Below are 72,089 nucleotides of genomic sequence, written 5' to 3'. Positions count from 1 at the left end.
CACTGTTGTCAGTCCACTGCAAGTACACATATGGCTACATCATTGACCATTCTGGTGTGTAGACCCTCAGATGTTCCTCCCTGGACTACATGACAAGAGACATAGAGGGGCTCTCTGATCATGTAGCCCATGACAGTATGACCCTGACCTTGTGTAGCATTTTACCCTCACCAAGTACTATGTCACAGTATACAGATGACATGATCACTTTTAACAGTTGCCTAACATGTTGTTGTCATTCACAGGGGAATCCAGTGTCTGTCAGCCTGGGATTACATGCTCAACATGCCATGTACATTCACTATTGATGCCATGCACCTGTCACCCCTAAGCTTTCACAGACTGCCTTAGGCTCTTGACACACACATAGTGGCTGTTTGAAGCGAGGTTCAGAAGACATAACCACAGCCATAGACGTTACAGGGTACAGGAAACGGAGAGTGATGATGCTCAACAACTGATGTCTAACCCTCAGAATGCATGCACTCAGGACTCACATCAGTATGGAATCTGTCGATATATGTGCAGTAACAAACACCTGGTTCAGGCTCACAAAAGCATAGCAGCACTAACAGGTTTTATGTCATACCATGGTTTTCAGACACAAGACTCGGACCAGACAACAACAATAGTGGGGGAATCCATATACATCATTCATACACACAACTCCAGGTTGGTAGCAGTACACAAAACACTGGGGAACATACATGTGCAACTGAGAGTGGGCAAAACTGCATTTCAGTTTGTAGACTGTATCAGACCACACTCCCAAACATGGGCACAACAGTCATTATTCCTGGGAACACTGGGGAATGTGAAGGTCTCACCAAACACCATTATATTGTGTGACTTCAAATACGCAAACATTGACTGGGTATACTACTCAAGCAGTGACACCCTCGCACAACAGTTGCTAAGATTGTTACACTCAAATGCTAGGGCAGACCTGATCAACACACCCACAGGGGGTTAAACATGTGGTACCTGATCATCACACACATGGGGACTCTATGTTCCACAACAGAGGTAAACCTGTAATTGTTAAGGTCGGAACATACATTCATCTCACTAAACATACATATCCCATACACACACACATCCTATGTGATCTCAGTGACATACTTCTCATGAGCAAACATCACACTTGTACAAACTGAGGTGGTATCCCTCAATGACCCTGGGACAGTGTTAATTATGGCCCAGACAACTTCATACTTTACAAGGACATTCTATGGACAACTACTGGAATTCATGGATCATACTATCCCAGATAACTACAAGACTCACTCTTCCAAAGGCAGGGGACCTGTCTACTGGACCACGGCCATTACTGAGCTATACAGGGACAGGAGGAGGCTACTACATTATAGAGAACAATCACAATCTGGAAGGCATCTCTGATCAGTACTAGGGTATAGCTACGATCAGTTGTTGAATCATCTAAGGCCCACTTCTAACAGACACTTGCAACAGACACTGTGGACAATCACAAGGCCTTATTTAGTTATGTCAGGGGCCTGTGTGGGAACTCACAGATATGCTGTGAGATACTGCATAATTACGAATGATACAGTGAACCCACTGACATTGCCAACATCCTGGACAACAGGTTTAGTGGGAATGTTTCCCCACCATCCCTCCTGCAGTGCACATGTCCATCACAACAGGGTGTAGCCTCCCTGACATCACAGATGAACATGTGTGTGCTGCCTCTCCATAGCAGACAACACAGCATCAGTGAGACCAGATAGTGTCCCAGACTGTGGCATATACGAGATTCATGACAAACTTCACACTCACATTATGTCACTGTTCAATATCACAGTTACTACAGGATGTGTACCCATGGAATGGCATACAGCTATAGTGTACCCGCTCCACAGTGCTGGTGCCACAAGGGACCCTGGACATTATCACAATATATGCCTAACTATCCTGGTCTGCTATGCTATAGAGTGTATCATCATGGAACACATACACATACACATTGTGAACCTACAGACACTGGATCCTACACAATTTGGTGTTGTGGGCATATCTTGCCTCTTGCAGATGTTTGATGTCTTTAAACAGTTAACAGGTCCATAGACATACACAGGGTTGTCCACACAGCCTACCTGGAGCTCGCACACCACTTCTACACAATACCCCACTTGGCATTTACACATTAGATCACCGGATTCAATATCTACACATATGTCACAAGATGGATTGCTAACTGGATCATGGATAGCACACACATGGTCAGTATTGCAGGTGCCATGTCTGACTATACACCAGTTACACGTGGCATCCCACAGGGCTCAGTCCTGAGACCTCTCTTGTTCTGTATATATTTCTGATACATACTTAGTAACACAGGAGGAATATGGATGACCATGTTTGCAGATGACTGCAAACTCTGTGCCATATTTGACTACACAGCTGGCACAAGCATCCTCAGAAAGGGTCTCACATAGATGGATTTCTGGCGCCAGAGCCATGGCCTACAGCTACCTTACTTTAGATCCATAGTCATCACCTTTGGTAATAACATTGTGCACAAACATTACCACATAGGTGATGATACATCACGTACAGTGTGTGTGGTTTGTGATTTGGGAACATGAATACTTAGTACTCTTGCCTTTGACATTCACATTGCCAATGTTGTTGGACACACTTCTATTTAGGCAACCTTATCCCATACAGTTTTACATCCAGATCAGGTGGGGTCATTGTGACCCTGTAGTTATCTGGCACATGCTTGGATACAATGGCCCATTTCGGATGTACCTTACCCAACACCTGCAGCAACTGGAATGTACACAGATATACATAACCAAGTAGATCTAGGGACTCACACAGATGGTATGCACAGTTTGGCTTTGGTCACCCCAGCTCTCCTCAGTTGATAACTGCCTGCTTGGATGCAGTCTGTGCCTTTTGTTTGATGCCATGTCCATCACAGCATTGATGGACAGGCTCCACATGAGGATATCAAAGTCCCTTACAGCTACATGCTCCAGGGACAGGTACGTGAGCAATAATGTTAATAGGACATGTTGGAGGGGCATATTACCATCACAGAGACTCCCCTCACTCGGGAATGTGATCACAGTACCACATATGCACAGACCCACGCTCACCACCTACAGGTGACATCTTCACTGGTGGACGGGTGATCGTGTGTTTAGCCCTGGGATATGTTATGGGTCCTTGCTAGACAGAGGCAGAATGAAATGAACATATGTGAGATATCTTGTGTGACCTACTATTGACAGGCACAGTCTACTGATCTAGCGTGACTGCAGAATACAAACACACTGTGGCTAGGCTTCTACATACCCTAGGGCAGATAGCCTAGTGTCAACCTCTGAACCTATGCTAATGTTCGGAATGCACATTGTTCAGTGATGGTACTGATTGCAGGTTTTGTTTCTTCTTTGCTTTACCACTTCCTATGAACAACCTAGGTTTCTGCATAACATATTTGATTGTGACAGGATTTTACTATTTTATGTTGTGTCTGTTGTCATATCACTGTGTGCACATGGTGGACTGGTGAATAGTGCGAGGTTCCTGGGTTGACACTTACAACTGAGGGAGATGTGTGGACCACTGCTGTACTCAAACTTGACCTAAGTGTGCGAGCATGCCCAGTTCAGACTTTCAATGTTTTGTTGCCTGACATTTGTCTCATAGTTTCAAGTGTGTGAGCATGCCCAGTGTGACCTTGCAGTATGTTGCTGTCTGAGGTCCACTACATTTGTTGATGTGTGTGAACATTACCAATATTAAGATTTATACTATATGTGTGTTGAATATCAGGTTCTATTATTACTGCAGGCCTCACCTTTGTGTCTTAACTCGACAGGGATTATGCTATGCCTGCAAGGTTTCCATGAGATACTTAGCATTGACTTAACAACATTTTTTCATACAAGCTGACTATTGACATACTGTTATTGTTTAGTGATTCTGTACTCTGACTATAGTGCACTGTATCCTGGGTTCGCGGACTGTCACTGCTTCACATTTTCATACATGCCAAAACAGACTGCTTCAAGAAAAGTGAAGCAAATATGAACTTGTTAACCTGCTTTTGATGAAGTATACCCATATTTGACCAGACTTGCACAACATTGCTCAATGTTGCCCAACATTGCTGGACAGTGCACAATATTGCTGAACATTGCCTGTAGTTGTGCTACTTAGTGTGTGCAATTTTGTTTACATATAATAAATAGTGGTGAGAGCTGATTAGCAGTGCTTTATATTGCTTAACACATAGCAATCATGCCTCAGGTGGTGCTGCAGGGCTGCCTATGTCGGATGTACATTTTACACTCCCTATACATGTTTGTTAACAGATAGTGTCAAGTTAGGCATCTCTTTTATTGAATGTGCAAGTCAGAGAGAGGTATCATTTCCAGGGTTCCTACTGAGCCAGTGTATATGCTATGCGTTGCCTCTTTGCCAAGGCCAAAGCATACAGGGCACACCTCCTTCTGCCTACTGGGGCAGGCTCAGGTTGTTCCTCCTCTGAGTCACGGTCTGCCTGTGATGGCCTTGGCAATGGTGGGGGGCTGTTGTGCCCAGCCCTATGCTGCTCCTGCTGCAGCTGTTTTCACAGGATCATATTGTGTAGCATAGCACATACCATGACTATTTGGGTACATGTAGTTGGTGAATACTGCAAGGCTCCACCAGATATGTCCAAGCACCAGAACCATGACTTGAGCAGCCCAAACACATGCTCAATTACATTTCGTGTTTGTGCGTGTGCCTCATTATGGTGTTCCTGTTCAGGTGTGTGTGCATTTCTGATGGGTGTCATCAGCCACGGTTCGAGAGCATATCCAGCATCCCCCACTAGGTGACCATGAGGGATGTCCCCATTGGCAAATGTCTGGTACAGCTGTGTCAGATGCCAGATATGGGAGTCATGGTACCTTCCAGGGCAGCCAGCACACACATTCATTATTATTCCCTGGGCATCACACACAACCTGGCAGTTGATGGAGGGGTAACCCTTGTGGTTATAGTAGACCCTACTCCGCTCACCGGCTGCTGCTTTGATGTGAATGTGCGTGCAGTCTATTGCACCCACTACCTCATGGTATTCCGCTATTTGCTGGAAGAGATGCATATTGCTGGCCAATACCTCATGGGAATTGGTGAAATATACATGATCACTGACATGTGCTGCCAATGCATTCAGGAACTGGTGCAGTACCCTAGATGCTGATGCCTGTGAAATCCCCATCATATCACCAGTTGGTCTCTGGAAGGTACCTGTTGCTAATATTCTTAGGCCAACACATACCTTGGTTTCCACTGGGATGGGTTCCCCTCTGTTGGTTATGTGTGTGAGGCATGGCCTACACAGCTCAACAATTTGCTGCATGAGGTCGCTGTCCACTCTATAGTGCTCCACTATCTCCAGCTCATGTAGCCCCTGGTAGGTTACCCAAGGCCTGTACACTGTTCTCTGTCTCCTCACTGTGGGTTTTCTCAGCAGCATTTGCATTGTCACCACCCTCAGCATGTTGCATATGTCACCTTATGACAGCAATGGCAGCCCCTAACATTTCTTTGTCTCAGTAAAGTTTTTTCAGTTTTCATTTCTATTAGCATACTGCAGTGTTGCAGTGTGTCTGAGAAATACATACTGGAATGTTTTTTGCTGAGTTTTGAGTGCTGGGCTAGGCTAGTGTAATGCCTGTGTAATTGGCTGATTCCGATTGCTTTCACCTGCTAGCTCTGCTAGTACTCCCTGGTTAACTTCCTACTATTTGTTGTGCTTCCTTTTCCCTTTCTGTTTCCTCAGGGGGCAGCACCGCGCAAACAAGCGCAAACACGCACACACCAGCTCATACATATGCACACATGCTTACACGGACTAAAACTTTCTTATTCCTGTTAAAATGCATGCACACTGGCGCTTACAACTGTATACACAGCCTTACATATGCTTACTCAAGCCTATGCGGGCGCACACACACTTACACATGCGCACAATGTCTTACTGGCACGCACACGAGCGCATGCACGCTCAGCAAGAAACTTTGGTGTTATCTACAGCATACACCTTCGATTTCTTGACTTTACCTGGCCTACCTTTTGACACACCTCTTTCACTATTATGTAAATGTAAGCTGACACATCTAACTCTGCTCCAATGAGCTGCACTCCTTTCATACATACCCCCCTCGTGATGTCACTTATCTTCTACTCTGTTACTCCCCTTATCCTACTCCTACACTCCACTGACTGTGCTCATTTGCTATGTGAACTTGCTATTCACTATCATAACTTTCATTTGCATAGGATTGGCTACTAATGCTTAGTTACATCTCTTAGACTGAGCTTCCCCCCTTAGCATCCTACTCGGTGGCCATGTTGTCTTAAGCCTGCATTCCCTTGCATTGTAAATTCATTTTTGCTATGAAATCCACATTTGTGGATCTTAATTATTCATTTTCTGCTTTTTAGGGCGCAGCACGTTTGCGTGGCGTTGCGCTACGTTTAAACCACGGAAATCGGGATTAAAGAAAAAATGTATTTTATTTTTAATTTGCATCACTTCCCATTGCCACTGGCTGTATTTCTGGCCATTGGCATGCTTCCTCCTGTGAATGCATGTTTTTTTTAAAGGTGACACGGCTCCGTTTTGCTATTTGCAGAACGGTACTCAGTTATCAACTGAGTACATTTCTGCAGAAAGCACTACTCCTACTCGGAAAGGTTTGGGTTTCCTGGATCGCAAATTTACCTCATTTGCATGACTTTCGCCTGCAATTGAGGTAATTTGCATATCCCAGCCCTGTCTGTGTAGGACTAGTTTAGAGAGCTCAGCTGCACGCCCCTGCCGGCTGTTCCTGGATCGCTCGGCGGACATGTTGGCTTGCTGGAGTCTTACTCTACTCTTAGACTCCATGCAAGCCTTCGTGAATCCGGCCCCGTAACTATTTCATACATTTGTTTACTGTTTAATCAACAGAGTGGGTATACCAAGATCCCTTTTATTAAAATATATATTACCATGCTCAAAATGCAATAAATATCATCTTCAGTAATTAAAAAGACATTAACCTCATCAATGAATTTGGGCAATAAAACGTAACCAAAACTGTTTTTTTTTTTTTTTTACTTTTTGGAATACACTGTACTGGGTAGATGCACATTTATACTCGAAAGGCCTGAAACACAAAGAAGTTACAATAATTCTTCAAGGTCACAGAGTGTACTGTTTCACAATTCACGATGAGTTTCATGTTTCATGGCACAGTGCTTTACCATTAGTCCTCTTTTCTTTTATTGACTTTCTCACTCAGAATTAACAGCACATGCTTTGACACATATTTTCTCACTCTGTCCTTCAGGCTCCCTCTAACCTCATTATCTGGCTCATCAGTTATTACCTAAAGTGTGAAGAATCCCACACCTTTTCAAACCTTAATCAAACATAGCTCATTAATGACATTCTGTGCATCACTAAAATTAAATTTATGCTAGCTCATTTCCCTTCTGACCATTACTTCTATACAAAGATATCAAGAGCTAATCTAAAAGTTCCTGCTACTCTCATCAGTTAACCTTTCTGTCCAACTCTTTTGCTTCCTGCACATGCTTTTGCATTTGATGCTTTTTAATTTTCTTTTTATTCTGGTGGGTATTGTACCTTACTTCACAGTGCGAAGTTTGTTATAACTGATTTTAAACTTCTTCAACTTGTGGTTTTAAAAATACATTTTACTTCTCACATGCAACCTGCATAGAGACGAGCACATAGCAAATAATCCTGTTAATGCAGTCATAAATGCAGTGGCTTAAGGTGACACGAATGAGCTATTTAAATGAATCATTTTGCCAGGAAATGTAAACACTTCACAGAAGTTGCTCACAACTTTCCTGTAAACTGTCTTCAATTTCGAAAAAAGGTGTGGAAATTGAAAATGTGATTTTACTTGATTTGAACAAAAATATGCATATTCTATGTCTTGATGGGGGTTTGAGCCATTGTTTATTACATTTAGTATTACTGTCGTACCGTAAAAAAAAATATTTCAGATACTTTTAGAGCCAATAATTTCAAATTCTACTCAAGCTAGCTTGGTGGATTAGAGGGATAACACCCTGACTTTTGACCAGGTGACCCGATTTTGACTAGCAGATTGTACACCTAATGGATCTGACAGGGCAGATGGGCATGATATGAGCAATTCAGTTCTAACTGACAATGCTTGACTCAGCCTAACAGAGTCAGCCCCATATGTGGCAGAACTTTTGTAATAGCCCAGAGCATGCATTACATAATAACTCTGCAGGGAACCTGCCTCTTTCTGTTCAGTTCCTACAGGACTCTAGTTCACATCTTGATTCCCTGATGCCATATCCAGATGTTAGTACTGCCAGGGGCTCTTTCTGATACAATACCAGATGGGGGGGAGGGGGTTGGAGATACAGAAGCAGTCACCAGACAAGCTGATTGTAATTTCTGGCCAGGGACCAAAAAAAAAATCATTTTCAATGCCAGGCAAAGAAAATGTTTGTCAGGAGGGTATCTATCAGTTCAGATTTCTCCTAAAAATCAGTTTCAGAATTTGAGAAATGTAGTTTGAAATGGTGTTCTTAAATAGATGTAATTGAGCTAATACCACCTGATAATGAGTCAAAGCTAGATCAGTGAAGTTTGGTGTCCAAGGTGCCATGCCCATTTTTTACACCCTGTTAGTTTCTGGCCCCCTCAATTGCCTAGTGCCTACCCAGCCATCAGCTGGCCAGCACACTTCAGACAAAGCTGTATTAGGGCATCTAATATCCAAGAATGATCGCTTATTGAACCTCACATTGCCAAACTGTTCTTAACTGATTAGAGTTGATTAATTAATAATCTTTTGTTGACTAGGGTAGGCACTATTTTCAGGCCCAGCCCAAGGTTTACAGTCAACACTATGAACAACAATATATTAAGCAAAATAAATCACTTTTTTCCAGTCATACGTGAGGTATTTACAACAGACAATGTGTAAGGAAACTAAGATGGAGTTAGTATACCATAGGATACAGTTTATATCAAATGGCTTAGTCAGAAGAACATTGATTATAGTAAGATTTGCTGCCACAGTTACCTGGTATATCATGGAATAAAAAGCATAAATCATAGGCAATGCACTAAGGACTGGTATTCATAGAAGTTATGCCTGTGCACAACAGGCATATGCATTGGTTGCACACAAGTGCAGAGTCAAGTTCTGATTTAGAGACATAAGTTGTATTCATATGCTATATTCACAGATTTCTTAAGAGCTTCACATGTAAATTAGTAGATAATGAGATGCAAATGAGATTTTTGTACTAAATATGTGACTTAAATATGTCAAAGAGTTTTTCTTCCTGCTTTTTGGGATTTGGGGTTGATCTTTAGTATACAAATGCACTGTTCAGAGCTGTGTAATAAAAAGCAAATCTATGCCTTTTCTAGTCACTTTGAAATCCATGAAGATGCTTGGTTTCGCTGCAAGCTTTTGTCCTACTCAGAACAGCTTATCTTTGCCACACCACAACCTGGGGCACTGATCAGCACTTTGCAACCTGGGAGGAGGAGATACAGGCAAAGAATAACCACTTGCACTTTATAGTATAAGAATTATTTGATAGATTCAGAATGGACAAAGAGATCATAAGGGCTATGGTGAATTTGCACAGTCCACAAACTGGAAATGGGAGAATGTGTTATATTCTTATCCTTTTTGGTAATAAGGTATGTATAGCCCTCACAATACTTGCCACAGGGACCTTTCAGAGACAGAATGGGGCACTTTGGGTATCTCTCAGTCTTCTACCTTGAGGATACTACAGCAGTGCTTTGATATACTTTTGTCCCATGTGGATGAGCATATCTATTTCTTAGTATCACCATAGGACTGAGGCAGTTTTTATACAGGCCTTCTACAGAATGGTACTCTTTTCTGAGCTGCTTGGTGTGGTAGAGTGCACCCAGGTGACTATATGGTCCTTTGTGGACCACAAGATGAGGAATACCACAATAACAAGGGTTAGCATTTCAATTGTCATGTCGTGTGTGATGAGTTTAGCTGCATCGCCAGTCTATCATCCCAATATCCTAGTAGTGCCAATGACTACCACTTGTGGCACACAAGTTTACTATACTACCAATTAATGCATAGTGGGATTCTCCATAATCATCTAGTTGGTTAGTGCAGACTAGCATAATACATTACCCATAGTTCTTTCTCTATCTATATTGTGAGAATTTTCAATACCCTTATCTCTTCCCTAACTGTTGCTATAATCCTTACTGCTCTTTTTCGTCTCTACCCTCCCCATATGTCTTTATTAATATTTGAGAAAAGTGGATCTGTCCTCACCAAACAAAATAATAAATAAAATAACACCCATTCCCCCCAGTACATCATTATTAATGCCTTCCTGATGAGTTTTCCTCGTATGATGTCTCTCCCCTTTTTCTAACTTACCTATCACTCCCCTTTCCTTACTTATAAATGCTCAAAGCTGGAGTCTGTATAAAGACATGTTCACAGTGAAATAAAAACCCATAAATGTTGCTGTTTGCTGCTGGTCAACAGGAATGTGCCACAGTTAGTGCAGGTTCTTTTGGAAAGTTAATGTGATACTAATGGATTCTGATGCTTGCTGTAGACCGGCAAAAACATAAAAATGTATTTGAGAACTTATGAACATGCACAATGCTTCCATTTGTGTGAAACCTTTCCACACTCTTGTATTCTTAGCTTCTTTTTGCACTTTCAGCACTGCAAAGTTTGGGTGGGTGATTCTTGACATGTTTATAAAGTTTCAAAACTAGCGCTGTTTGTTCGCAGTTATTGCTTTTACATATCTGCATATCAGGACAATTTGTACTTTCGCATTCATGTATATGCACAGATCATGAATGTGAATATCATGCTAAATTTCAATAAAAAATGTATAGAATGTCCATATACATTGCAGTAAAGGTGCAAACAGCAGGCAGTCAATGCATTTATAATCCAGTTTCAGTGAATCCATAGCATAATAGTCAGTACAATAACATTTGTATTGATAGTCACAAACATTAAATTTACAAGCCTTGTATTGAGACTTCACAGACAGAAGAGTGGTGTATAAGATAGATAGGAGTAATTTAAGTACAATAGAATGAGGTATTAAAGGAGGTAAGCACATCTAAGTGTTAACAGAGAAGTACTAAGAATAGTAATTTGGTTGTGTTAATTAGAAGTAGGTATAATAGTTTAAGAAGTACAATAAAATGTATTAGAGGGGGTAAACAGATTAAGTGATTTAGAGCTTTAAAGGGAGGTATAAGAAAGGTGATGATTGATATTCGAGAGCTATGTCCTAGGTGAAGAGTAGGGACAAATCCAGGGGACAGAGAGGAAGTATTTTAGTAATGATTTGAAAAGATGAAGGTGTGAAAGACCTGATTAATAAAGGAATGGAATTCCAAGTTCTAGCTACACTATTGGAACAGAGACTGACCCCAGTAGTCCTTTGTGGTTTGTAGATGGTAAGCAGTAATTTGACCAAAGTGGACGATTTGGAAGATAATATTGGAGTAGGGGTCTAACTGCTGGGCAAGCAAATGGGGTATGGATGATTTTATGGGTTAAGGTGAGATGAGTACTAAATAGGTAGTAAGGAAGCTCGAGCCAGTTAAATGTTATTAGTGCTAAACAGTGGTGGGTCCGGTAAGGTTTGTTGCAAGCGTATCTGGCAAGTTTGTTATAGCACTGTTCAAGTTTCGAACTAAATGTGGCTTGTAGTTTGGTCATAATAGCGGCTCCATATAGGGCAAATGATAAGAAGTAAGTGGTAGCTAGAGTTACCCGGACAGAGTCAGTCAAGAATTTCTTTATGTAGGGTGCCTAGTTTTTGATGGGTAGTTGATATGCAAACTAAATTTATGATGGTTTTCAATTGTCATGCCAAGTAGTTTTGTGTGTGGGGTAACATCAATCATGGCATTATTTAAAGAAGAAGTTTTAAAGCTGTTTTTTTTTTTCATGGAAATGAGATTTTGGAAAAAAAAGAAGTAATTTAATTTTTTGGGGAGGATTTAGTTTAGTTTTTAGTGATTATCATATAGCCAACAAAGTTAAAGGCTTCCTGAGTAATTCTCTGAAGCTGTATTAGATTGTCACAAATGCATATTAGGGAAGAATTAGGGTAGAATCAGCAACATATTGTATGATGGAAGCTTGCTGAGAGGAGTTATGTAAATTGTTAGTGTGTATAATTTAAAGAATAGAGGGCCGAGAATGGAGCCCTGTGGTACACCAGTATTGAGAGGAAGGAAGGGAGGAAAAAAATGGAGAGCCATTTAACAGACTGGTATCTACTGGTTGTACTTGTTAAACCACAATAGTATGGGTTGTGATAGCTAGGGGAGGACAATTAGTAGAGGAGTTTTTGGTGAGACTCTAGATCAAAAGCTTTAGAGAGATCAAGGAATACAGAGGAAACAAGCTTGCCTTCGTCTCTGGCTTTGTTAATAGTATCTGTAAAAGTTAATAAGGTCATGGTAGCACTATGGATGAGTCTAAAACCATTCTGTGTGGGAGTCAAGAGCTTTTCCTGAAGAATATCTAGAAGGAGCTGCTTGTGAATGCAATTCTCCAGAACTTTTTACAAAGGGCATAACATGACAATAAGTCTGAAATGGAAAAGGAGTTTATTTTCTACGATGGTGATCACCACTTGCATACCTTTTAGCTGTACCTCTCAACCTCTTAGCACAAGAAATCTGGATAAAGCCAAAACAATGGGGGTGGGGGAAAAGGTCCAAAAGTACTGACTAATTTTCAATATTGATCTTATAAATTTAGAAAGCTAGAATAACAGGTTCGTGTTATCATGCATTTTCTGAATATGAAGTCTGAAATTATATTTAATATGAAAGGGTAGTGCAGCAAAGCCATTTGGTTTGGGGTCCAGAGTAGTTTACAAAGGTGGAGAAAAAACTAGAAGTGGTATAGAAACTGTGGTGAGAGAGAGGCTTCAGAAGACAGCGAAGGATGTCATCAGAGTTAGTGACAGACTCATGGCAATCAGACTACAGTGTAGGGATAGGACACTATTCGTAATCTCATTCTATGACCTGCAGCAGAGTTGTGATAGTGAAGAAAAAGAGCATTCAGACAGGAGATGCAGAACCTACTAGATAAAGCAGGAAGACAAGAACTGGTGTTGATAAAGGGGGGCCTGTACCACATATTGCGATAGACAGAACATGATATGAGGGCTGCCTTAGTCCACATGAGTGGGGCAAAAGGAATGAAGAAGGAGAAGCCATTCTAGATTTCTGTCTGGCAAATGGCTTGATGGCAGCCAACACATGGTTCAGTAAGACAGGCAGTAAAAAGATCATATATAAGAATGATTGATGTGCAAATCAGTACACTTCTTCCTTGTAAGGAAAGGGCATTGGGACAAAATCAGAGATTGCAAAGTTATCTCCAGTGAAAGAGTCACCCCACAGCATAAACCACTGGTCACTACAATCAGCTGCAAGCAGTGGTCAGAGAGGGTTCCAAGGTCAACAGAGACTAGGCTGAAGAGCTAAAGGTTGACAGGAGAGAAAGCACAAAAAATCAAGGAATTACTCAGGGCTCTAGCACCTCAGGAAGAAGAGAAAATGTAAGGAGTTGAGGAAGAATTGCAGTGCCTCAAAACAGCATGTGTGAGGACTATAAAACAGGTATGTGGCCAGGTCAAGACTATGGAAATAAGGTACATAAAGAAAGGAAGTCACCAAAGGAAAGACATACAGGAAAACGTGGGCATAGAAAAGACTGACCAGGCTAAGAACAAATACTGGTTGGCAAACAAAGTGGCTAAGAGAGGAGTTGCAATAGCAAAGAACAAGGCATCAGAGGCACCCTACCAGCGTTTGGAAAGTGAATTGATACAAATAAACTATGTCAGGTTGGAAGGCAAAGACAGAAAGATAAAAAGATAGTCAGACACACAGGGATGCCATCAATAACCTGTTCACCAGTCCACAGAAAATCAGAGGCAGATGGAAAGAGTATTTTCAGCAGCTTCTTAATGAAGACAACCCTACAGAAGCTGTACTGCCCAGACACAGGCTACAATGAAAGAAGAGGAGGAGCCCTCCATAGAAAAGGTAAAAACAGCACTAAGGAAGATGAAATCAGGGAAAGCAGCAGGCTCAGATGATGTCACACCAGATATGATAAAGATGCTAGGTGCAGAATGTACAGATTTTTCCCTCATATTTTTGGTCTGTTCCTCATAAAATCTGTCTCTGTTCTTGGGCCTTTCCCCTCCCCATTGTTTCTGGCTTTGTTCAGATTTCTTACACTAGGAAGTTGAAAGGTATTGTTGGGTGAGATAGGGGAGAAATGGCTACTGAGGGTACTCATAGCAGTATGGAAAGAAAGATATAACACAGATAACTGGAGAATAAGCATACTAGTATCAGCGTACAAGATAAAAGGGGAACATCCACAACTGTGGGCGGTACATAGGTATCAAACTCATGTTACCCTGCACAAAAGTTCTGGAGATGGTGATGATAAACAAATATGCAGAGTAGTAAAAAGTAAGATGGGAGATGAGCAGTTTGGATTCAGATCAGGATGCAGTACAACCGACATGATGCTTTACAGTAAGACAGATAGTTGAGAAGAAGCTTGATATGAGGAAAGATGAGAATCTAGCTGGGCATTCCCACAGATAGAGAAAGCATATGATAAAGTCCCAAAAAGGCTGATTTTGGCACTCTTACAGTAGTTCAAAGTCCCAAAAACATTGGTAGAATTAGTGCAGACTATGTACAAGGACCCACTGAATCAAGTCCAAATAGTGTTCAGTCTCACAGAGGGGCTCTCAGTGAGAGTGGGTGTGCATCAAAGTTCAGCTCTGGGCCCACTGTTGTTCATGCCAGTGATGGACTACATCAGTAAACAGGCTGCAGGGGACAGATCAGCAATGTTGCTGTATGTAGATGATGTTGCATTATTGGCAGGCTTTGGGCAAGAACTTCAGAAAAACATCAGGAATGGAATGCAAATCTGAAGGCACGTAGGATAAAACTAAGCACAGATAATACAGTTGTAATGGCAGGAAATGGGGAAAATCAGAAGAAAATGAAAACTGAGATACAAGGAAAATAGTGGAGCAGGTTAACAGCTTCAAGTATCTGTGAGGCCTGGTTGAAGAAAAGGGAAGTCTGAATGAGGAAGTCAAAGCTAGGGGCTACAGTCAACTGGCAGTCAGCGGCAGGGGTAGTGTATGACAGAAGAATGCCAAAAGCACTGAAAAGTAAGATGTACAGAACAGTGGTGTGATCAGCACTACTGTATGGTACAGAAACATGGGCTGTAAAGACAGAGCACTTTAGGAAGCTAGAGGGGCTCCATATAGAAATATCAGCACTTGAAATGCCAAGTGCTTAAAAGCCAGAAAAAAAGACCAAAAACACAGGAGAAGATTGAATCTTGAAAATCGCTCTTCTTTTTTAGAATGCTCCCACACTTATATATACCAACTCTAAGATTGCCATACCTTGGAGAAAAGAGAATATTTTGATAAATGGCTTCTCAGACTTAGTTTGTGTAAGTCCATACCTTTGGCCATTCAGCCTTTGTATTTTGAGGCTCACTAGAGCCAGTCCCAACATTTCAAATGGTCACCAGCTACAGGTGATGGAAATGAAGTGCCTGAGATAGGTGATAGAATGCACACTGAGGGACAGATGAAGAAATAAGAGCATCAGAGAAGCTAAAGTGGCTCCAGTTGTAGAAAAGATCAAACAGGACAGATTACAATGGTTCAAGCAGATGTGCAGAAAGTAGAAGACAATCTCGTAAAGAAGATTTGGAATAGACTAGAAGAAGACAACTGGAAATGAATACATCCAGTAAAAAGATGGATGGATTCTGTAAGCGATGATGTATAACTTTCAGGCATGCCTGTCAAAGAAGGTAGGACAGTGACATTGAATTGAGAGAGATAGCGACAGTTGACACGACATCCTGACAACAATCAGAAAATGGGAAAAAAGGAATTGATGATGCTGATGATAATGAAGTTTAAAACTCTTATCTCTGTCATTATTTATTGACTTCAGTTCTCAGCAATTTGCTAGAAAACCACACAATAGATAAAAAATATGAGGCAAAAATTTGGGCTGTTGAGCGGTATGCTTTTAGCAGATTTAACATACTCCAATGTTAGCACATCTCAAAGGGTAAAAAAGCACATTTTGCTTTACAATAATTTCAGAGTAAGTAGGCTGTTATGCCTCTCCTTTCTTTTACCCACATTTGATCATTTTTTTTCTGAATAAGATTTTTATTATGTTCAAGTACTGTAACTTATAAAGGAATTATCGATGAAGAGGTACAGAAACACATAAATAAACAAGCACAAATGCAAAACTACAAAAATTGGATAAATGTTGTATATAATTGAACATGCTTTAAGTCTTTTAGCTAAAAAATTACCCAATACTAAATTTCCATACTTCAGTTTAGCCTTGCTGAACACAGACAATCACATCTCTACCAACATAGGTTCATAGGTTCATAGGTAGGTACTAGGCTATCGGCCCTAGGGCCTATACAAGCCCAGCCAAAAAGGTACCCTGGTTTTTGCCACCCAAGAAAATTATTTTCCTGTGCCACTGTCGAGCAGAGCCACAGAAGTGATCCCCAGAGTGAATTTCTTATTTCCCATCCAATCATCAAGATTTTTCTTGAGGAGTACTAATGAGGAGCTTTGTTTGATATAGATAGGCAGTTTATTCCAGAGTATGGGAAGTCTCTGGGACAGGAATCTATCCCTCCGGCATGTTCTGTTTATTGTGGTGACAATGTTTAGGTCCCTAGAGCATGTAGGTCAGAGGGATTGGGACTTCTTTAAGTGGAGCATGTCCAACAGCTCTGGGTTTGACATAGCTCTGCATGTTAGGCAGAGATCAACTCCAAGTAGGCGATATGCGATGGAGTAAACCTGGAGTGTTTTAAGATGGTTTGCGTAGGGCATCTGTTTGAAGCCAGTAATCCTCTTTGTGAGGTATTTCTGTGGTCTTTCCAGTTGTTGTAGATGTCTTATAAGGTACATACCAAAAGGGGCATTGTAGTCTATAATGGGTCTAATGAGTGATGAGTAGAGGGGAACAATTGTCACTTTTTTTTCCTGGATGAGAAACCTTTTGTGATGAGGTGTGCCATGTAGAAGCATTTCCTGACTACTGTGGTGATGTGATTATCAAAGGAGACTACTGTCTATCTGTGTCCCAGGTCTCTTATCACACTTTTGGTATTAAGTATACTTACCGCCTATGTTGTAGTTCATGGATACAGAGGTTTTACCAAAGGGGATGACAATGCACTTTTTGGCATTGAGCTTGAGGCCATGGCTTTGACACCAGGCATCTGTCTCAGTGAGGCCCTTTTGTAGGATGTCCACATCATTGAGAGTTTTGATTATGGCTCCTAGTTTGCAGTCATCTGCGAACTTCATTAGCCAAAGACCTTCTGTGTTAGCCTGTACTTCAGAGAAGTAGATACCAAACAGGAGAGGACCCAGGACTGAACCCTATGGTACTCCACTTGTCACTGGTTTAAAGTCGGATTTGGAGTCTGCTACTTTCACAGTGTGGGTTCTGTCAGTGAGCCAGTTGGCAACCCATCTTGTGACATAGGGATTTATACCTAGTTTAGTGAGTTTATATATAATTCCAGAGTGAGGGATGATGTCAAAAGCCTTGAAAAGATCTAGATAAGCTGTTTGAACCATCTTACCCTTGTCTACGGCTTTGGTGACTGCTTCAAAGAAGTCTATCAGGTTTAGGAGACATGATCTTCCTTTTACAAACTCGAACTGGGTGGGGTCCAGAGTTTGGAGATTACCAATGTCTTTGTTTATAAGTTCCATGATGATATGTTCCATGGCCTTGCAGACCAGGCTCATCAGGCTAATGGGGCAGTAGTTCCCGGGGTCCATGGTGGCTCCCCCCTTGTGGAGTGGGATAACCGTCGCTGTGCGCCATTCAGTGGGCAAAAAGACTGAGCTGAGGCTATGATTGAACATGGTACATAGGTGGGGTGCCAGTTCGTTCTGTAGTTAGTGTAGAACGCAGCCTGGGATGTTGTCTGGTCCCATGGGTGCTGTGTTCTTGGCTTTGGAGAGTATGGTTTTTACCTGTGCAGCCATGATTACAGGAACTTTGCATTTTTCCAGTATACAGATGGGCTCTTTAGGGGTTGAGAGGGGGATAAAGTTAGCACTGAACCTATCTGCCAGGATGTTGGCAATATCAGTTAGGTCTGTATATTTAGTGCCATTGTGCTGTAACTCAGAGCAGATCTGAGTGTTGCCATTGAGATTCTTGACATAGCTATAGAATGCTTTGAGGTTGTCTCTAGAATCAGTGTCGATTTTGTTTTCATAACTAGCTTTAGAGGATTTTATCAGGGATCACAGCTTCTTACTGAGGCTGACCAGGGAGCTCCTCCACTCATGGGATTTTACCCTCTTTTGCAACAGTTTCTTCCTTCTGTTGTACAGTTTGTTTATGGCAAGGGACCACCTGATTGGCTTCATTTTTTTGGAGGATAGCATCTTGGTTCTGTTTGGGATAGCATGATCCATGCACTCGTGTAAGTGCTTATAAAGTGCAATTGTGTAGGATTCAGTAGTCGTAACTGTATTGTCCATCTGCATGGGTGTCATGAAGTTCACCACTTCTGTCTTAAGAAGCATGAAGTTGGCTTTGGAGAAGTTTTTTACCATAGTTTCTGTAATGGGGGGTGGGGGCAGGATGTGGATAGCTAGGGTAATTAGCTTATGGTCTGATCGGACCAATGAGGTGTTGACTTCAGGTGTGGACCACCGGTCACTCATGTTGGTAATGACTAGATCTAGGATATTGTTGCCCCTGGTGGGAGTGTGGATAAGTTGATCCAGGGCATTGGAGTTTATGAATTCCAGAAAGCGTTGAGTGAAGGAGTTGGTACATGAGTAGTTTTCTCAGTTAATGGTGGGGTAGTTGAAATTGTCCATTATTAGGGTGTTTGGTTGAACCTTAATATTTTCCGGTACATCAAGAAAAGAGAAGTGAGAATCCTAGGGCATGGTGGGAGATCTTTAGCAAGCTACAATTTGGATTGCAGTTTTGCCCAGAGGTAGTTGCACTTGGATAACCTCTGCTGCATTATGCTGAGCAACTAGCCTGGAAGTGTGGATATCCTTAATGAATATGGACACACCTCTGCCTTTGGTGTTCCGGTCCAGGTTACATGCCTGAAAAGTGTGATATGAGTTATAGCTTGGTAGTGCAGGGGTGCTCTCTGGAGCCTTGAACCAGGTCGCAGTCACTGCACAGATATCGATGTTCTCCATTTTAAGGAGTGCCTCGAGTGAGTGCATTTTGAGATTTAGACTTCTGGCATTGAGTAGAATCACCTTCAGTTTTTGCTTGCATGTTCCTGTTATGGTGGTGAATTTGTCATTTGAACCTTGCCTAAAAAAGACACTATAGGGGCGGCAAGAACCTTAGCCAGTATCCGGAATCCCAGGGGTGACAGGTGCAGGCCATCTTTGGCAAAGCATCGTGGTCTGTTGACAATGTCATCCCAGGCAGACAGATACTGGATCCCTTTAAAATGGCACCAGCAGCTTAGCCAGTTGTTGAAGTCAATCATTTTGTCCTTGTACTGTGGTATCATTTTGGGTGATGGCAGAATGCTACTCATGGCTAGGGTCATACTTGCCTGGGCTACAAGACTGGAAAGCTCTTCCATGTCTCTTTTCATGTAGTCCAGGGAAGTATGTCTCAGGTCAGTCACACCAACATGGACAATGACAGAGTCATATTTGTACTTGTTGTGGAGTGACCTGAGTGTGTGGGTTATGTGGCAGATCCTGGCACCCGACAGGCAGCTGACAGTAACTTTCTCCTTGTTTAGCCTGGTGAGTGGGACATCAGTGTGCCTGACTATAGAGTCACCTATGACTAGTGTGTTGGGTACATTGTTTTGCCTTATTGTCTGTGGTTGAGTGGCACACTGAGTCTGTGGGCTAGGTATCATTTGGGTTGTGTTGGGGGGGTGGAGGTTGCTTGCATTTCTGCTTTGGAGGGCTCTGTTGCTTGAGCAGATTATTATTGAGAGCCTCCGTGAATGTTTTTGTGTTTCTATGTGTGGATTTTGGTGGTGTAGATTTAGTGAGACTATGTGATGAGTGTGGTGTGGTGCAAGTGTTTGCCTTCTCCTCTTGACTGTCAAGTTCAGTCTTGGTTGGAGAGAGCTTTATCTCCAGTTAGGCTAGATAAGTGCATCTCTCACAGGTTGTAGTGCTGGGTGGTAGGAGGAGAGGGTTGTCTGTGTACATGAGGCAATTTCTACATTGCCCCAAGATGCCCAGATTCATCAGGTAGATAGGAGAAAACACTGGGAGCTGACCCTTGGACATGCCTGAATAAAAATTATTTTCCTCTAGATAAGTGAGGAAAGTGAGTACAAGAGTTGTTTTTTCTAAGCAAGTGAGGAAAGTAAGTACCAAAACTATTTTCCTCTAGGTAATGAGGAAGGTCGAGTGCTGTAGTAATTAATAGCTTATTTAGTGCTTACAACAAGTTCTGAACAAGTGCTGATCACGAATAAGCAAATTCACGTGCTAAAACTAAGAATCTGTATCTGGACAAAACTAGTTACAGGAAAGGGGGGAAACAAGTGCAAATGCGGGCTTTTAAATCAGAATGTTGAGAGAGATGGAAAAACTACCCAAACGGCCAATAACTACAATTTCTGGGTCAGGACCACTCCTTTTGTGGTAGATAGGTTACCTAGTGCTTAGCATTCCCATTGATATGCTAGAAGGCTTCCCTCCAGCACAGAAAGCTTGGGGGGCTCACAGTCCTGTATACAGCAAATCTGAATCTGGACTACACTAGTTACAGGAAAGGTAGTAAACAGGCTTAGATTTTTTTTATACAGAAAAGTAGCTAAAACAGCAGTAAAAACAATCCAGATGCAGTGCAAGCTAGCACACTTAAGTACATAGCAATGTTAGAACAAACAGTTTAAAAAATGAAATTAAATTAAAAATGACTAAAAACAAGTGCAGAAGGAGTCTATTAGGTAGAATGAGGTAAATAAATGGGTCTGGGGGAGTGTCCCAGATCAAATCTACAGTGGGGGTGGGCAACTGCAAAAGCCTCCAAATTTAAACAACAAGACAGGAATAGGGAGGATGGGTAGGGGAAAACCAACACCTTCACCAGAGATCTGAAAAACTATACAGTGAAGCAAAAATAACAGTGCACAATTCTGAAGTCAGCCAGCAATGATATAAAAGTAGTCAAGCAACATTTAACAGTACACAACTCTGAAGTGCCAGAAAAATATACTTAGCTCTGTATATCTCCAGATAGTTTGAAGAACACTCTGTCAGGACACAGGAAGGCTCCAGCAATGACATGTGACATGTGTATCATAGCATTGTAATTAAAAATCACAGGACATATAGGGCTAGATTCCATAAAGTTCATGGAATCTCGCACATTATGCTGATATCAGTGGCAAAGTTGTGGATAACAATGCAATATTTAAATATGCCTCAGTGAAGTCCAAATATCTCAGAGCAGAACAGAGTATTTCACTGGCATCGGTGCAGTATATATTCCTCACAATTAATCCATAAGTAATGAAAAATCTCTGTCAAAGAGTTAGGTACAGTAATAAAGTTACAAAAAGAATCTCACAATCTAAGCAGCCTGACAGTCATAAATACATATCTAAAACAGAATTAGTAAGCTGAAAGGCAACTATGGAATATCAGTAAAAACCCATTATTATTAAAATGTACTAGCTATTAGCTATAGATTCTGATGGAATCAGTAAATTTTCTAATTAAAAATTAATAAAGGCAAAGGGCAATCATGGCAACGTTGCCACAACTAACACTGGCTAAAATGGGTGTGGGATACATATGAGGAACACAGGCAAAGCACACACTCAGGGAAACTGTGTGGGGTGTGAGTGAAGACAAGGGACACACACAAGAGATATGTTGGAACAGAGAAATCTATGGGAAAGTCAGAGGGACATGGGCAATGTTCTTTTTTTGTTTTTGTTTTTGGAGGTAATAGGCCCCATTTTTTTATTTTTTAAGAATAAGAGGAAAGGTAAATATAGGGAAAGAGGAGGACAAGGCCATCAGAGCAGGTATACCTACAGAACAAGTATCACAACACATGACAGACAAAGGTTGGAAAAAATGTCAAGGACAGGTAAGTTACACAGACAGCACGGTTCACAATACAGGCAATGGAAATTCATCAGACAGGGTGGGGATGCATACCAGTCATGGTAAAAATCCAGAAAAACATATCTTATAGGTTCATAGGTTCATAGGAGGGTACTAGGCTATTGGCCCTAGGGCCTATATAAGCCTAGCCAAAAATGTACCCAGGCTTTCGCCACCCAAGAAAATTATTTTCCTGTGCCCTTGTTGAGCAGAGCCACAGAAGTGATCCCAGGGGTGAATTTCCTATCTCCCATCCAATCATCAAGATTTTTCTTGAAGAGTGCTAATGAGGAGCTCTGTTTGACATAGATAGGTACTCTGTTCCAGAGAATGGGAAGTCTCTGGGACAGGAATCTATCCCTCCAGTGTGTTCTGTTTATTGTGGTGACAAGGTTTAGGTCCCTAGAGCATGTAGCCTGGAGGGATTGGGATTTCTTTAAGTGGAGCATGTCCAACAGCTCTGGGTTTGACATAGCTTTGTATGTTAGGCAGAGATCACCTCTGAGTAGGCGATATGTGACGGAGTAAAGCTGGAGTTTTTTGAGATGGTCTGCATAGGGCATCTGTTTGAGGCCAGTAATCCTCTTTTTGAGGTATTTCTGTGGCCTTGCCAGTTGTTATAGATGTCTTGTGAGGTACATACCAAAAGGAGCGTTGTACTCTATAATGGGTCTAATGAGTGATGAGTAGAGGGGAACAATGACCTCTTTTTTTCTAGATGAGAAACCTTTTGTGATGAGGTGAGCCACGTAGAAGGATTTTCTGACCACTGTGGCAATGTGATTATCAAAGGAGAGACTACTGTCCACCTGTGTCCCAAGGTCTCTTATCACATTTTTGGCATTAAGTAGACTACCAGCTATGTGGTAGTTCATGGGTACAGAGTTTTTACCAAAGGGGATGACAATACACTTTTTGGCATTGAGCTTCAGGGCATGGCTTTGACACCACAATCTATCTATGCACTATCACATTATGACGTGTTGCAACCTGTGACAACCATACTGGAATGTGTATCACCAGTGATAGATGTGTGTCACAGAGAATTAAAAACTCAAAATTAGGTCAGCACTATAGAATGAGATAAATATAATTTATTTAATGTAGAAAGGTAGAAGCCATAACATCAGACCGGTTTCAGCCCCAAGGCCTTCTTCAGTATCATTGAAGAAGGCCTTGGGGCCGAAACCAGTCTGATGTTATGGTTTTTGCCTTTCTGCATTAAATATATTATATTTATCTCATTCTATTGTGCTGGCCACATTTTGTGTTTTGCATTGTGTTTTTGGCCTTTGCACCTGCCTTACATGCGAGGACGTTGTATGGTGAATCATAGAGAATTAAATAAGGATCACAATACACATTGGATAAATAAACACATATCCAAGTAGTCGGTCAGCAGTGCAAGTATAAGACAAGCAACATCACAGATGAGCAAATGCAGATCTAGAAATGCTATTTCATTCCAGCAGAAGACAGAACCAAGACTCTAACAATGAATGCAAGAATATTGGCACAAATCTACCATTACAGCTTAAAAAAATATCAGGTAGTGCATAAGAATTTCAACAACATACAGTGTTTAACACACAAGTATATTGAGAACAAGAAATGTATCGCAAGCAGTAGCCAGTGACTTGTGTGCAGATGTCCTGCATCTGTAAAGTGGCCATACAGTTGGCACATGTGAACCATGTTAACAAAATAATACATGATAATGCACAACAAATGCAACAAAGGCAAACATATCTGCAAAATATATTACATAACTACAAAGGTGGAAGGGAGGTGGACAACCTGGGCTTACACCAGCGAAGACAATGATAAAGCAGGGCAACTAGGTACGGTTATACATTACAAATGCATGGGTACACCATACACGGTGGTATTGAAGCATATTTAAGCAAATGGAAAATGTTAAGTCACATGGGCAGACTGCTTTGCTGATGTCCAACAAAATGGACATTTATAAATCACACATACATAGTAATTTGCAATCATGTAACATCAACAGGCATAGGTAATCAAGCTAAAAATTTCAATCACATGCACATAAACTGTCATGCTATTATGGGATAAACAACCGCAGGTGCATTTAATGCGCCCTGCCTATAAAATGCTCCTGATAGCATCATTACAACAAATCAACAATAACTCTATGAGTGCTGTCATGTCATAGGTACAATGGTACTTCTGCTGGTTTAATTTATCCAAGTATTTTGGGTTTCTAATGCCATGATGGGAATGGAGTCCATTCCTAAATCAAAGTATGATTAAGGTTAATGAAATCAGTATTGTTTCAATCTTTGTTGTTAACCAAAAGTGCTCTTCACAGCACTCACAATGTGCCCAGAATTGACTCCTTCTTTAACTCATATGGAGTCACATGTATCTGTAACATATCTAAATACGACTGTAAATTCTTTTTTTGAGATCCATTGCTCCTATTGCTATTGGAACTGTGTGGGTGCCCTTCCACATTGCCCTCATTTCTGCCTACAAATCCTGGTATTTTATGAGTTTGTGGCAGTCTGAACGTAAGACACTGTAATCGCTGGATGTAGCAATTTCAATGATCAATGCTATTTTTGTCTTCTTTTCATGGACCACTATATCTGGTTTTCTTGCATCTGTTTTTTGAACTGTTGGTAATGGGTGATCCTATGTGATATAAATGTCATCATTTTCTATAATTCTTTGACGCTCGTGTTTCCAATGCTTCTCAGGTACTTTGATATTATAATGTTTGCACAGTCTCCGATGCAATAGTCTTGCCACATTATGATGCCTTTCAGTATACAGGCCCTTTGCCATTAGTGTATCACGCCCAGCAACAAGATGTGCGACTGTTTTCAATTCCGTTTTACAAAACTTGAATTTGTCTGTTTCTCTGGCATATTCAATGGACTTTGTAAGCCAATGTATACAAAGTCAACTGTCCCAGGCTGCAAATATTAACCTTTCATCTTTTGGTTTAAATTCACTTCTCCTTAGTCACTCCTGTGTCAGATCCTGATTGATATGAGGCTCTTTTAGAAGTTTTTTTTGTATTTGCAACTATATTTACACCTTTTCCACATTTCTTGCTTTCTCATCTGATCCTTCACCTTATATTCTTTCTTTTCTTTTTTGGCACATTCAGTTGCTGCCTGATTTTTGTTTACTTCTGGTTTGGTTTCTTTTCCCACTAGACACCAATATGCTTATACTAAATTAAGCAGAAAAGTCATCTTAGGCTTACTCTCCTCATGATTTAAAACTTTCACTATGTCTGGATCTTGTGAGGTCAACGGATATGTTTGCAGTCTTACAATTGCAGATCCATCAATCCATCCATCCCCAACCCCTTTTTCCCATTTCTGTACTTGGGATATATTCCTTTTTCCTTGTTTCCCAGTTATCTATGAAACTTTTTTGGGGCATCAAAGAAATGTTTTTTTTGTACTTTTCCTTTATATTTATATGCATATCTTCTATGTTTTCTGCCTGTGCTAACATTGTTAGTTTATTATTTGCAATAGTGTATGATAGACCTGGTTTGTTCTGATACTGCATTGTGCTTTTATCATGTCTATCTTCCTAAGTAGGTTTGCTCATCTGTTCCCTCATCTGTACTCTTCTAACAGTTACACTTCTTGTTTTAATCGCTTTATAGTTTTCTCTGTTCAATACTTCCATGATGGTACTTCATTTCTTCCCTTCCTTTCTCTTACTCCCCTCTAATATTGTGGTAAGACTTTATCTACTATTAATTTAGCTGCACAGTAATATATCCTGTTTACTTCTGTTATATTGCATCAATTTCTATGAGCAGTCTTGATTACTATGATCATTTGTTTTATCAAACTTCCAACATTTTGGGTCTTATTAATTTTCTGTAATCTATTTCTTTCATTGATCTTAATATGTCTATCCATCTCTATTAAATCAAGCAACTTTTCCCTTAGATCATTTTCTTCTAAACTAAGGGCACTTTCTTTGATCTCCATTTCCTGCAGGCATTCTACAGAAAGTTCCAGAACATCTTCCTGCGACATATTCTGTTCAGCTTCATCTTGTGTCATCCATTGCTCTTTCATATGGGAACTCACTGGCCTATCACTCCACAGAATTGACTCTGTCAGAGTTGCCACCATTTCCTGTTCATTCCCTTGTTGTGCAACTCCAGCTGAACCTTTGTACGGGTTTCCTACTGAAGGCTCCAAAGTATCTTCATATGGCAACTGATCAGATGCTTCCCGCACCACCAGTTTCTCCTTAATTTGAGGAATCATCATTCAATTATGCTGTAATGTTACTAGATTTTCTACACTAAATCCTTCTCATCATAGGTAGTCCATAACTTCAGTTTCTATTTCTTTAACATCTCCATTACTAATCCTCTTTTCTACTTTTCCCCTTTGTGTTCTTATTTTTTTAAATTGTCAGATTGTACATATATGGATGCCTTTGCCTGTATTTGCCTTCAAATATCTCTGGTGTTGCTTTTTTATTGATTGGTTTTGCTTTCCCTTTTGCATAGATGTTGCACCATAATACATTTATTTTTCTTTCCTATGTCCATATTTCTTCTTCAGTTATCTCCACTCTTCCTGTTTCTCCTTACTCAGGGACAAATTGTTCCATCATGCTGTGACATAACCTGTGTTAGACTTTATACACTAAAGCCTTCACTTCACATGTATTCCATAACTTCATCTAATGTTTTTAACTTCTACTTTACTAATCTTTTATTTTACATTCCCCCATTGTGATCTTATTTTTTTGGACTGTGAAAGTTTCCATATATGGATGCCTTTGCCTGCATCAAATATCTTTGTATCTGTATATTTGGAGCTGGTGTTTTTTATTGATTAGTTTGGCTTTCTTCTTTGCATAAATATTGCACATCAGTTCTCTCTTTCTTTCCTATGTCCATGTTTCTTTTTTATACCTTTCAAAAATCTCTAGATTTTGTTCTTTATATTTTCACACTTTCTCGGTCACTTCTTTTTCCAAATGGTCCAAGGTTTCTTGGTTTATATAATGTTTTTCATGACTCTGTTGTATTACTGAATACACATTTGCATTTCAAGCTTCTGACAGTTTTCTTATGTATTTTTCTTTCTTCTGATTTCTCTCTTAATCTTTTTACATATCTTCTATCTAAACTTCTTACATAATAGTAACAATATATCATTTCTATTTTATCCTCAACAGTCCACTCTATCATCTTTATGGCTCTTTTTTAGTCTGTCTGTTTTTTTGTTTTTTTTGTGGACTGCTACTTCCTTCTAAACAGGAGGTCCATCCTCCCTCTGAGCCTCTCCTAACCAATTGTTGTAATATTTCCTTGTCTTGAAGGTTCTACATTGTCATTTTTTCCAGTCCTGCCACCAATGGGCCTACCAGGCCTGGGTACTTTTTTTATCCTTGGTCTTGTGCACCCAGCTATCTTTTTTATTTTGTAACCTACTTCTATCCATGAGATATGCTATATAAATATATTAGTGTCATCTTGGTGAGATTTTGTAAAGACAGGGCCCATCTCTTGAAGGTACTCACCATGACTTGAGGATGAATTCATTTCCAGCATTACTGCTCTCCTTTGCTTGCTGATTTTATCATTTCTCCATTCAGACAGCACAGGAACGATAACTCAGTGAATGCTGACATGTCAAAGGCACAATGGTGTTTCAGTATGGATCAGACTATGTGCAGAAACATGTACAATCATCAGTCAATATGTACAAATATTGCCAAAAGGTGTGACCTTATATGAATAAGGACTGAATGTGGAAATGTAACATACAGCAAATGTGGCATACTGTATTGTTAATGAATAAATTAAGCTTACCACAGTGAATAAATAAATACTAAATTGGGGTTCAATGCATTCAAAAAAGAGGAATGCCCATAGGTATGACATACCGTCATATGACTCTACATGACATCAACACTGCCGACACATGGCACACAACATGACATCATGCCAGTGAGTCAGCATGGCAACTGTCATCCAAAACATATGGGCAATAAAATGTCCTTCTGTTGCACTTACATGATATGCCAATACACAGATCTTAACCATACCACAGTGGTACTGCTGGACTATGGACAACATGCATTGCCTGTCAGTTTCCTTCAGTAAAACACATGTTTACATGGCAACTGTTGCAGCTACAGCTGCAGGTTAAGCTTACATAATGCATGAACAGCTGAATGAATGAATGAATGAATGAATGAATGAATGAATGAATGAAAGAATGAATGAATGGGGAAGGAAAGTGTACTATGTTAATGTGTGTCATGCACACACTGAAACATAATTAAATGTCACATAATGATATCTGCATTGTATGTTTGCACATGTAACACATAAGCATGGCAGCTACATGGTATGCATGCCCAACAGTGCATATACAGTTCAGTGAATTATATGGCAAACAGCAGGTTGGCAGCATTACACAACTGGAGCAGGCAGACAATACATAAGAACCTGAGGGACCACCTTGATGGGGATGAACATCGTGAATGATCTCTTGGGCTTTCTACTTAAATGTGTCTTGCATAGCCTGTGCCATATCCTGGAAACAATTTCTTATCATGCCCCTTATCTGTGTTCAAAACACATTGGTCACAACCTCCTGGATCTGCTCCCAGTAATCATCTCTCTGTTCTTTCTGGCTTTGTCCCTTCCAGGTGCAACATGCATGATGGCTCATGCAGGTGCTGGTGAAGCTTTCTCATCATCATCCTCATCATCATCATAGTCATCTTCATCTAAGTGCTCCAACAGTGGCCGACATGGACTCATCATCTACTCCTGATTGGCAATTATCCATGGGTCCCATGCTGTGTTAAGATAAATTGCAACACAGGTCAGAAATTACATATACATACATGATACTGCCTGAGAACTAACATATCCACTGTGCCACAATGAACAGTCAAAAACAGTCCTCAGAAAATTTTAAATTATGTTATGATCATAGTCCTCTGCACCATCATATGTGATGTATATCAGCAGTCCAAAGCCATAACAATGAAAAACAAATGTCTATCAAACTGCACATTCCCATAGCTGACATTAAAATGAAACTGATCTACAAGCAGCAGTCTAGGATACATTAACTAACATCCGTCCATATGTGACTTCTGCATCTACAAATATGAGGCTGAAGATATATTAGCATACACTGATGTTCATATTTAAATCACAGTTCAAGCTGAAATGGTGTAAACAGTAACAAGTCCCAATTATACAATTATAATCAACAGAATTGTTGCTAGAGAATGGCTTCTCATGCATACAGCATCTTCCCTAGCTCACTTTGTCTATACTTATGGATATGTCCAATAATAGAACATGACAGGGGCACTGTACCCTTCATGCAGTGGGAGCAGTTTAAGCAAGGCCATGGAGTGGCATGCATAACACAGCCTACCAGTGGAAAGCATGACATGACCGAACACTTGTTTATTGGCCAGCATTAAGCATAGCAAGCATATGCAAAGTAAGCACATGTAATATATCCTGATATTTGAATGGAAGCATGCCCTACACTGCCTCATGCAACATTACCATAACTGGAATTTGAAAAAAGAAAAGCTTACAAATCACAACATTATTATTAGGACCCGCACTGTTTAATAGTGATGCCTGCCTCAGTAAACTGTACAGCTGAGTGTTTGATAACATTATTTATATCCACTCCTTTTCCCTGAGCATCATGTCTGTGTGTCAATGTAAATGATAGTTTCTGCATGTAATGAGTCATATGAGCAGCCATCAATTAGCATTGTTAAAATGAAAACAAAGTGAGATGTTAATATTGTGGAAAATATGCAAGCCATATCAAAAATGTCTGGACCAGGCAGCATGGTCATTGGCTGACCCCACATCAGTACCTGGAATACAACAGTAACGCATGGCAATAATGTTCAGTCATAAACACAGTCACAGCCTGTGACACATGAGAATCTAGTATATGTTGTACCAACAATATTGTCTGCCTACAACTGTATGCATGAGCTACCTACATTTGTTAGCAATCCATAGCATGCAAAATGCAAACATCCTAATGATGCTTGCTGATTTTCACAAGTATCCACAAACACAGGATAAAAGTATGTTTCAATAAAAACACCCAAGGTATTGTAGGCGGATGCAATAAAAATATTGAACTGGAGGGCAGGCCACACAGTCTGCCAATAACAGTGTGAATGCTAACACAGCAGACACCCATTCAGTATGCAAAAGACAGGCTATGCACCACAGTTTAGACACTAGAGACCACATCCACACATACAAGTAGACCAATACATGTATTATAAACAGCAATCAAAGCATTACAAGTTTCTATATAAAACATCCACCTCAAAACATTTGTGACAGTTACACAGACCTGACTGTCATTTAGGCCGTGGGCTACATTTCAAAAACTATCTTAAGAAAATATGGCTTGCTGCTAACTGATATTTAAACATATTTGTATATGAATTTGACTTGTAATCACACAATTTACTGATGCATGATGGATATTCCAGCATTCTAAGCAATATGCATGATAATGTAAAAAATGCATACCTGTAACAAACATTAGATACCTTTAACAAAAGCGAAAACTTAAGCAACATACCTCTTTCCCTCCACTGCTCCTCAAGTCTTTGAATCTTCTCAATGCACAAGGCATGGTTTCAGGTCCTGGCCTCATCACCTGCAAAAAGAAACTGGAAATTATGTAAACCTCAAATAACAGGGATACACATTGCTCAGATCAAGTTTTAAAAACTTTACTTTGGACAATCACAGAATCACCAGATACATTTTGCAATGCTGCGCACACAGATCTTTACATCTTTGAATACAGATCGGGGACAAGAGATTCAAACCTGCAGCTCAAAAATACATCCACACTTTAATCGTGATACCTACCTGCCTAGCTAAGGACAATGTGCTGGGCATTTAGGTAAATAAGTTGCAAGAATGAATTCATATCAGCACAGTTGTTGTGGGTTCCTATTAGATGACTGAAGATGCATTCTATAAAATGCGTCTTGGTCGAACTTAAAACAACGAAAAGGCAAAATAGCAAAGTGACTTTTAAGCAAATTCTTTCCCAGGGAAAGTATTCGCTTGGCCACTTCCATTACTTTGCTCTTTTTGGCACTGTAGTGCGACCTCAGAGTTGGTATATTTAAGTAGGGGGTGTGTGGGGGGCACAGCCCCCCACTTTATGAATGCTTTCATTTTTTTCGTTTTTTTTTTTTTTTTCCCTTGGAAAAAAATTGCTGTTCTGAACTTTCAAGATTGTAAGCTTTCGCTTACATGTTGTTGATTATTCATCGTTCATTTTTTTAAGCATTTGATGATATAACATAAACCTGTTGTTGCAACCAGTAACAGCAATTGAAAGCTTTAATACCTCATACAGTGGGACAATGTCATGTATCACATAGCTTCTGTTAACAGAGATGTAAAAGGTGCTCCACATCAAGGACACAATAAGGTATGTGGGAGGACTACATTTAAAGGTATTCCATAGCAAAGTTCACATCACAAATCAAATGCATACATTACTATATCACACTGTTCTGCATTTCATCTGAAAGATTGATCCATGTGACTTCCTCAAAACATAAGGATAAGGTGGTTGTTGAATTGAATTTAATAATAAATGACAAAACCACTCTTGATAACACTTTTGCAAATAATAATATATTCCAAAAAACGTTTTGTCAGAAATATAACAGTCTGTACTAAGTTCTATACATAATCCTGCACTTACAGAGCTGCTGTAAACAGAACATTAAGGATTATGAAGATATCCATAGAGATTTAATGAATAAAAGGAGTTACCCATAAGTATGCAGAAAATTACTGTTAGTATCAATAAGCAGTTATATACAGAATAATTTTTAACAATGTGTGAAATGCACAAAGATAAACAATATAATGATGTTTTCCCTATGTGGAGTTGAACCCACAATATGACAAAATACAGGCATGTTATCCTGTTTCTTTATAGGGCAAGCTAACAGTCAGTGCATGTTCTTTCACAACAAAAAGTTATTGCATGTGTGTATCTGCATTCCTGTGTATAACTGATTAATACGGAGACATCTGAGACATAACTGCTACTGGTCATTATAACCAAAAGAAATAACAGCTATCAACACATTAGTGAAAAGACATGTCTAAGCAATCAGACAGGTATTTCTCTTTGCTTAAACAAATGAGACTGTAATAGGAATGCTCACTTTATTAAGAGGAAGGAAGTAAAGAAGTTATTTAAGAGTTTCTATCCACACATAGGTAGACTAGGCGATACTTTTGAAGTATTATGGATAACTACAAGATGCATAGTCATCAGCGGCCTAGGCACTACAGGTGTCAGTGACACACAACTACAGTGGATGTACAAAATGATTTTGTTATATGTTGGAAAACAGATATACATCTATAATGTTTGGAAGTATTAAGTGCATTATAAACATTAGCGGATGTGTGAAATTATTTTGCTATATGTTGGAAAACAGATGTACATCTACAGTATTCAGTATTATGTGCATTATAAACATTAGTAAATAAATTAACATTATGGGAAGAAAACCCATTCTTATATGGAAAGCAGTCACCACATCTTTTTAATTATCCAGACAAACTAATGGTTAGAGAAGCTACTTAATGGTTATAAAAGGCATGTATCTGATATATTTGGGACACAGCTATATCTTAAAATTCTGTAGGAATCCTTAGGTATATATTGTATTATGACACTTACTGTAGCCATCCACAGGCTGTCAATGCACCTAGGTGACCCTCCAACAAAGCTCCTCTGTGTCCCTCTGATGCAGGTCATCATAGTTCTGGTGAACCTGCACTCCAGTTCGGAAGATCCTTGTATGTCATCGATGGCCTTCCCAATCTGATTCAAAATTTTGATCATTGCAAAGTTCCATGACCTGGCTTTCATGTGATGCTCCATTCCAGCATAAATCGTCAGCATATGGGTGGTCACCTTTCTGGTCTAGTTGCACGCTCAGGCATATCAAAGCCTCCTGGAAATAGCCATTTTGGTAATGTCAGTACTCTAAATGAAAAAGTAATCAGATCTGAAAATTGATCACTGAGGTCCCACTCAGTTTGCTGGAAGCAATGGTCTGATCTGTAAAAATATCAAATCAATATTTAACAGTGTCTCTTATGTTATCAGATCATTGTCAGATAATGGGCACATGCTACACACATGGTTCCATTTATTAATACCTATTTGGTACTTGCATGGAGCACCTTCCTGTTATGCTGAGCTATTGGTTAATCTGCTGAATTTCTAGAACTTACATGGGTGTGCATAATGGGATTCCAAAACCTGGAATTTTAATGAACCTCATTAATTATATTTGGCACAAATGGTACTTAAAGATGGGTGCACATTAGGTGGTTTCATTTGCTGTCAAATTGAGTCATAGGAAGCTGATAAGGTAAACTGGCACTTGCTAGCTGTATGTATTAAGATTTACACTTTTGTGGAGAATGTGTGCATTATAACAAATATTTTTAACTTACTTGAGTTATGTGTGATTTACCTGTATGCATACAGATATTGGCATCTGCATCAAGGACATGCAGTAATTTCCCACATGCAGTTGTACAGACAGATTTACACAGCAAAAGTGAACAGTACATAACGCTAGATTTATGGATTATCTGTATATCTTGCTGGTGACTCCACACACTCAGTGGTGTATGTACAGACACTTACATATTCTGACAGTATCCATATGTACTATGTATTTGTGTTGCATTTATGGGTATGTATTCATTAATGATTCTTAAAATGTGTCTTATAACTACTGGAATAATAAAAGCAGGATCCATACTAACTGTAGCCTGCTTATGGATCCTAAGGTTTTCCAACACTTTCCTTAAGTTGTTCAATTAATAATTTACAGATCCTCTGTGCTGAAGTGGATGGCATTCACTGTTCAGTAATGACTGAGTTGATCTGAGGTCATAATGTATAACCTATCATATAACAGATTGTTTCTGAATACTTGTTAAGCTGCAATTGCATTGCAGCTACAGCAAATATGTTTGTCTAGTATTTTAATGTGAAATGCATGGGGACTGTGGCTCCTGTGCCATGATGCTATTGTGTTAGCAACTCCATTCAATGGATATGTACTATGAACGGTTTAAATCCCACAGACAGGTTCTAAAGATATCACAAGTTATGTTGCTTTTACAACTGTTATGTCTGCAGACATTGTTGTAAGTATTTACATGTCACATTACTATATTTCACAGTGAGTGTTTCATAGACTTTTAAATTACATACAAATACGTAGTGTTTACAGTGCTATAAGCTGTCCTCATAATCATCGCCATAAGCAGGCCCTCACATGAATATGAACATCTGCATATCATTGTCTTTCAGATGGCAAACATCCGTAGGGGTGAAAATTCATCCAACAGAAAAATGAGATTATAATAGATGCACTGTTACAACATGTACAGAGTTTCCCTGCACAGGCAAGGAATACAGTATGGAGGACTGAAGCATAGGCTGACAACACCAACATGATTAATGGGATTGAAGGTCATAATCGATTCTGTGAGATCTGCCGCTGATGGTGCTCTGGCATGAACCTCCACGCAGCTAACAGGTTATGATGGTATGAGAGATTGAGGGATGTCACCGATGAGCTCACAGTATTTCTTGCATCCCTGCATATGACTGGGGAGAGTCCTATACCCAGGAAAGGATAGAAGCAGGAATTCCAGGCTGAACATGTATGTGTTACTTTAGATTACATGGATGACTATAGAGCAAATCATCAGATATTGCTGATGCATGCATATTCATGTAATGTAATTTTAGATTTTTAGCAGCAGAACTGAATCATGCACAAAGATCCACAAAGGGTGATGACAATCAACATAAGTGTAATGACATGTAGCCATACAACTGCAGTACAGACAGAACAGTGCAACTAGCATGTGTAATGCTGTTTACATTTATGTTCACTGGCCCATCTACATTTGCATGACAGCAGGAAATGGCAGGTGAAGGTCTCCATACCGTGTTACTGTAACCACTACCTGTTACTGCTTTAGCCTCATTTCATGGCACTGCTGTTTACTGTCATACTGATATTTCCCTAACATTGTATACTCTAGGTGGATCCACTGGAGGTTCAAGCTGTGCAGGTACAAGTACAGACAGACCTGGCATGTTAGCACAATAGGTACATAGGTTGCAGAAATCTCTAGCAGACTTGTGATACATGACATTAATGTCCCTGTGTTTCTACACAGGGAGATCTGGCCAACATGTGCACCTTACGTCACGTGAGTATCCACAGCTCCTGTTACTGTGTCATATATGTCACCCTGTTAATATTTGGTTGCCTGCAAACATGACTGTGATGTCTTTCTCTTTAAAACTGGAGGATCCACAGTGCAGCACACAAACTCACAACAGAGTGAGTCTGTCACTGGTATGCTATTACCTATCTTTCACATATGCCATTGCTGTTATTCATGTTGTTGTCCTCCATTAATACTGTGTCATCATCATCAGATGCACAAAGAAGTGGTATGCCTATGTAATACCTAGTGTATGTTTTAATGCTGTTGGACTAGTCCATGTTGGCAATGATGTGGTTAATAATGCTGACTTTGTTTCTCCTAAAACAGTTAAAGTTCATCCCTCTTCTACTGAGAAGGCTTTCCACGAGTACTGTTCATGTGTGTGTTGTGTTTGTATTCATCACATATTTTATGGAAGGTGGATATGTAACATAATTGTCAACTCCCTGTTATGTAGATTCCACTTGTTACACAGACAAGACCTAAGGGTAAGTCAGTATTATCTGTAACATTGTGGTGAGATATAAGTGTCATATGTCTTTAATGATATCCAGCATGTCATGTAAGCATGTTGTCCTGATTTGTGTTATTTGTTTCTTCTTTTAGCCGATCAACTGCCTGTATACTCCATTAGCCCATCCATTGATCCCCATGTGGGATCTGCTGCATCGCAGTATGGTAGCATGGACACTGGCACACAGGACAGTTACATGGTGATAAAGTCTGGCCAAGATGGTGACAGTCATGTGGATGCAGCTGTAGCTTCAAATGTGGTGATGTTGACAGTTCCCCACAACACAGCAATACTGCTCATCACAGTAGACATGGGCATGCAGCTAGTGTGCATGGGCACATGTCAGAGGGTGTCCACCTACTTGCACATGCAAATGAGCATTCCCAGCAACATCATGATTCTGATGTGTGCAGTTGTCAGTGCCACAGATCGTGTTGCATGAAAGACAGGAGCACAGACATGGTGAGGTAATGGCATCACTGGCTGCACAAAATGAAAGTATGTTGCCTGTGGCATTGTCCATGGAATCCCTGGCCTCTATAGTACTACAGCAGTGCCATAGTACAAACAGGGCTCTGCATGCCCTGACTGTGCTTATCTAATTGCCACATGGGTGAGGCAGGCCCCCTCTCAGCAGAACCAACCTTGCCCATTGGGCGTCAATATCTATGCTCCAACATGCACACGCTTCTGCTGCTGACCCATCTGCAGTGGGCCCAGCAATCATGACCAGACAGTCAAGTTGCAATCATGCTGCTTCATCTCCACATGCTGGCATCACCCCGTCAGTCTTCTCTGTGGAGCAATCTGGGCCAAATGTTTCCTTAAGTGGTTGGGGCAGACCAGACCATGGGATGAGCCATCAGAGTGGGCACCCTAGACTGTGTTAGAGTAACACAGACTGTTGATCCACTCTGTCATTCTCACCCTGTAGTAATGGTCACTGTTGTGCAGAACACTGGCAATGTCATCTATTTGTGTTTGTTGACAAGTCTGATGCCATGGGAGTCTGACAGTTTTACTAAATATAACTGACTCCATAATTATATTATGTTATCCATACCTTGCAGTGATCTATTTTGCTTGTGATATTAACAACAATTCTGAATTATGTCCTGAGTTGTTTACCTGTTTGTATCTTTTTATAGTGGATAGATAGGACTGTGTTGCACTGACATATGTCCCTTATATTGTGCCATATACAGATACACCAATATGAATCTGTATGCATACCAGTGTCAGTTGTGTCCTGAGCTGATGATCCCCATTGTGATAGATTTGTGCATGGTCATAATGTTATATGTTATGATGTCTGATACTCAGTGTGTACATCTACTGGTAACTGCCCATAGATGCAATCTGTGCTGCTATGGTGGGGCAACAACTGAATATCAATATTTAATCTGTGTACTCATGTATGTGTGGCTTGTCATGACTCAGAGTTATGTGTCAGATGCTGCAGTGTTGCCTGAGCCTGTACATGTGGTCACACCCTACATTGCCTATGGCTGTGTCTTCTGCCCCCTATGTCCTCTTGCTCCTCCTCTGATACCTGTGGGATGTCATCTTCAAACATTAGGGTTTCTTGGGATAGTTCACCCACAACTACAGCTAGAAGAATGCCATTGTGCTCTAGTTAGCATGTTGTGCAGCACAGTGCTCACCATTATCATCTGTGCTGCCTTCTTATGTGTATTGTGGTGTAGCCCCTTATGTGTCCAGACTTTTGAACCTAGCTTTCAGTACACTGAATACACACTCTATGGAACTTCTTGTTGTTGTGTGCGGTCTATTGTAGGCCTTCTCTGCAGGGTTTGATAGTTCTTAGTACAGGGTCATTAGCCGCAGTTGTGGGGAGTAAACACATATGATATCATCATGGATATTGTAGCATTGGACCTTAGCTTACACCCTAGCTGTGCTCCAGTACTTACCCATTAGTAATTCATTAGGTATTTCCCCTTGCTAGAATGAGGCCCTCAGGCCAGTTTCTCTCCATATGGCAGCATCATGGACACTTCCAGGCTGTGTTGCTATGAGGTTTGCTATGCTGCCATCTGCTGCACACACAAACCACCAGTCCAGGGATGGCCAGCCCTGTCTGTTATTGTATTGGTCTGCATCTGGATAAACTGGTGTCTCGATAGGGATGTCAGTGCAATCTATTACACCAAGCACATGTGGTAAGTTTGCAATGTTATAAAATTGGTGTATTACAGTTCTCCATTCCATGGGGGTGGTTGGAAAGTGTATGTAGCCATCCACCTTGCTGCACATCGCTTCCAGGAATTTTGCCAGTATAAGACTGGCAGCTGTCTGTGACAATCTTACAACATCCCCATGTGTCTTTGGGATGTCCATTTCCCAGATGCAAATGCACCCAGGCTGAGACACACTTTGATTTCAAGAGGGGTGGTGTTGTCTTGCAAGGTCTGCACGGATAAATGGGGCACACATGCTGCATGCAGCCTGCACTAGCTGTCTGCTTAGGCAGTACCTGTCAATTATTATTTGGTGTGACAACTGGTTTAGTTGCAGCATTGCTTTAGCTCTAGTTGGCTGCCTTCTTGTGTACACAGCCACATCCTCAGCCATGGCTTGTTTTACAGTTCATTCACTGCATATTGCATTTTTCTTTTCTTTCTTTCTTTTCTTTTTTTGCAGTATTATTATGAAATACGATGGAATCTGCAGTGGTAGCTTTCATTCCTTGTGATGCCCTATAGTGTATGCTGAGGATTTCGGAAATAGAGATTATGTTGCAGTTTGTCACATTTAAGTTGCATTGGGCTTGCACAATGTGTTTTGGAATCTGACCAGCATGTGTGAAATCCATAATTATCATACAGTGAAAAGTTAAGTACGGGGACTTTCAGCTATTCTGAAATCATGTGTGAAAGTGGTGTGCTGAAGTTTTCTTTTGGCATGCTGCACTGTCTGTAAATAGGTTAGAGTCTGACACATAGTATATGAGTACATCATGTTAGACAGCTACTTTTCCTGCTGGCCAGTTATATATTTTTGTTTAAAATATACTTACTCCCACAGATGTAACAAGCATCTGAGAAAACATTTTTATTCTATCAAATGCATCATCTTGTATTGTTTTCAGAGTGACAACTAACCACACATTCAAACTGTAACACTTTGTGTGTGCAAGATGTTATTTTTCAACTGTTAACAGGGTGGGTGGACAGGTATTAAACCCTTTTCAGCAACAATCCAGGGGATATGACATTCATAACAAACATGTGACTAAGACACAAAGAAAGAACAGTACTATAATGCATAGAGTACATAATTAACAGTAAATATTATTCATAATACACTACAAAGTGACATATTTAATCTTAAATGCATTAGGAAATTACATATAATATAATATATATAAAGAGGAAAACATTCAATGTAAGTCCAGTTAAGAATATTAGTCCTTTATGGGTCACGTGAATGACATTGCTAGTGATCTACAGGGGCAGTGAATCATCAAGCCATAAAAAAGTCAAATTTATTTGGTAAAAACTACTTTGAATCTCTGAAACAAATATATATATATTATTTTTGTTAAAAGATCTCCTTAAGGTTTTTCTTGAAATTTATGAAATTGTCCAAAGTTTATATTTCCTTTGTGAGCCAGTTCCAAGAGGTCAGTGCCAGTTTGTAAAAATTATTTATTTTTTTGCTAATAGCATTAGAGAAAGGGGCTAATTATGTTTGATGATACAGTAGAAATTAAGTAAATGGTGCTGTGAACTGAATGTGAAATTGTGAAAGAGGAACAGTACTTATCATTAAGTAGTTTAATGGTGAAAGTGTTCTCTAGGTAGTTGCTGTACCAGAGAAGGGAACCATTTTGCAGTTTGAATGGTAGTGGTGCAATGGTGTTCTGATGAGTTAGCAACACTGATAAACCTTACTGTATTGTTTTCAAAGAAATATTGGTAGCTTTATTTGCAACAGTCACTACTATCACTCTTCCAGAATATCTGCATTAATTTAAAATGTATTGACTTTAAGCAGGTATGTCCATTTCCACTGTAAATGGCACCTTTGACCAATTTTAAGCTATGAAATTCATGAGGTTGAAGTCAACTAGACTGGTGTCCAGTTTCATTGATAAATTCTAGGTTTAGTTTCAAATCAGATGTGTCTCAAGCTAGGCTAGCATGGTGAGAAGACAGCAGCTACTGAGGGATCTTAAATCCTATTATTGTAGTAAAATATGTATAAAACAAACCCGTGAAAACCAGAACACACTTTATAGGAAAAAGGCACAAGTTTGTTTGCTTTAGTAGAAAATCTACACTGTAAAGAACAACACTGTAAATATAAACTGGATGATATACTGTAAATGTAGATTGGCTTACCTTCACCTGGCAGTCCTAGGATACTTGGATAAAAATAGGCACATATTCCAGTCCACAGTAGTGTACACCATGGCAAAAAGGATATAGTGTTGGAGAGGTGGCTATGCTCGATTTAGTGCCACCCTGTGGCCTCTGCCATAGTTTGCAGTGAAAACAAATAAAGATCGCAAATAATTCATCAGTGTTCCTGATCCAAAACTTAGCTAGGTCAATCACGGTCTCTCTGGGACCTCACGGTACCACTCCTTATTGCTACTGCTCACCTTTAAGCCTTACAAATTAAAAAAAGAATATGCTATAAATATAGCAAGAAATTATCCAATGTGGACTTAATTGCTTACAGTTTTATTAAAGTGTAAACCAAGTGATTAAAGTTCAATCAACTTCACTTGCCTCCACTATCGTATGTTGAGATGCATTCTTTTTTTTTTCATTGGCTGGAAGAAAGCACTTCTTATAGCGAAAATCCTCTAGTCTTCCTGTGTAAACCAATTTTGAGTTCATTATTCATCATCAGTGATTTCTAAAGAAAAGCACAATGGTTTGTTTTACATGGTATAACATCAGGATTGCTGCATTTGATTCTAAAATAAAATGGACCTCTACTGTCTTGATTAAAGTTTAATTGGGTTATTTTGAAAGTTAGCTGTGTGAGACATTTGAAATTTTTGGGGATAATTTGCTTATTTTTATCAAGAATGTTAACTGCAAAGTTGTATAATTATATACATAAACATTTTCTGTATTGCATCTAAAACTTAGACTAAAACTTAAGTTAGTGTGTGTGTGTGTGTGTGTGTGTGTGTGTGTGTGTGTGTGTGTGTGTGTCTGTGTGTGTGTGTGTGTGTGTGTGTGTGTTTGTGTTGTGTGTGTATGTATGTACATATATATATATATATATATATATATATATATATATATATATATATATATATATATATATATATATATATATATATATATATATATATATATATATATATATATATATATATATATATATATATATATATATCAAAAGGACACCAGGAACCAAGTTAATAGAAAAAACACAGTCCCAAGCAACAAGGAGCTCTATACGATATCCAATGATGGCAAAACCAAATAATATTGAATCCAAGTTAACGTAACAATATATGAACTTCAGACAAGTTAGTAAAAAGCACTAAAATCCTTTAATGTAAAATGTAAGCGCTTTCACGGAAAGTCAATCCGCTTCTTCAGACATATTTACAATGAACTCACATACTGCAATATATACTCAGTCACTTGAATACATAATGAAGCAATAAATCTATTAAACAATTAGCTCCACAATTACTAACAAGTCTTCACAATTAAAATTTAAAAGCCATAGATACAAATACTAATGTAACCTCCTAGCTTTCAAATGAGGTTTTATAGAAACAGACTCATTTAGACCTCTGCCCCTATGAGCTCCAAGCCTGAAAATCCAATGTAACTCAACTTGTTCAGTGTGATTGATTATGTCTCCCATGCATATATTTTCTAATTGCACATGTAAAATTTGGAAAAGAAAAGTATGTTTAGCTCCCTCTTGTAAGGTATGCCTGGCCAGGGCACTATAATCATTCTTCCTGGTATAACAATAAATGTGGTCCCTAATGCGTTCATGCAGGGTCCTGTTGGTTTTACCCACGTAAATTTTTAATTGTGAAGACTTGTTAGTAATTCTGGAGCTAATTGTTTAATAGATTTATTGCTTCATTATGTATTCAAGTGACTGAGTATATATTGCAGTATGTGAGTTCATTGTAAATATGTCTGAAGAAGCGGATTGACGTTCCGTGAAAGTGCTTACATTTTACATTAAAGGATTTTAGTACTTTTTACTAACTTGTCTGAAGTTCATATATTGTTACGTTAACTTGGATTCAATATTATTTGGTTTTGCCATCATTGGATATCGTATAGAGCTCCTTGTTGCTTGGGACTGTTTTTTTTATATATATATATATATATATATATATATATATATATATATATATATATATAGGTCCCCTTCAGATGGTCAAACGTTTAAAAGTTCGAACGGTCTGAATGGGGATCTCCATAGAGCACGGAATGGGAAGATTTCCCTTTACCGCAATGTACTGTGATCTTGGAGTTGGTATATTTAAATAGCAGGGGTTGTGAGGGGTGCATCACTGTTTATTTTATTTATTTTTTTTTGTTTATTTTATTTTCACATTTTCGAACATTCAAATTTTTGATGATATGGTCTTGGCCATGTGAAAGTCGAACATTTGGATGTTTGATTATGTGAAGTAGACCCATATATATATATATATATATATATATATATATGTATATATATATATATATTTATATGTATATATATATATATATATACATATATATATATATATATATATATATATATATATATATATATATGTATATATATGTATATATATACATATATATATACATATATATATATATATATATATATGTATATATATATATATATATATATATATATATATATATATATATATCTATATATATATATATATATATATATATATATATATATATGTAAGTTATATATGTATAAGTTTTTTATATATATATATATATATATATATATATATATATATATATATATATAGGTCTACCTGAAAATGCCGAAAGTGCACAACACTGATGGCAAGAACACCAACACCGGAAGATCAACAATGGAGAAGACCAAAGACCAACAATTAAGAATCCTGATGCTGAGAACACCGACAAGTTAAGGTAAGTGTGCGATAGGGACGGACGTTAGGGTCAGGGTGTGGGTGATGTAATTGTATGATTGTGACGGATGTTAGGGTAGGGTGTGAGTCAAGTAAGTATGCGATAGTGACCAACTTTAGGTTTAGGGGTAGGTTAAGTGAGTTAGGTTTAGGGTGCGGGTAAGGTAAGTGTACGATAGTGACGGACTTGAGGGTTAGGGGCAGATTAAGTGAGTTAGGGTTAGGGTGTGGGTAAGGTAAGTTTGTGATAGTGACAGAGTTAAGGGTTAGGGGTAGATTAAGTGAGTTAGGGTTAGGGTGCGGGTAAGGTAAGTGCGCTGTAGTGATGGATCTTAGGGTTAGGGTTTGGGTTAAGTTTAGTGCATAGATAGTTGTGTATGTAAGGTTTTGTGTAGGTTTGTATAGTATTTGGTGTGCTTGTGTTGTGTGTGTGTTTTTCGGGAAAGGTATTTAATCTGTTGATTGCCCGGATTTTGGTTTGTCGGGCATATGAAGTTTCGTGTTTTTGAACTTTCTTTTTTTGTCGTTTTTTTGTGTCAGTTATTTCGTTGTCGGTGTTTTGGCGTGTCGGTGTTATCTGGTAGACCCATATATATATATATATATATATATATATATATATATATATATATATATCTATCTATATATATATATATATATATACACATATATATATATATATATATATATATATATATATATATATATATATATATATATATATATATATATATATATATATATATATACACATATATATATCTATTTATATATATATATATATATATATATATATATATATATATATACATACATATCAAGGAAAGCTGTTGTGCTGCCAGTGAGTAGTTTGTCAACTGCTTATTTGTTAATTATACTTCTTAAGTTATGAGAATCATTGGGGAGTTTCACAAGACAGAGTTGTTACTTTATCTAGTATATGAGTGTGAGGTTGAGATTTGTGTGTTCATAAATATTCTAAGGGAAGAAGGAGAAAGTAGTAAAATTAAATAATTTTAATAATAAAAGTTACAAAAATATATTTTTAACCTTGGTGACCTTGCAGCCAAATTCCTATCCTGCACCCCTGTCCACCTCACTCTTGTTATAGCCCTGCCTTAAATAGCCAGTGGTACACCTTCTGCCTGTTCACTGACATGCTGAACTGGAACCTGGATGGTAGTTTCACTGAACCTCTGTAGATGTGATTTGTGATGTTAGTGACATCCACTTCTGAAGTTGCGATTGCAGAAGCAGGACTTAAAAACTTTCATTTGAATCAACAACTTTTATTACTAGACTAATATTATTTACAAAACATCTGTGCTGTTCCTGCTTGCTTACAAACAATAATCAATGTCTTATTTTTATAGATAAACCTAATTAGTTCTTTTGGCAGGGTAAGATAAAATCTGTGTGGTTTTGTAACTAAGTTTGTTTGGAAAAAGGACTTTAACCTTATTTTTTATTTGAAAATAAAATTAAAAGTACCTAATAGAAAATAGGTTGATATAAATTACACAAACATCTTTTCTATCATATCAGATTTCAATATTTTTAACATATTAGCCACTTCATTCAAAGTTTAAAATTCTGCCTTATAAATATATGCAGACATGAATTACAATGATCATTGTGTTCTGGTTTGAATAAGTGTCCCTTATTGTATGTATGGTTTAAAAGTGTTGGAAATGGCTGGGGGGACAATTCTAAATGTGCCATCCATTTAACAGAGATGTGAGCTGTATAGCACAGTTATTTTTAGTTGGAATGTAGACTTCCTTCTGGATACAACACCTTCAGAAAATTCTGAAGTGCTCACATTTAAGTATTAGTGTGTCACTCACTGAAGAATATCCATAATGACGTACACATGGTTCCACGTGACTATATTAGACCATAGTAATATCTAAAAAAAACAAAAATAAGAATGTTTGCCTTATGCTTATCCTTGTGAATTTTAAAAGCTTCCACTGAAACAGATTTCTGAATTAAATAAGGAAGTTGTTTCTAGTATTGAACAAACAGATTCCACTATTTCTTTTTACTCTTATGCTTGGTAACTTGTGCTCTGTACCCACATAGGTTTATAGGTTCATAGGTGTGTACTAGGCTAATGGCCCTGGAGCCTTTACAAGCCTATCCTATAGAAGTGCCCTGGCATCGTGCTGCTCGACGTTAGCTCCCAGAGCCTCTATCAAGTAGAGACACCAGAGTGATCCCCAGGGTGAACTTTCTATTATCCATCTACTCATCAAGATTTCTCTTGAAGAGTGTCAGCAAGGTGCTCTGCTTGACATGTATGGGAAGTCTATTCCAGAGCATGGGCAGTGCCTGGGGGAGGAACCTGCCCTGCCAGCATGTTCTGTTGAGTGTGGTAACGATGATCAGGTCTCTGGAGTTTGTGGTGTGGAGAGATTGGGATTTCTTTAGATGTAGCATTTCTAACAGAGCTGGGTCAGACATGGCTTTGTATGTCAATTAGAGATTGCCTCTAAGTAGGTGATATGAGACTTTTGAATCTGTCCATGTAGGACATGTGTTTAATGACTAGGATCCTCTTCATGAGGTACTTCTGTGGCATCTCCAGCTGCTGCAGGTGTCTAGTGAGGTACATGCCAAATGGGGAATTATACTCAATGATTGGTCTAATGATGGAAGAGTAGAGAGAGATGATGACCTCTTTCTTCCTGGATGCAAAACCCTTGGTAATGAGATGTGCCACACAGAAGGACTTGGACTTTCTGACCACAGTGGCAATGTAGTGGTCGAAGGAAAGGTTGCAGTCAACCTGCATTCCCAGATCTCTTATAATGCCTTCAGTGTTCAGTGGGCTCCCATCGATGTGGTAATTAGTGGGAACTGAGTATTTACCAAAGGGGATGATGACGCATTTTTTGGCATTAAACTTAAGGCCATGGTTTTGACACCAGTCATTGGTCTCAGTGAGACCTTTCTGTAGGATGTTTGCATCACTTGAGGAGTTAATAATGACTCCCAGCTTGCAGTCATCTGCGAGCTTGGTCAACCAGAGTCCCTTTGTGTTGGCCTGGGCTTCTGAGAATTAGATGCCAAACAGGAGAGGACCCAGGACCAATCCATGTGGGACTCCACTGATGACCGGTCAGCAGTCTGACTTAGAGTCTGCTACTTTCACATTGTGTGTTGTATCTGTGAGCCAATTTGCAACCCACCTAGTGGTATAGGGGTTGATGCTTAGTTTTGTGAGTTTATCAATAATTCCTGAGTGAGGAATGGTATCAAAGGCCTTGGCTAGATCAAGGTAGGCTGTATGCACTGCCTTACCTTCATCCATAGCCCTGGTGATTGACTCAAAGAAGTCAACCAGGTTGAACAGGCATGATCTCCCTTTCACAAAGCCAAATTGCATAGGATCTATAGTTTAGAGATTTCCTATATCTTTGTTAATCAGGTCCATGATGATACACTCCATAGCTTTACATATCAGACTCATCAGGTTAATGGGGCGATAACTGCCAGGGTCTGTAGTTGCTCCCCCTTTATGGAGAGGGATGATTGGAGCAGTGTACCCTTCAGTAGGAAGAAAAACTGAGATGAGGCTGTGACTTAACAGGGAACACAGATGTGGAGCCAATTCACTTTGTAGTTCATGTAGAAAACAGCCAGGGATATTATCGGTCCCATGGAAGCTGTATTCTTGGCCTTGGACAATGCAGCTTTAACCTGTGCTGCAGTAATCCTGGGTTCCTGCCATTCTTCTGGTATTGTGATTGGTCCTTTAGGGAGAATAGAGGGGTAAGGTTGGCACTGAATCTGTCGGCCAGTATGTTGGCAATATCTGTTGGCTGAGTATAGGAGGTACCATTGTGCAGTATCTCAGAGCAAATCTGGGTATTGCCATGGAGGTTCTTTATATATCTATAGAATAGCTGGCTTTAGTGGATTTGATGAGGAATTTAAACTTTTTCTTGAGGCTAATAAGGGAGTTTTTGCAGTCTTGGGACTTCACCTTTTTCCTGCAACAGTTTATTCCTTCTTTTGTAGAGTTTATTAATGGTAGGGGGGGCACTAGATTGGTTTCCTTTTTTTGGAAGAGAGCATCTTGGTTCTGTTGTGTATGGTTAGTTCCATGCATTTGTGTAAATGTTCATATAGTGCACTGGTGTAAGATTCGCAGTCATACAGCTATTTTCCATTGACATGGGTGCTGTGAAGTTAGCCACCTCAGTTTTTAGGCATCCAGAGTTAGCTTTGGAGAAGTTTTTCAAGGTGGTTACCTTTGCGAGGGGGGGGTAAGATGTGGATTTCCATGGTGATTAGTTTATGGTCAGATCTGACCAGGGAAGGATTGACTATTGGTGTAGAGCAACAGTCGCTCATGTTGGTAATAACCAGGTGAAGGATCTTGCTTCTTCTAGTGGGGGGTCAGAATGAGCTGGTCCAGGGCACTGGAAATGATGAGTTCCAGGAAGCGTTGGGTCAGTGTACTGGTGCTTGAGTAGTTTTCCCAGTTGATGGAGGGGTAGTTGAAGTCTCCTAGTAAGAGAGTGTTGGGTTGGACCTTAATAGATTCCAGGGTGCTTTAGGAATGTGGAGTGAGACTCTAGGGACATGGTTGGGGACCTATAGCAGGCTATGACCTGGATTGCCATCTTGTCCAATGTTAGTTGTACCTGAAGTATATCAGATACATTATGTTGGGCTACTAGTCTGGAGGTGTGCATATCCTTTATAAATATGGGGACACCACCACCTTTGGAGGTTTGGTCCATGTTTTGGGGCTGAAAGATGTGGAATGAGTTATAGGCTGGTAGTGCAGGGGTGATTTCTGCCGCTTTAAACCAGGTCTCCATTACAGCACAAATGCTGATGTTCTCCATTTTGAGGAGTTCTTCGAGCGAGTGCATCTTGAGATTTAGACTTCTAGCATTGAGCAGCATGACCCTCTGATTGCATTTAATTATAGCTGTTAGGGTAGTAATTTGTTCTTTGGAACACTGCCTAAAAAAGGCACTATAGGGGTGGCAAGAGACTTAGCCAGTGCCTGGAAACCCAGGGTGACAGATGCAGGCCATCACTGGCAAAGTATCGAGGTCTGTCAGTCATATCATCCCAAGCAGAAAGATACTGGATTCCTTTAGAATTACACCAGAAACATAGCCAATTGTTGAAGTCAATAATTTTTTTGTTTGTACTGTGGTATAATTATGGGTGATGGTAGGATACTGCTCAGGGCTAGTGTCATACCTGCCTAGGCCACATAATCCAAGAGCTCCACCATGTCTCTTTTCATGTAGTCCAGGGAGGTGCATCTCAGATCATTCACACCCACATGGACAATGACAGAGTCATACTTGTACTTCTTGTGTAATGACCTGAGTGCATGTATAATAATAATAACATGAGAACAAATAAGCAAGACATCCTCACAGAAGCTTTTATTTACTAGACAATAAACCATAAGATTTCTATATTTCAGATAGCAGACATTTAAAATTTTAGTCTGGTCATATAGTTAAAAGATGTTATAATGTGTATTATTTTCAATGTAATACTTAATTTCTAAAGCATGGAGATTAATAAAACTCCAAATTATCCAGGTGTGATTTTATACAGCTAACAAAAGATCAGCTAACAATGACTATTTTCTTGTAATGAAAAAACAAAAGAAAAAGGGTATAGTTGACCTATTTGCTTTTAAAGTAACAGCAGTTATATGAATATCAAAATTTCTAGGTCAGTATAGGTTGCTGGAAAATTCAGTAAATCCAAAATAACTGATTTTTTTATTGTCATGTTTCACGTGCATGATTTTATTGCAGGAAATGTTAAAAAGTGTTTGTGTTTCATCAGTCTATATAGAAACCAAATCATTTTGCAAAGATTTATTTAGCAGGGAAGAGTTCAGTATATTTTCAAGTTTAAATAACTCATCAACAAAAAGCAAATCCGAATGCAAAATACAAAACAAGTATGAATTAAATAACTGAATTAAATGCTTGCACCCATCTTACTTTAAATAATACTGTGTAATTATGCTATTATTGTATTTAATAATCCATAGACATAAGCAAACCAATTTTGAATCCAGCTAGTAATGTACTTATTTATAACATACTTGTAAAAGTCTCTATATAATAATAAAAGATTCAGTTAAAGCTTTTCTCAAATCCAAATGGACCACATCTGTGGAAATGTCTTGTCGACAGCCTGGATAACAAGACCATAAAAGAATGAACACTTATGCTAACAGATAGCTTTTAATTTTATTCATTTATTTACTGTAGAAACCATCTCAGTTATAATCCTAGTTATTTAGATTCCCCCCAATTTTTTCTAAGATATCGAAAGTCCAGAGTAACATTATTAGTCATGTCTAAAAGGTTACTTGGTCTATGGTTATCAGTCAGGCTCAATCTGCCTAGTCCAATGAAAATGGGAATACTGTGAGATATATTTCATTATTCCAAGACTTTTCCTGCACTTAGCCAGTCCATAAAGTTTTATTAAATATTTTTCAGAAATAATCAGACATGTGAGTGCATAAGTGCTGTATATCATTATTCATCATCCTTAATAGGCTACCGCCTTATTCTCATTCAGTTTACCAATAAAATTGTAGTGTACATATATGTATTTAAAGATATTATCTTTAATTGTACCTTGCATGATGTTTACCATGACATCATACTGTCTTGTAGAGGTTTCAGTTTGTTATTCATGTGTGGCAATGCTACAGGAGTAGAACCTAGAAGTATGAGATCATGTAAAAGAAGGGTTGATCACTTAACCAATACCTCATAGAGACTTAATATTTTATCAGATTTCACTTTGGTAATGTTTGCATTCTTTCTTTTTCATTTTATTCATTTTTTGAATTTTCTTCTTTTTAATGTAAAGTAATTATTTAGAGAAAATAACCTGCGGTGGTGGTGCTGCGGTAGCATTGTCGCCTCACAGTAAGACGCTGTCTGGTTCAATTCTCAGTTAGAACGTCTTCTGCGTGGAGATATGCATGAATGGGCGTACCTTCGTTGAAGGTTGTGCATCAGGGCTGGTAACTCGGCACATAAAAATCAACTACCAATCATTAGTGGACTGGAGTTCCGCTGTGGTGACCCCTAACCGGGAAAAGCCGAAAGACACAAACAAACAAATTATTTTGAGAAAATATATTTGAATAAACCTACTGATAAAATAATATTTAATGGGCTTTGAAGAATGGTGAATGTTGTTAGTGGGTCTCATTTAGTAAGTCCTTTGATAAGAGAAGAGAAGATATTATAAGTCTTCAGTTATAAAGGGACATAGTTTGTTCTTTTTTTCCAAATATTTTATTGATTTTCAAAAAGACAAAACATAATTTTTATTTGAATACAAATGAAACAAAGACAAACTATATACAATATGTACATATGGCCTATATGGAAAAAAATGAGAATATTAGAGTTAGAGAGAGGTAGTTACACATAACAAAAAAAAATCTGTGTAATTTCTCCAAGTACTAAGAAGATGTGGAGATCTTTAAAGTTTCAATGAGAGAAAAAACTTTCTTCCAAGGATTGTTGATCCATTTATTAGGGAAGATTCTTGTTTCTTTTACCTTTGTTTCCATATGCATTGTTTCTTCTAGTAGCGTCATAAATTCTTGAAAGTTGGGTTCAGATGAAGTTTTTCCATTTTCTCGTAATACATTTTATAGCAATTGCTAGTATAGTCAATAGTAGATACAAATTCTTTTTGCTCATAACATTTGTTTCAGTTAGATTCAGAAAAATCATGGATTTAGTTAGTATGAAGGAATCTGAAAAAATTGCTTGAAGGAAATTTCCAATCTCGTCCCAGAATTTTTAAATTTTGATACACTCAAAAATATATGAATCCAATCAGCATTACAATTCTGAGAACATCAACTACAAAACAATTGTTTAGAAGAGTCCATTTTAGCTATCCTATTGGGGGTGTAAAACGCCCTTTGTAAGAATTTCCATGAAAAAATCTTCCAAGTTTGTAGACTGGAGGTTAATTTAATAGAATACAATAAATTAATTTTGTTTTCAGAGGAGAGGTTAATCTGATGACCTTTAGTAATAAAATTCCAGAAGTTTTGTTTTGGATTAACTTTGTAAATTATTATTTTTTTTATAGAGCAATGAGGTTAAATTAGACCAATTATGATTATTATAAACCATTTCTTGGATAATGGAAATTAATTTTGGTTCAGAACTAAAGGAGGAATTACTGATTATTCTGTATAACTCTTGAGCATGAAATAAAATGCTTTGAAGTATAAGCCAATCTGAATTTGGAATATCAAAGGTGTTTATTATTTGTTGTATGTTTAAGACTGATGATTTCCTAATACAATCTTGCCAATAAGTAAAATTTTTAGTTCCCAATTATTTATAATGTTTTCATGTAATTTGTTGGGAAAGTTTTTAGTTATTTTGAAAGGAATTAAGAGTTCCCACCAAAATTTAATGTCTAAGTTTGAGTTTATGAAATATCTAAATGAGTTGTAGATGTAGTTTATGAAGACTGAGTTGGTGGGTTTCAAAATGTTAAATTGTAAATTAAGGCATAATATTTTCCAAAATATATTTATTTGATCATTTGAAAGAGTATTTTTTGTGAGTTTATTCTCATTTAAAAAAATAGAAATATGAAGGGATTTCCAAGCTGGTGAAATTTTGGGGTCTATCCAGTTGAAAACTATTATGAATATAGACTGCCTTAATATATGTCTCTAAGTCTGGAAAATTAATTCCTCCCATTTCCCAGGGTCTAATATGGTGAGCATAGGCTATCCTGTTCCATTTAGGGAACCAGAAAAAATTTAAAAGAATTTTATTTATGGGTTGTAATAGTTTTTTATTATGTAGCATTGGAATGGCTTGAGCTATATAGTTTATTTTTGGTAATAATGCCATCTTTATTAATTGAAGTCTATCCTCAAACTTTAAGAATAATTTATTCCATTTGTCAGTGAGTAGTTTTGTGGTATTTAAGATTTTTTTTATAGTTTGTAGATAAAGTGTTATTAATATTGTCATCAATAATAATTCCTAGGTAATTTATAGAAGAGACCTGTTTTCCTATTAAATGGACTGGAGTTATGAAAGAATTTTGTTTTTTATTTAAATGCATATAATTAGATTTAGATTCACTTATACGTAAACCTGAGCTATCAGAGAACCTTTCAGTCTGTAGATCTAACTCTTTAAGCGATTCTTGTGAGACACTCAGAGTTAAAAGTATATCTTCCGCAAAGAGCATGAATTTGGAATTAAATTGATCATACATGTCTATACCTTTAATTTTTGTGTTTTGGTGTCATATAATAGCAAATATTTCTATTGCAAGAGCGAATAAAATGGGTGACAATGTACAGCCTTGCTTTGTACCTTTGAGTATTTTAATGAGTTCTGAAGTAAAAGAGCCTAGTTTTACATACGCAAGGTTATTTTTATATAGATTTTTTATCAAAGTAATGAAATGAGATGGATAATCAAAGATTTCTAAAGCTTTGAGGAGATAATCCCATTTCAGCATATCAAAAGCTTTTTCAATATCAAGGGCTATTAGAAGAGCTTCTCGATTGTCCCTATTTAAAATGTTGATAAGGGACAGTTTTCTTAAAATATTATCGTAAGTATGCCTATTGTAAATAAAACCAGACAGAAAATAATTTATAATATGTGTTAAGGATTTTTTTTAATTCTATTTACAAGAATGGATACAAATATCTTGTAGTCATTATTTAGCAAGGAAATTGGTCTACAGGAACTACATTGTTTTAGATGTTTATTTTCTTTTAATATAGGAGTGATTAGGGAATATTTCCAAGAGGGAGGAATTAAATTATCGGGTTGAATTACATTTAAGGCTTTATGGAAAATTGAGATGGCTGAGATAGGGAATAACTTATATAGTTCCATTATAATTCCATCTATCCCGGGGGCTTTATTATTTTTGCTTTCTTTAATTTTATCAAATACTTCTTTGAGAGAAATTTTTTAAGATCTCAGATTTTAGTTTATCTGGAATTTTATTTATTTTAAGTAAACTTTTATCTACATCTATGTGATGAAATTGTGCTGAATTATTGCGTTGGTGGTCAGAGTAATGATATTTAAGGGCTTCAAAAATATCACTAATATCTGATACCATTTTATTATTTCTGCCTTCATGAATAATTTTTGTAATATTGTTATCTGAGGCTTGTCTTTTAAATCTCATTGAAAGATTATGTAGATGTTTGGGCAACATTGAGTGTGAGTTGATTTTTAATTTTTCTAATGCCAAATTTGTTTTATGAGTTAATATTTCATTGTATTTGTTATTTAAGACTGTAATTGTTTTATTTTTTGTTTTTGGATGTTGTGAATTATCTTTATTGATAATTATAAGCTTATTTTGAATATTATGAAGTTCTGATTCCCTTTCTTTAGTCTTATTTTTAAACCAAGCTAGAATTTTACCAAATAAGTAAGCTTTTAGTGTATCCCAGAGAATTGTCAAACATATATCATTTGATTGGTTAATGTCAAGAAAGTTTTGAATTTTGTGATCTAACCATGGCTTGAATTGTGGTAGTTTGATGATGTATGCTGGTATCCTTCTTGTGAAGACCAACCTTTTAAAATCAATTTCAAGTTTTAAAACAAATTAATTATGATCTGAAAAGGGGCAAGGGATTATAGAAAAGTTAATTATTTTCATACTTAAATCTTGAGATACATAAAGTTTATCAATTCTGGTTTGGGTGCCAAATCTATAATCACTATGAGAAAAGGATAGTGAGTTAGGGTCTTTATAACTGTAGGTGTCAATTAGATTTAGGTTCTCACACCAATTTCTTAGAGCTTTTCCTAAAGAAGTAAGACAGAAGTGTTTTTTATTCGAGGTTTCAGAAATGTCTAAAGTACAGTTGAAGTCTCCCCCTAGAATCAAAATACTCTTATAAACTTTGTTAATTAGTTCTAAATGTTTCCTAACAGTTCCTATCCCTATACCAGGAAACCAATAGGTGTTAACAAGTGTTCATATTCTAATTATTACAGTTGAAATAAGACCTTCTTTGTTTTCATACTTATAAATAATGTGGGGAATGATGATGTTTTTCCTCCAAAGTAATAAAACTCCTCTTGCTTTTTTTTCTTGTACGATGAGCAAGATAGGTTTATATATTCCAATGGATTCCAATTAAAGTTATCATCTGATTTTAGATGGGATTCTTGAATAAATACAACCTGAATGTTATTTAGTTTCAAGTATCTAAGGAAATTGGATCTTTTCCTTGGATTGTTTAATCCATTAACATTTAGGGATAGTAAGGTTAAATCCATCAAGTATGACTTTCTTGTGAGTTAATTGAAGTTTTCATGTTTGGTATTGACTGGATAATAAAGAGTGTAACTCTATCTAGAAAAAAATTGTGTGAAATAGTTAATTTAGTTCTCCCTAACAAATTGTATAAAGTTTTATTAGTGATAGGCCAATAAAATAAAGATTTGAATACTGAATAAAAAATAAGTAAGAGTAACCATATTAGTAAAAAATTTATGGAAAACTTTAACCAACATAAAATGACATGCACTTCTAATCTGAGTGAACATATAAGTTCAAACAGATTAACCTTCATGACAAACAAAAAGTGATTAACGACAATAACATGTCTGAGCTCCAGTATGAGTTAATAGGAGATCTAAAGTTAATTTATATATCCACTTTTGTTGTTAGAATTGAATGAATAGATGAAATTTGTAATACATAAAGAAAATAGATTTGAAAGTGATGCAATAGAAGCAGCTTATTCAAAATAATTGTTAATGGGAGCAAATACAATTTTAAGTAATTGTAAGTGTATAGAACAAAGGAAAATTTCATATAAATAAAACATTAATGCTAAGTTATAAAATATTCAAAGTAGAAAGAAAGTCTAGGTATAATGATTGATAAAACCTATGTAATGATAAATACTGTAACCAAATAAAATAGTCATAGTTTAGTAATAAATAAATAGATGCATAAATAAACATAAATACATACATTTTCCATATTATCTACTTTGTCAATGCCTTAACTATTTCAAATTAAAGAATATACTACCCAGTAACAAAGTTAGTATAAATAAGTTCATTTACTAGAGTTGAAATTAAGTATTTAACGATGACTAAGAAAATCCCTTCTGTCTTTTGAGTCCACTATACTATAAAAAGACTATAGTTTTGACCATATTGTGGAAATTAAACTTGCAAACTTTTAATATTTAAATAACATAGCATATAATCAAATTTCACATAGTAGACTCAATGAAGCAAGCCAGATATAGAAACATCACATTTACTAAAATACAAATATTTATCCAATTTCATTTCTGGCATGTTTAGATTATAAAATTGCTTAGTGGATAAGCATAACAGAACAGAGTACACTAGATGTAAAGCATCATTATTTCCACTGCATAACGAATTTCATTTTTAACTATCAATAGGACATTTGAAGAACTATTACAAATCAGCAGCCACATATTTCCTCAATATCAATATTCATTAATACATGGATAACAAAATTAGTAATGCACTAGTTCACTAAGTTATGAATAATATTGCTTACATTCATTTTGGGTAGTGATTAACAGCATAGACAATATTCTTAAAACCCATTTCAAATTTGCTAAACACAACCCATAGAGAAATCTGGATCAGAAATTTAACTAAACAGATAGCTTATATTATATGCTTGCAGATTAAAACTAATAAAAAATACTTGCAAGTTCATTTCTGTCTACTATGCATTTAATCTTGTCTATAGTTTTAAATAAATAAAAAGCAAAATACTAATTTACCCATTAATCATCTGCTATAGTTAATTTTAGACTAACTCCCGTCACTTCCTACACTAAATGCATTGTTGTTTCATAGGATGTCTATTGTAAGAAAAACTGTGATCGCTACTGGTGATGTGAATACCACACACACTTCTTTTCTACTACATTAAGTTACTGGATAAAACCTCAGCCAACATTAAATACTCACCAGCCTCACTTACTTACAAATTAGGCAAATAGTACTGGCTACAGAGAACATAAACTGATTACATAAAATCTATATGTAGAGACATTACTGATGTGCATAATTGATGTAAATTGAGAATAAAAATCTGTTGTGAAAACAGCTGCATGTAGGGTGCTAGAAACTAGCAGCATTACAATAACTTTGTAGTAATTAGCAGCTTTAAACATAGCCAAAAAATTGAGTGCAAATTTAAAAATAATCGGAGACTCTTCATCTATTAACCTGACAGGATGGGGGACAGAGTTAACATACATGTTCTGAATGATACCAGTTTATAGCTTTCAAATATAGAATGACATTCATCTTAAGCCACTACTATCATGACAGGTTAAGAGGCTCAACTAAAATCCAAAAAAAAAATCTGCGTTAGTTGAGAGGTATAGGTAGCAGCAGATCAACTATTTCAAATGGACATCCACACAAGAGTTGAACCGTACAACTATAAAGTAATAAAACACCAGAACAATGACCAGCTACCCTATTTTTTGCACTCATGCACATCAATTTGAGCAGCTTTCTAGCTCTAAAGCTTCCATCTCCAAGATAAGGGACATTGACTGTTTAAACGAAAGAAGCTCTAGGGTTGAGTACCCCCAAGAACCACTAACAGCCTACCTGTAAGCACCACACACATCTGCATTCACTCATAGCAAGCCACTATACAACACATAATGTATATCTGCTTTCCCACCACCGCAGGAGATCTGGGCAATCTAGACAAAACGGAGGGACACAGACCCCGAATCAGACATCCTCCCTGACTATTGTTCTCAAAAAATGAATAAAAGGGGAAATTTACTAACTTACTCTTACTGCACGCTCCTCAACCATCCACATTCCCACAGAAACCAGGCAAACTCTGCAGCACGCCAATGTCTCTCCCCCTCTAAACAACTGCCCCATGCAACCGCCATGTGATCACCACAAGCACTCGCTAATGTATTGGATCCATTGCCCAGCAACGGAAAAGCACCCAAAATAAGTGTCAACAATGTAATAGACCACATAACAACAGATCCACAACTGCATCAAGAGTTCTCCCATGGCCCAACAAGGAACAAACCTGTTCACATATTTCCCCATCCCAGGCAATCACGAAACACAACAATGCAGTAAACTAACCTGTCAAATCCCATAACGGGCATTGTTCACCACCAATCTTCAAGGAGCTTCAGCCCTCCCCACAGCATCATTCGCGCAGTTGACAGAAATAACTGTAAAAACATACATTGCACAACATAGAGTCTATCGTCATCAGCAAATATACAGAACCTTCACTATTGTGTCTCTAAGTTTACAAACTAGCCTGGCCAAACATACATCCTTAAACTAAACAGTGCACGACTCATCAGTAAAGTGACAGTGTAAATTCGTACAGTGCACTCACTGATGTATAACACTAACTGATCTAGACAGGCACCTTCCTAAAAACTGAAACATTTTCTAACCATAGAAGACATTAATATTTAGTAAATAAATAATATGAAAGAATAAATATCTCAACTAATCATACTATTTAATCAATCAGAATAGACAAGTGAAGTCAGAGAATGTGAGATGGAAGCTCTCATCAGTAACAGCATAAATGTGTGCGATAGATAGTACATGAGTTATTTTGATAATAGGTGAGGTTAATTTAGTTTAATCTACCTATAACTGTGTGAAAAAACATTTAATTCTTCATATTCCTATATTTTAGGATGTGAGCTTCCATGTTAATTATGTAGATTCTATTTTAGAGGAGAGACAACATTTGTTAGCTCGAGGCTATTTTAAACAAGAGTGACAGTAAACAGTCATAATGGAATGTTAGAACGCTAAAATTGAGTAGAGTAGTAACTAAAGTCTAAATTATAAAATATTGCAATAAATGTATTTAAAAATCAAAAACCATTTCAAATTAAGAATTGTATAAAGTATAAATGCATGCATCATATGTTTAATTGCTGCTAATGAAGCAAAAATCAAGGGTGTCACTTGAACAAGCTATTATTATTATATGAGTTCTTAGTAAGTAGCTATATTAAGGACCACTAGAGAAGTCTAAACACATGAAATATAAGATGTAATCTTAGTAAGGGTCAATCAGAAAATGTAAGAAAACATTCTTATAGGTGTGTGTTAGGTAAAATACATACTTTTTTGAATGATTAGAAGTAAAATTAAGCCCTAGTTGATGCTTTGAGAGAAGTAGTGACTCCAGAGTTTCTAGGATCAGTTTTCAGTTTCTTCTTTCTCATATCAGTCCAGTTATTTTTCTCAGAGGTTTTTTATAAAGTGGTGGAAGACGACCAATCCATGTCTTCTGGAATTGCAGTTATGTTGTTGTTTTTGATGAAAGTTATAGCTTCTTCGACATTGTTGAATGGTCTTATGTCATTTGAATAAAGGATTCTGATTCTTGCAGGAAAAGCAAGTTGTGCCTTTATTTTATTTTGTTTCAAAAATCTCACAAAAGGCCAGTTTTTTTCCTTAGTTCCAAGACTCTTGAAGAATAGTCATTGTCAAATCTAATTTGACTCTTATTATATGTCAATGGATGACCTCTCCAGGCAGATTTGAGAACAAGTTCTTTGTCTAAATAAGACAAGAATTTCACAATAATAGATCTAGGAAGCATATTGGAAGAAGAAGGAATAGATTTCCCTATAGTTCTGTGTACTCTTTTTATACAATTCGATAGACCTTCCTTTAGGTCTAATATGTCTAGAAGCCAAGAGTTAAGAAATAAAATAATGTCCTCACCTTCTGTTTTTTCTGGAAGGCCAAAAATCCTAATGTTATTTCTCATTTCTCTGCTCTCTAAATCATCTATTTTACTGATTGGCCAGGTATTCTGCTGTAAAAGAGATTCACAGTGAGTTTCATCTTTCTTATGTCTCTCATCTATGTCACTTAGAGAAGTTTCCATATCCAATATTTTTGATTGTTGCTGCTGCAAGATTTTATTAAGGACATCAGTCTGTTTCTGACAGTTGACTTTTAGATTCTCAAGGTTGTCTGTAAATCTGTCCATTTTGACAGATATTTCAAGTAGTGTGGCTGACATCAGTTGAATGTGAAGACTTAGAGTTGCTCATTTCTGTATTGAAAAAGTTATCTCCAGTTTATTTGACAGGAAAATGTTGATAAAAATGCATAAAATCTGGTATTCTTACAGAATTGAGGTTCCTTAATAAGAATTCACTACTTTTGAAAAATAAAAATGATTCTTTTCCTGAATTCTGGTACTAGATTGTGGAGCTCATATTTGTTGCTGTTACCAGTTAGCCATCTAGGCTCCGCCCCTTGGACCTAGTTTGTTCTCATAGAACAAGACAGTCTTGATTATAGCTGTATTTATGATCTGTATGAGCATATGTTCAAACCTATTTTGCAGTTTTCCTACTTTACATTATATTACAGCATTTCTGGTTGCTGGCAGAAGGAGATAATCAGCCCATGTAGTCTGTCCTTTTACGTATGATTAACATTCTTACTCTACTCCATTCTTGCCTTGCCCTTTTATCCTATTTACAGTTTTTCCATACCCTCTTGAATGCCTCTGTGGATTTCTTGTCTGTCAACTAGTCCAGTAGTCCATTCCATGAGTCAGCAGCAGTCTATGTCATAAAGTATTTTTAGAGATCTACGGAGTAGTCAGTCCCTACAATCTATTGTATTTCTCATCCATCCTCTTCAGTCCTTCCTATAAAGAAAGATCCACTCCAATATGAATTAAATGATCTTGTGATCCAATATCATGCCCTCCCATCTCTTTGGGTTTCAAGTGACAATAGAGCTTGCTTTTCTAGCCTTTGGTCAAAGTCTTCCATCCTGTAGACATTTCCAATAGTTTTTATCTGAATTACTTTCAGTAGCTTGATGTATTTTTTTCATAATATGACTTCCACAACTACACACAGTACTCAAAGTATGGTCTGACCAATGCCCTTTGATGTTATGGTGTAGAAGCATTACCTCTTTGCTTCTCTAATCTCTTCCTCTAAGAATACATCACAGCATTCCTTTCACTGCTGGTGATGCTGTCTTACTTTGCTCTGAATGGTCCAGTCTAGATGAAATTAACAACCCCTGATCCTTTTCTTGGTATTTTGCTATCAGTTCCATTCCTTAACCTGACACTTCATACGTCGACTGTTATTGGCCAAAGGCATTGTAGTGTATTTGTTTGTACTGGGCCACCTATCTACCATTGACTCACCCTTTCCAAATCCATTGCTAGACTACTCCCCCATTAGCAGGTCTGTAATTACTGAGTAAGGTATCTGGTTATAATGTGACTTTTATTGTTCTGATGCAACTGTATACTGGTGCACCTCACAGAGGTTGTATGTGATTACAACTGTATTAGATATCAAAAAGCACAAAAAATAACCTAACTATCCTCCGACTGCAGCTTCCTTGAGAAATCAAGAGCTCCAAACCCTACGGGAAATATAAATTAATTCAATTAATTCAAAATATCTAATGCAATCAACCAAACGTTCACATGTTCTCCAGTTCAACTTGCAGTTGTTATTGTGGATAAGGCACACCTCTTCTGTTAGTGTCAAAAAACTGATTATCATCAAGCAAGTCTATGTTAGTACAAATCCATTATAACTATAGGAAACCATTCAACCAGAGAAACTACCAATGACCATTCTTAGCCACACTTCATTAGTTAACAACATCATTTGGCGAGCTCCATTTTCCATGTATAGTAAGCTACGATTGACTTCCACATGTCTTTTCAAGAACACTGAGCGTATTGTCAGAGATTGGCTTTACCCCTTTGATCTCTTAGAGGCTACCACTTCTCTTGTACTTTATAAATTTCTTATATTATTTCTGCCTTGGTTGATTTAGTTAGTGCAATGCTGCAACTGTCCTCTGGATGATCTTTAGTAATTATTTTCTTCTACTGGGGTCTTAGGTGATCAAGTGTCTTCTACATTTTGTCTGCTTTTGTGATAATAGCAATAGTGATTTTAAATCACATTTTTGCTGAACTTTAAAAGATATAAAGTATAATTTCATTAGCAGTGGAAATTGCTCAAATTTCTGCAGCATAATTATGAAAATAATACTTCCCACTCCTTTCCTTCAACTGGAAGGAAGGAAGGTAAATAACACTTATTATGTGCAACTCACGTGGTTTCTTTACCCTCACAAGTGAAACGTTAAGTATGTTTCCTATATGATATTCCTTCCAAGCTTTATGTAATTAAGATGATTATTTGATATAACCTTGTTACTCAGGTCAGTATGTAATTAAACAATTCTATTCCCAGTAGCAAGATGCAAAAACTTTTATTTCCTTATTTATTTAGTGACATCTGATTACCGGGAAAGTCCAACTGCGTAAAAGACCATTTTCAGGGGAGGCCCAGGGAGAAAAGCTCCAAATTATTACAAAACATTTTAGAAACAATAAGTTTACAATCTTCAAAAATAAAACAAAAACATCTGCTGTTTAAATAATTATAACAGGTTAGACTTAACATAAAAAACATTGGTTAAGAATCCATACAAGGTATATGACAATAATTTAATATTTTGAAAAAATTTAGACAGTTTGTAGAGAAATTAAAGGCAAATTAATCTAATACGAATAGGAAATACAATATGAAGTGAGGGAAAACAGGCTTATGGCATATTTAGAGAGAAAGTCACAGAAGAGAATTAAATAGCAGTAGGGAAGTAAATGAAGAAGGGAGAGTAAGGAGGTATAAGGAATAAAAATATACTTATTCACATCTAAGAATATGGTTTATCCTGCTTTTGAGTAAGAACAAAGTGTGATTTTTTTTTTGCTATGAAGTCTTTCAGGGTGGTTTTGAAGATGGGAGGGATAGTGTAGACCTGACGGATACAGCTAAGGAGTTCCAGGCCATAGCAGCCTTATACGAGTACAGACAAAGCCCACCACATTTGTTTGGTTTGTAAACAGACAGTAGTTTTTAGTCACTGGATTGAAATGACCGACTGGAAATGTAATTCTCTAGAATGTTTTTTTGTGCTGGACAGGTAGATGGATGCTACATAATTTTATAGCTGGTAAGAAGTTGATTATATGTTAGTGGAAGTGACACTTCTAACCAATTTAGACCTTCCGTTGCTATACAGTGGTGGGGTCTGAAAGAGGCATGTGCTGGAACTTTGTCATAGCATTGTTCAAGTTTTAATTTTTGTGAAGCCTGGATGTTAGTAAGGATATATAACAAAGAAAACCTGGTCAATAAAACTGGTAGAATCACAAATGAAGCAGAATCCAGAAATGTACCAGAACCATGAGATGAAATGTAACAATACTGTTTTATTCTCAAGTAAAAACTTGCACAAGAGACGTTGCTTCTTCAGGCACAAAAACAAGTACTTAAGATTCTAAAAACTCTTTATATAGCACATACCATAAAATATAATAAGCAATCAGGTGTGCTAATAATGTCATTAAGCATTTAAAAAGACATAGTACATAAAAACACAAGGGATGTGGAAATAAATAAAGACATACAGAATGTATATAAATATATGTACAAAATGTATATATAAAATGCATATATAAATAAACCAAAATCACTTAATGCAATAACAAAGAAATTTTAGATCTAGTTTTATTGTGAATATTGCATTTAGTCCTGGAGGGTAATAAGCTCTAAAATGCAACATCCATTTATTTTATTGTCTCCCAGTCATGTTAATAATATCACCTCCTCTAAGACATGTAGGAATTTTTTTTTCAATTAAAAATTAAAAATTGTAGACATTATTTGTAACGCGTATATGTTTTTATAATGAATTAGTGTCTACACCTCCTTTAATGTCAAGACTGCGGTGGTGGTGCTGCGGTAGCGTTGTCGCCTCACAGTAAGACATTGTCCTGTTCGATTCTCAGCTAGAGCGTCTTCTGTGTGGAGACATGCATGAATGGGCGTACCTTTGTTAAAGGTTGTGTGTCAGGGCTGGCAACTCGGCACATAAAAATCTACTGCTAACCATTAGCGGACTGGAGTTCTGCTGTGGCGACCCCTAAAAGCCGAAAGACACAACAACCTCCTTTAATGTCAGACAAGTGATTACAGACTCGATCCTGAAAATGCTGATTCATTTTTCCTATATAAAATGAGTGGCATTCTCTACATCTGGCCATATATATTAAATCCTTTGTATTACAATTCCTATGTGCTTGTATGTAAAAAATATATGTTTAACTGGATGGGCAAATGTTTTTGCTGTACAAATATATTTACAAAACACACAGCTGTTGCATTTATATGTTCCCTTCTTATTTGTTGTCTGATCTTTACTTTTTATTTGTTCCTTATAAGATAATGTACATTTCTCGACCTGTTTTATATAGAGTTGTATCTAGTTGCCCTGTAACACTGTTTCTTAAAGTAATATCTAAAAAATCAGTGTTCCTGTATTGCACTTTCTTCTTGAACTTTAAATAATATGTAGTGATGTGGAGATATGCTATAAAATCATTTAGCTCAAGTGGAGAACCATCCCAAAGGAAAAAAAGATGTCATCAACAAATCTTTTGTAAGACTACATTGTTAAATAGATTATTTCTTGATTCAGATAGAATAATGTCTGATTCACAATAATTCATAACTATATCCTCGTAAGTGTTTTTTACCGGGGTGCCCATGGCTACACCTGTGACCTGCTTATAATATTTGTCCGGAAACAAAAAGACATTATTTTCTACAACAATTTGTAATAGGTCACATGTTGTTGTTGTCTTTCGGCTTTTCCCGGTTAGGGGTCGCCACAGCAGAACTCTGGTCTGCTAATGATTGGCAGTAGATTTTTACAGTGCCAAGTTGCCAGCTCAACACCCAACCTTCAATGAAGGCATGCCCATTTACGCATGTCTTTCGGAATGCCACTCGGCCCACGGGGAGGACATGCAGACTCCACACAGAAGGCACTCCCTGCACACTAGCTGAGAATTGAATGGGAGAACCTCTTGCTGTGAGGCAACAATGCTACCACTGCAGCGCCGTGGATACTGTAATAGGTCACATATGAGATCTATGTAATAGGTCACATATGAGATCTATATTAATATTCCATAGACCAAAATGTTTCTTAATATATTCTCTTACCATATGAACACCCAAGTCATTGGGAATACATGTAAACAGAGAGTCTACATCGAGTACAACCATATAGCAAGTGAGTATATTATGATCTTTATTCCACTTATACAGTAACTCCAAAAAATGAGAGCTGTCCTTAATAATAGTTATGGATGTGCTCAAAACTTTTTTAACTCACTTTCCAAACATTTTGAAATGGGTTCTGTCACCCATTCCTGGACACTATTGGTTGTAGAAGTAAAGTAGTCTGAGATTTATGTATCTTGGGGATGCCATAAATAATAGAGGTAATCGAAATCTCCACAAGTAAGTATTCATATAATAATTTACTTATGCATGAATGCTGATACATATCCACAATTTGTGAAAAAAAACTCTTTTGCTAATGGTCTTCACAGCATGTGCATTAAAACATTCATAATCTATTGTGTCTAGCATTTTTTACATATTGTCTACGTAAAATGATTTGTTTAGCACAACTATTCTGCCACATTTTTCGGTGGGTTTTAGACAAGTCTAGAAATAAGGAAGAGACTAGTTTGCCTGTATCTCTACCTTTATTGACAGTATCTATATAGGTTAAAAGGGCAGTGCTAGTACTATGGGAAGGATGGAAGCCATGTGTTGTAGGAAATTGGTGTTCTTCCTGCAGGAGATAGTCTAGCAATTGTTTTTGAAGACATTTTTCAGGTATTTTGGCACTGCTATATGTCTAAAGTATTAATACCTGTTGAATTTCTTTCTTTGTGCAGGGGGATAATGCATGACTTTTTCCAGAGACAGGGAATGTGGGATTCCCAGACTGACCTATTTATAGGGATTGATACAGGGAAGGCAATGTTATTGGCTGCTATTTTAAGGTATCCACTTGGATGGTCATCAACTGAAGAAGTGTATGATTTAAGTTTGTTTAAGAGTAGTTTTGTATAGGATGTAGGCACAGGATTGAAAGTGAAAGTGAATTTTGTTATATGTGGTTGTTGGGCAGGGTTGGAATTAGATGTTGAGGAATCCTTGGTTTGAGATGCTATACTATCTATAAAATAAGAGTTGAACTGTATTGCAGTTTCAAGTGGTGAGTTATTGGGAGAGGGGAAGTTTTGGCCGGGATGTAAGATTTTTTTTTTAATGGATGTTCAAAATGTTTTTTGGTTACATTTAGTATTATTCTGAAAGTTATTAAAATATAGCTTTTGTTTTCATTTATTTGCTTTTTAGTACAATTGTGAAGCATTCTGAAGTTTTCAAGATGTTGAGGTGTTTTATATTTTTGTCATTCTTTCCATGCTTTTTCTCTATCCTGCATTAGCATGCTACTCTTTTTGGTTAATCAAATTGCATTTTTTGTTTTCAGTCTTTTCCTTCTAGGAGGTGCAAGACTATTTGGGATATTTAAAAAGTTGCATTGAATTCAATTACAGTATTGTCTAAGGGGAGGATTTTTAGGAAGTTCCAGTTAATGAATGATAGTGTAGTAATAAATATTTCTGGGTTAAATGTGTAAAGGTTCCGTGTTATGTTAAAAATATGCTGTTAAACTGGATGTGTGAAATTTCTAGTCATATAGATTGGGAGATGATCACTGAGAGAGTCTGACATTGTACCTGTGGTGGAGTATTTGCTAGGGTCTGATACAGAGATCTAATCTAAAGAGAATTTGATGTCTTGCTATAATGTGTGTGGCAATTAATTCATTGTGTGAAACCATATACATTTGTGCTAGATGTAGGGGAGTTAGAGTTTGTGTCCAACAAACTGACATTCACATCACCTAGTGATATGTTATAGAAATGTTATGGATACCCAAGGTAGGATTTCATCCAGTACAGCTGTATTGTCACCAGGAGGGATATAAAGGACAGTAATACATACTTGTTTATAATTGTTTATTTTGAGGAAAGCATTAAGAGGCTCTGCTGAACTGAATTTTGGTTCACCTAATTACAGTAGGTGTGTTTAATTAAGTCAGCAGGGGTCACCAGATATAAGGCAACGAGTTAATATGTTTGTTATCATACACTGAAAGCAAAATGCCTAGGTACTGGATGTGATGTGGTATATGGAATAAATGCTACACCAGTAACCGCAATGCTCATGTAGTATCTTTAGTTAGTTAGTTAGTTAGTTAGTTAGTTAGTTAGTTAGTTAGTTAGTTAGTTAGTTACCAAACAAACACGAAAGGCAAAAAGACAAACTTGGAATCAAAACACCAAAGCGAGCAGGAAATACATGACAAAAGACAGTATAATGTTGTTAGCGCTTTCGGAAATAGACTGTGCTTTTCCTTCTTCAGACATAAAACACTCACATTCAAATGTTTTTAAAAGAACAAATCTAGTGTTAATTAATTAATTAGCTGAAGTGAAAAATCAAGATTTAAAGTGAAATACTCTATTACTTGGCCACTTCTAAATAGATGCAACCAAAAACAGTTGCATAAAATCCAGCTAAACAACCCTTAGTTTACAGAAATTCATAACAGCCTACATACGTACATTTTAAATACAAATCTAAAATAACAATTAATTTATAATTAATAAAATTGTTACTAAAAAATCTAAAATGCATGTTCAACAAGACACAATGTGTGTGTACCAATACTAAAGGGAAACTATCAGTAAGAATAATTTAACTTTTCTAAATTCATCTTTTTAAAGACAAAAGCTTTAAAAAACATTTAATCGAAACTGTTTCATTCAACCCTGGGGGCAAATATGCTGCAGTGGAAATTTGCCATCTTAATTCTTCAATTTCCAAATTGATTTGCCAAGGGCCACCTCTCACATCTACGCTTATGTGCTTTAATACTGAAAACTAAATATATCAGTAAGACCGAAAGGAAACTAAGGCAACGTATTTATGAACATCTGTATGCTATAAGTAAGAGGGATACAACTAACGTATTGACTAGGCATATTGATGATTTCCCAGACCACTCCCTTAAGGTGAATTTAGAAAAGTTAAATTATTCTTACTGATAGTTTATATACTTCTAAAATGCCATCTATCCAGCAAATTTGACCTGAATACATTTGTGGTCTACCTACTGAACTTCTATATCTATAATTTAGTCACTAGAGTTGATTTATTCATCTGGGCAGGCATAACTATTTGAAGAGAAGGTTTGAAAGGTAATACTTATTGTTATATGGCCATTGACTAGATCTCCATCAGGTCTGCAGATAGGATGACCCAGTCTGTAATCTACGTCTAGGAACCATGTGCCAAAATCCCATTACTCTTCAAATCGGTTGCCATGGACCTGGTTGGCATAGGACATATGTAAATACAAGATTAGACTATCAGAAATGTCAAAAGAATGAGTACTTTTTCAATGAATGTTGATATACTGATGTCAGTCACCTGATTTGTTTATGTTTCTGAAAGTATTACAACTGTCTCTGTGATGTTTTCAGTTTCAGTTGTCACATCCTTTTGAGAAATAATATGGCAATTCAGGGGAGGTGAATAATGCTAATTAGCTGGTGAATTATTCTGTGGGCCCAAATAGCAGTATAAATAAAGCTGCCATGCTATTTAGGTAGTGGAAATGTCAGTGGCACAGCAGGGAGCACACTAACATTTTATGCAGAAGGCTGTGGGTTCTATTCTTACTCCAGTTAGTTGGCTTGCTGACACTGCAGTGCAGCATAAGGGGGTTGATGCAACCCTGAGTGTGTCATTCTTCAGAAGAGATGTTAAACCAACATCCATTCTACTTGATGGTAGCTCAGGTAGATGTAAAATATCACATGGCACCTATTAAAAAGAGGGGAGTATCCCTGATGCCCTGGCCAAATTTCCACTAGTAGTGCAAATGCAACCTTGGATCTCCCTTGAAAAGAGGCTGCTAACCTACTAGAAATAACCCAGCCAACAAATGAAAAAAAAAACATATTACTTATTTTGATGGCATACATCTTTTCATTCCAGTTAAAACAGTGAGGCTGGTAGTGTAGCAGAAGTAAGTAGTACAAATGTGTCTGTACATGTGTGTGTGTGTGTGTGTGTGTGTGTGTGTGTGTGTGTGTGTGTGTGTGTGTGTGTGTGTAGGGGAATGAATGCAGCTGTAAGAATACCTGTGCATGCGAGACCGGACGTTAGTATGTGAGTAGGAGTGAGTGTCATTTTCAGCTTATGTGTGTAGGTCTATGAGCAACTGTATTGCATGGGTCGGTAAGGAGAACACTGGAACAGTTATTGTGTATTATCCTGCTCATAAACATGATAATCATATGCTAATAAGATGCTGATACATGTGGCATTTTTATGTTTCTGAATCTACTCCACAAGGGGGAGCCACCACGGACCCCGGGAACTACTGCCTCATTAGCCTGACAAGCCTGGTCTGCAAGGCTATGGAGCATATCATCATGGAACTTATAAACAATGACATTGGTCTTCTCCAAACTCTGGAACCTACCCAGTTCAGTTTTGTAAAAGGCAGATCATGTCTCCTAAACCTGATAGACTTCTTTGAAGTGGTCATCAAAGCCATAGATGAGGGTAAGGTGGTTCACACCCAGATCTTGCCAAGGCTTTCGACACCATCCCACACTCTGGAATTATACACAAACTCACTAAACTAGGTATAAATCCCTATGTCACAAGATGGGTTGCCAACTGGCTCACTGACAGAACCCACATTGTGAAAGTAGCAGACTCTAAATCCAACTTCAGACCAGTTACAAGTGGAGTACCACAGGGTTCAGTCCTAGGTCCTCTCCTGTTTGGTATCTACTTCTCTGAAGTACAGGCTAACACAGAAGGTCTTTGGCTAACAAAGTTCGCAGATGACTACAAACTAGGAGCCATAATCAAAACTCCTAACGATGTGGACATCCTATAAAAGGACCTCATTGAGACAGATGCCTAGTGTCAAAGCCATAGCCTCAAGCTCAATGCCAAAAAGTGCATTGTCATCCCTTTCAGTAAAAACTCTGTACCCATGAACTACCACATAGGCAGTAGTCTACTTAACACCAAAAGTGTGATAAGAGACCTTGGGACACAGGTGGACAGTAGTCTCTCCTTTGATAATCACATTGTCGCAGTAGTCAGGAAATTCTTCTACGTGGCACACCTCATCACAAAAGGTTTCTCATCCAGGAAAAAAGATGTCATTGTTCCCCTCTACTCATCACTCATTAGACCTATTATAGAGTACAATGCCCCTTTTGGTATGTACCTCACAAGACATCTACAACCACTGGAAAGGCCACAGAAATAGCTCACAAAGAGGATTACCGGCCTCAAACAGATGCCCTACGCTGACTGTCTCAAAAACTTCCAGCTTTACTCTGTCACATATCACCTACTCAGAGGCAATCTCTGCCTAATATACAAAGCTATGTCAAACCCAGAGCTGTTGGACATGGTCCACGTAAAGAAATCCCAATCCCTCCGAGCTACACGCTCTAGGGACCTAAACCTTGTCACCACAATAAACAGAACATGCTGGAGGGATAGATTCTTGTCCCAGAGACTTCCCATACTATGGAACAAATAACCTATCTATATCAAACAAAGCTCCTCATTAGCAGTCTTAAAGAAAAATCTTGATGATTGGATGGGAGATAGGAAATTCACCCCAGGGATCACTTCTGTGGCTCTGCTTGACAGGGACACAGGAAAATAATTTTCTTGGGTGGCAAAAGCCAGGGTACCATTTGGCTAGGCTTATATAGGCACTAGGGCCAATAGCCTAGTACCTAACTATGAACCTATAATGTATCATTGTCATGCTATTGGACACTGACATTGTCCAATTACACCATTGGTGATATGCTTTCTGAATCTCATACTTTGAATTTTCATTTCACATAATGATTATACAACAGTTAATTGAATTCTTAGTGCAAACTGTATTGATGTCAGCAGTTCAAAACATACATACACACACAAAAAGAAAGAAACAAACAAACAAAAAAACCCATGAAAACAAAGTGTTAGAAAAGGAAACAAATAGTTTTCTTTTTATGATCAATAAACCCAGACACTAACAACTCATTTTCTGAATAGTGATACTGAAAATAGTTTTCTTAGGTTAATGTGTATGGTTAGGGTTAGGGGCAGGGGCAGAAGCAGGAGCAGGTTTAGGTCCAGTCCCCCTGATTCACCTTATTCATGTGCGAGAAAGTGATGTGGTCTTTTAAATCGAATCATATGTTAAACAAGTATTGTATGTCTGACAAGGGAGGAGTAGCAAAGGGTAATAACATCTCTTTATCTAGGAGATATACCCTATAATTACTCTGGCTAGATAAAATTAATTCCTAATTACAGTATATAGATGGTGGTGCAGGGATAGCCCATTGTCAATGAAAGTGCCCATGTCCTTCATAAATGTATCAGTTTTCAAAAGGTTGTTATCTTTGTGGAAGTTATATGAGTGCTCCTACTAGTCAAAAACACTATAGTATAATTCCTAAAATTTAGCTTAAGGCCATAGTCCTGGCACCATCAATTTGTACATGTTAGACCATCCTGGAGAATCTGTGATTCATCTGGTGAATTTAGGATAGCACTAAGTTTGCAGTCGTTCACAAACCTTGTCAGCCACAGGCCCTTAACATTGGTCTTGACATTAAAGAAGTAAATATTGAAGAGAAGTGGCCTAGTCCCTGTGGGACACTGCTAGTAAGAAACATTTTTGTTAACAGCATGCCCCCTGTACATTAATGGACTGGGTTCTGTACATAATCCTGTTTGCTATCCAGTAGGTTACACAATAGCATACATGTAGTTTGATCAGCTTGCTTATAATTCCAGTATATGGGATGGCATCAAAGGCCTTTGCCAGGTTGAGTTATGCAGTGTACACCAATTTACCTACCTCCACTGCATCAGTAACTTGTTCAAAGTCATCCACTACATTTAGAAGGCAGTATCAGCATTTAATGAACACAAAATGGTTTAGGTCAAGGGACTGTAGGCGGCTGATATCCTCGTTAACAAGGTCTATAATTATGCATTCTGTTTCCTTGCAGATCAGGATGGTTAGGCTTATAGGTCTATAGTTACCAGAATCAGTGGTGGGTCCTCCCTTGTGAAGTGAGATAAGTATAGCAGTTGTCCAAACCTTGGCAAGAATGCAGTGCAGAGGCTGAGAATGAATAGATTCAATAGTTTATCTATAAAGCTGTGCTTTGTGATGACAAGAAAACAACATTTCACATTATCTGGACCCATGCAGCTAGTGTTCTTGGCCTTAGAGAATGTCCTCAGAATTTGCTCTGAGGTGATTTGAGGAGGGGGGTGAGCATGCTGATATGCAAGGGAAAGTTAGAGAGAGAAAAGGCTACAATGTTATAGTTAAATTTATCAGCTAATATGTTGGTTATGTCCTCTCCGCATGAGTAGGTGCTGTTATTTGCTTACTCATTGCAGTGTTATGCATTTTTTTTAAGTTTTCTGACCTAGATATAAAAGCCTTAGTGGTTGCCCTTTATACAGATAGCAAATTTCAGTTCATAAGTACCTTGGAAGGGCTTAATTTTGCTTCAAAGTTCTTTGTTTATCCTTTTCAGGTTACTTTTAGAGGTTGAGCTAAGTTACCTTATTCTTAATAGGAATAAACTTAATTCCTTTATTTTATCCTTTGTTTATGTTAGAATTCTACTACAGC

Source organism: Protopterus annectens, chromosome 7.part0 (assembly GCF_019279795.1).
Source record: "Protopterus annectens isolate FY-2018-M chromosome 7.part0, PAN1.0, whole genome shotgun sequence".
Classification (NCBI taxonomy): domain Eukaryota; kingdom Metazoa; phylum Chordata; order Ceratodontiformes; family Protopteridae; genus Protopterus; species Protopterus annectens.
The sequence above is the reverse complement of the archived record's forward strand: the minus strand, read 5'-3'. Positions refer to the sequence as shown.